Source organism: Hyperoodon ampullatus, assembly GCF_949752795.1.
Source record: "Hyperoodon ampullatus genome assembly, chromosome: 2".
Lineage (NCBI taxonomy): Eukaryota > Metazoa > Chordata > Mammalia > Artiodactyla > Ziphiidae > Hyperoodon > Hyperoodon ampullatus.
In genome coordinates this window covers 97,523,486-97,586,180 of record NC_136915.1, presented here as the reverse complement: position 1 = coordinate 97,586,180, position 62,695 = coordinate 97,523,486, and the positions used below count along the sequence as shown (strand labels likewise).

General features: G+C 51.4%; 4 protein-coding genes across 7 annotated transcripts; 1 reads left to right on the top strand and 3 right to left on the bottom strand.

Moving 5' to 3' along the window:
- Positions 1-21,686: 21,686 nt before the first annotated feature.
- Positions 21,687-23,168, top strand: AMIGO1 (adhesion molecule with Ig like domain 1; the record flags this gene model as incomplete). The annotated part of the gene is made up of 1 exon (XM_079696939.1): positions 21,687-23,168. One exon carries the CDS (start codon positions 21,687-21,689, stop codon positions 23,166-23,168), a length of 1,482 nt encoding a protein of 493 aa, XP_079553065.1.
- A 10,942-nt stretch (positions 23,169-34,110) lies between these two features.
- CYB561D1 (cytochrome b561 family member D1) lies at positions 34,111-35,919 on the bottom strand (the record flags this gene model as incomplete). 3 transcript variants are annotated; one of them, XM_079698708.1, is made up of 3 exons in its annotated part: positions 34,111-34,614; positions 35,184-35,221; positions 35,725-35,919. In XM_079698708.1, the coding sequence occupies 3 exons, from the start codon at positions 35,870-35,872 to the stop codon at positions 34,111-34,113; spliced, it is 690 nt and encodes a 229-aa protein (XP_079554834.1). The 3 variants fall into 3 exon arrangements, with proteins under 3 accessions (XP_079554834.1, XP_079554833.1, XP_079554832.1); XM_079698707.1 differs by having other exon boundaries at positions 35,160-35,221; positions 35,725-35,872; XM_079698706.1 differs by lacking the exon at positions 35,184-35,221 and having other exon boundaries at positions 35,651-35,872.
- A 1,298-nt stretch (positions 35,920-37,217) lies between these two features.
- ATXN7L2 (ataxin 7 like 2) lies at positions 37,218-46,026 on the bottom strand (the record flags this gene model as incomplete). 2 transcript variants are annotated; one of them, XM_079696620.1, is made up of 11 exons in its annotated part: positions 37,218-37,356; positions 38,368-39,163; positions 39,646-39,767; positions 39,908-40,106; positions 40,921-41,174; positions 41,530-41,612; positions 42,234-42,520; positions 42,819-43,029; positions 43,445-43,549; positions 43,934-43,999; positions 45,900-46,026. In XM_079696620.1, 11 exons carry the CDS (start codon positions 46,024-46,026, stop codon positions 37,342-37,344), a joined length of 2,265 nt encoding a protein of 754 aa, XP_079552746.1. The 2 variants fall into 2 exon arrangements, with proteins under 2 accessions (XP_079552746.1, XP_079552745.1); XM_079696619.1 differs by lacking the exon at positions 37,218-37,356 and having other exon boundaries at positions 38,275-39,163.
- Positions 46,027-50,455: 4,429 nt separating this feature from the next.
- On the bottom strand, positions 50,456-61,938 carry SYPL2 (synaptophysin like 2; the record flags this gene model as incomplete). Its single annotated transcript, XM_079697933.1, has 6 exons — positions 50,456-50,602; positions 51,972-52,163; positions 53,100-53,301; positions 54,363-54,487; positions 61,650-61,724; positions 61,885-61,938. 6 exons carry the CDS (start codon positions 61,936-61,938, stop codon positions 50,456-50,458), a joined length of 795 nt encoding a protein of 264 aa, XP_079554059.1.
- Positions 61,939-62,695: the final 757 nt, after the last annotated feature.

Below are 62,695 nucleotides of genomic sequence, written 5' to 3'. Positions count from 1 at the left end.
GACTAGGGGTGTCCCTGAGATCCCACAACAAAGATTGGCCTCGCCCCCCAGGACGCCAACATGGCACCCTCCCTGCACCCACCGCCAACCACATGGACACCCAACCCTCCCCACGTGGAGAGCAGGCTCACAGCTGGGACCTCCCCACCGCAGCTCAGCACCCGGCCGTCCAGAGCCCCCTGTGCCAGCTCCAGCCATGCCTGCTCCCCAGGCAGCCACCCCCCTGCCCACCATCTGTGGCCAAGCTGAGGGGCTGAGGAGGGAGTCGGAGGAAAGCAGAGGTGAAAGCCTTTCCATTCCCTTTATTCCCCCACAGTCTGGCCTACACCCCCTGCCAGGAGCCAAGATCCAACAGTATATTCAGCCTGCAGCTGCCACTGGTCATGTGAGCCCATTGCTAGGTTACAGGGACCCAAAAATAAATCGTTCCCAACCAGATTAGAAACTGGGGGCCTTGGATGAACCAGGCTCAAAAGAGTGACAGGAACACCCACAGTGCATGTGCAGGCCAGGCCTGCTATGAGACCGGGGAGGCTTCCCCATGCTTCCCACCACCCCCATCCATCAGCTGGGGCCCAATGCTGGATCCCCAAAGAAAAATTCCCAGAGAGCTGCTGGGCCTTTGATAATTGCACAATAAATAGGTCTCCAGGGTGAGTGGCCCTTCCTCACTAGCATCAGGTGCTGCTCGGGCATTAGCCCTCTGCCTGTTCTTACCATCCAACCTCCTCAGCATCAGCCTGCTCCTCCACACGCCCCACCCCACCCCCGGTGTACCTAAAAAGCACCATTAACGGTTTGCCCTGTGGCTTGAGGGCCGATCTGTACCAGTTGCCCCTTTCCAGACTTGGGGAGGGAGGGAGATCTAGCAGTAGCCCTAGAACAAGGCACTTTCACAGGAGAAATTTCACAACAATTTTCTGAGTTAGTTTTAATAACTCCATTTATACACGTGGAAACTGAGGCTCAGAGAGGTTAAGTGACTTTTTCAGAGCCACACAGCTGGGCAGCTGGGATTTAAATCCCAGATCTCTATTTACTGAGTCTGGGGTTGGAAAAAGGAAGAGGACAGGGAAGCACAGCAAAGGAAAGTGAGGGTCCCTGAAAACCCTTCCCTGGAGGCTGATAACCGGACACTTTACTTACCCTGAGTTGGGAGTGTTGTCTCTCCCTGCTGCCCTCCTCCACATCCTCTGAGTCAGGCCACAGCTGACTCAGCCCACATGCCTCCTTCTTCATGGCTTTGCACTCTGTCACCTTGTCTGGTCCAGGACCTAGATGGTGCTTAGGCCTGAGGAGGGTGATGTACAAATTCCCACTAATCATTACCTCTCTACTTCAGAACCCCCAGCTGGAGTCAGAAGAGCAGAGCTGCAAGGGTCATAGGAGGTCAGGTAACTATTTTACAGATGATTAGACCGAGACAGGAAGTAACTTGCCCAAGGCTACACAGCTAGAGGGTGAAGGAGAAATGACCAGAATCTAAGCCTCCAGATTTCTATCCCCCCTTTTCTTTGCTTGTCACTCAGGATAGCTGGGGGTCCATCATAACTGGCGCTGGGGCAAACCTGAACTTTCCCCAATACCAGGCTCCCTTCCTCAACCTACCACATCTCCAAGGCCCTCCCACCTGCCTGTTCTCTTAGGTAAAGTGCTCCTCCTCCCCAGGCAAGGGTCCAAGGAGGCCCAGACTCCCCACTCACCTCCCTGTACAGTCCTTGCCTCCCTGTTTTGAGCACACTCCCATCATCACCTGAAGCCTCAGAGCATCCCATTCCCACCTCCTGCAGCTCCCAGCAGCCCAAACTGCAGGCTTCATGTCACTCGATTCAAGAATGTTTACTGAGCACCTTCTATATGCAAAGCTCTGTTTAGGGGGTAAGAGAAACGGTACGAAGGTGAAACAAATATAAACATTGCCCTCTTGGTGCTCACAATCTAGAATGGAGATGAAGCAGGTTATAACCTTCAAAGGGGAGTCAAAGTGCCATGGAGACTCAAAGGAAAAAGTGAACCCACTCCCTCAGGAAATATGGGAAGGCTTCCTGAAGGAAGTGGCATGGGTCTTAAAGGAGGGGTAGGATTTAAACTGTGAGTAGTTGAAAGAGGAGAGGAGGAGAGTAGTTCAGGTGGAAGGCGCAGGTCTAGCAAAAACATGGAGACAGGCAGGTTTATGGAGACAGGGCACGATAAGTTGTCCAGTTTGACTGAAAAATAATCAGGGAAACATAGGGCCACAGATGTGCCCATCTCTGGTCTTTTAGTGAGTCAGTTGATAAGTATTTACTGAATCCACAAGTTCCAGAGTGAGGGGATGAACTCAAGGCTGGGAATTTTCCTTATCATTCAGGCCTAGAGAGAGGAGAAAAAACACATAGGTCATCAAGGAGATAGTGCCTGTGACCATATGACAGAGTGAACTCAGGGCCGTCAGAAATGAAGTGATGTAGAGACCAAATGATACCCATGAGTCCCAGGTGGGGCTCTCACTCGTGACCTGCATGTCCATTCTGTGGGGGAGGTGAAGGGTGGAGCTGTAACTTGAGTGCCTGGAAATTCTCCCTTCTAGATTCATGGTGTCATAAGAAGCTGCCCAGCCTGATCTGAAGGGACAGGGCACCCTGGACCACCCAGCTGCTCATTCCAGAGTGGGCTGCCCAGCTGCCCAGCTCACTGTCAAGTCCTGGGCTCTGACTTAAGAACAAAGAGTTGAGCTGGGTTTCCCAACCTGGGATCCACAGAGCACTCCCAGCAGTGCCTGGTCTCTGACTCTAGGGGGCGCCCCTGCTCTACATCTCTGGGACAGTCTCCCTAAGCTTCTTTGCCAGACAGTGTTCTTTCCTCCAAAGTCCTCTCCCTGCATTCGTGACCCACAGGACCCCCCCACCCCATCCAACTCTCATGCCCCCACGGCCAAGGAAGGACCAGACTCCCAGACTCAGGGCTCCTTAGAGATGGAGAGATGGACTGCGAGTGGCCCCTTGGGGTGGGGGTTGGGCTGATGGTCAGCCCTCGACCACCTACCTGAGGACTCTGTTGCAGAATGGTGTGTGAAAGCTTGGTCTCTCAGATGGCCTAGCCTGGAAGGGTAGGCCTGGAGGGTCAAAATCAGCCCTGAGGGCAGGGGACCCTGGATGGTGAAGACCTGGCCTGGAGAGAAGACACCAACTGCTACATTTCAGGGCCTCTAGGACGCCCTGACAGTCAGAAACCACAAGGGGGCAGTGTTGGCCACAGAGCTGCAAAGAGTCGATTGCAGTTTCCAGGTAGAGGCTTCTCACCTCCAAACCTCACCGGCTTTATCCCTCCTGGGGCACTTGCTGTCCTGTGGGCCCCGAATTTTCACCTTTTTGACCTGCTACAATCTTGGCTTGGAGGACCAGGCAAGAGGGCCAAGGCTCCCAAGAGGAAATGCCTCCTACTCCTAGGAGTTGGGTAGGAAGAGATGAGCAGGCTGGCATCCTGGAGGGAGCAGTGAACTCAGAGTCCAGAGGCTGCACCTGTATACGTGAGCAGTGCACTTGGGGCTACTCCCCTCGCTTCTCTGAGCCCAAGCTCCAAATGAGGATTGGACTAGACGTGTAGATGGTCTCTAAGGTCTTTTGAAGCTCTCGATTTTGAGTCTGAGTCACAGCTGCTGTCCTCAAGTGGCCTTTCTCTCCAGGGCCCTGGCAGCCTGAGAGATTCAGGCCCTGGGGGTAAGGGGCTGGGTGCAGGAAATAGCAGTGGGCACTTCTGCTCTCCACAAACCAGGTCATTCCTATGGGAATTACAGTCAGAAAGAGATTCAGTCCTAGGACTGGGAAGGGACCCAAGAAGGGATAACCAGCATCAGCTGGGCCCCAGAAAGACCCCTCTAAAGGGCTCCATCTGAGTGGTTTGTGTGTGACTGTGTGAATGGTAGGAGGGCTGGAGGCTGGCTGAACAGTGTCCCCTCCCAGACCCAGGCTACCCAAAAACCACGGGGCCAGATTGGACAGCCCCAAAGTGGAGGCTGCAGAAAGCCTAGACCCCTTCCCTTGGCCTTTCCACTTCAAACCCCCCAACAGTCACCTTCTGCCCTTCTCCCCACATTGTTCTGACTCCTGTTTCCAGCCCATACCCTCATTCCCAAAAAGCAGAGCTCAAGGTTTGAATCTAGGAGAGGGTCCCTGCCTGACCTTCCCGTCTCTGGACTCCCGGCCCACCCCCTATCCCTCCAGACCAGCTCTGTTCCCTGTGCCTCTTTGTCCCCAGGCAATGTCTCCTGACTCCTGTCATTTCACACCAGGCCCCTGGACACACTCTGCCCAAGCACCTCAGCTTCCTGATGGGGCATCTGATCGGGCACCTGGGGCCTGACCCCACTCAGCACAGGGTGTGTCCTGCTTCTTGTATCCCAGCTTCTCTTTCTTCCCTGATGGCCCCATTTCTACCTTTTCTGTCTCTTGTTTGGCTTCCCTCGTTTTATCTCTCTCATCTGCTTTCCCTAGCCTGTTCTCAGAACTCTCCAAGTCTCAGAGCCTCTTTGCCCTGGGCCTCTGCTCCCCCGCCTCTCTGTTTCTTTGCCTCAGTGTACACCTTTCCTTTCCCATCTCTCTCTCCACCCTCACTTCCTCCTCTGCAGTGAGTACATTAAGAATCTGATCCATCCCTCTCTGGACTGAGGGTATAAATAGCAGAGGGAGGCTGGGCTAAGAGCCAAACTTGCTACCAGCCTCTTCCTTGCAGCCACAGGCTTAGGCAACCAGGACCAGTAGGGGGGAGGGTCCTGGGCAGGGTCTCTGGGGCAGGGAGTTAGAGAGTTGGGATTGAAGGCCACTGTACAGAGTGGCAGACCCAGACAGAGAGGATGTGACAGGAAGCTGGGGGTCTGGAGCTTTACGTGTAGGCCAGGTCCTCCCCACCAGCCTATCCACCCCTACTGGTTATGGAGTCCCTACTTCTGCTGCTAGAGAAGGAGCTCTGGGTCAGAAGACTCCCCAGGGCCACTCGATGGCCCTGCCCCCTCCTCCAGGGCACAGATGCGTGGGCACAGGTGGCTGCCAGCAGACAGCAGCTGGGGACTGGAGTGGAAGTGGTGCCCTCAGGAAACAGGCCACACTGTCACCCCAGCCAGCTCCCTGGCCTAATTAGAGACTGGAATGGGCATTGATCGTCCCTGAGCTCATTATGTCACAGCTGGGGAACAGCTGGCCAGTTTTTTCCAGGCCATTAGCTGCACCATGAAGTGGGGAGAGGGAGGGGGCATGCGAGCAGGATCAATACCCCGTGTGTCTGTGGGGGGAAGCGCCTAGTGGCTGCCTCCTTCCATGCCCCAGGCTGTGCTTCTCTCCGGGGCTGCCTGCCTGTGAGCTGAGCTCCTTGGAATTCATACACAAAGCTCAGCTCCTTCCAGCCTGGAGGCTGGAGAGACAGACTCTGACCTGACCCTGATCTGGCCTGCGGGGACCCTCTGAGTCTTCTCTCTCAGGGGATTAGAAGGGCCAGAAAGAGGTTCGGGTTACCCACCCTTGTCTCTGAGGAGACCTTAAAAGTCCAGCTCCTCCCACCCCCGCAGCAAGTTGACACCTAAAGCAGCTGTTTCTGCTGGCCTGGGGCCCACCTGTCTGTGCCCCTGGGCTTAGCCGGGTTTGGTTTCCTGGGGGGTGGGGAACGGCAGGTGGTAAAAGGAGGGAGGGAAGCAGGTCAGCTGGGCGGGACCTAAGATAGGAGGAAAACTGCCCACACGGCCTGACCCCAGGAGGCCCACTGTCAGAGGGGAGTTCAGCTTCATTTAATGACCTGGCTTTTTACTTATGGAGTTAGGAAGTGTCAAGACCTCCAGAATATCCCAAGCCACACTTCTCAGTTTACAGAAAGAGAAAGCAAACTCTAACATGCCTTAAGCTCTCTCTGCCTGGCCGACTACTATCAAGGCTTCACTTTGGTTCTCTCTGTTCCTTTCCTGTTTGTTCTGTATGAGTTCTAATGCAGCCCCGGGGACTCTCAGTCATACGTCCTCAGGCCACCAGTAGAGTTGTGGGAACCGCCAGGCTCCCCTCCATCCTGCCTCTACGCCACTCCACCCCCAGCACCACCATGGGTCCAGCTGCTGGTTTCCTGGGCAGTTCCCCTACCCCGCTGAACAGAGGCCAGGATGTGCCGTGCCCTCTGCTCCCCAAACATCCTGCCCTAGCCTCTGTTTCCAGAATCAGCAGTGAATTGAGCCTGGGAGTCAGAAGGCCTGAGCTCCAGACTTGAGTTCCTGCTAGGCTTGAAGAGGCCGGCAGACTGGTTTAACTAGAAGGCCACAAAGGACAGAGGGCCCCTAAAATGTACTCCTCGCGTCATGGATGAGCAAACTGTGTCTCAATGAGCAGAAGCAATTTGCTCAAGGACGCCCAGCTGGTGAGAGCAGATCTGAGACTGGGTTTGCCAGCTCCCAGGTGATCAGTGTTGGTTCTATTACACCACGGGGCCTTGGCTATAAGTTCCAAAAGCCACTGATCGGTGTCTAGTGGATCACCCTTGACCCATCCAGCACATCCCAACAAATCCAACAAATCGATCCCTAGCAAACCCAGAGTGCACCCTCTTTCTCAGGCCTCTCAGAACCAATCAGAATTCAGGTTGGTCACCACTGCTGCCAGAAGCAGCCCCTTCTCCCGTGAGCCTCCATCAGGTCGGGAGCAACTGCTACCAAGGGATCTGATCAAGCGCAGACCGGCTGGGCTCTGCTGTGTCTGATGTTGATCCATCTGTTTGTCTGGGTCCAAGAGGTGCTGAGGGCAGAGGGCGCCTGGTGATAACCTGGCCTTGCTGAACTTCCTCCAGCCTGACTCACAGGGATAGAGCGAACTGGAAGAAATTAAGTATTTCTCCTTCTGCTGGCATTGTGAGGAAAGAAATGTCTACATGGACTTGAAGATGACACAGCACCTGGCCCCAGAATTGAAAGGGCATACAAATGAGCTCCTGGGGCCAGCTTCCCCGGGGCCATTGTCAGGATGGCCTCGTGTTCATTGTCTTCTCCTTTGACTCCAGAACAGGGAGTGACAGCCTTAAGCAGCAGGGGCTAAGATGCTGAACCCCTGTGGTTCTAGCCGGAATGTGGTGGCAAGACAGCCTGGAGAGAGAACCCTAGCATAGGGTGCTTCAGGTGGGGATCTTGGGGCAGACGAGCTCTGAGAAGCCAAGGGCACAGGAATCAGCCCGCCGAGGCTGGAAAGGGAGCTAGAGAGGCACCAATGCTGAACCACCTCCTGTCAGAGTGTCCTTGATGAGAAGAGTCCTGCCTGGGTGTCACATGGGTGCCATTTACTAGACTTGTAGACTGGGGCAAGGCCTGGTCTCTCTGATCATTAGACTTTCCTGATCTGTGACAAGATGCAGAGAGCGATAATTGCTTTACAGGTTGCTGCAGCTTTAAGGCTCACGGGGGGAATGTCTGTGAGAGGCTTCGGAAAATGTACAAAACAGGAATGATGATTTTCATTACCCCGCACTGCTGTCTGTCGGCACCTCTACAGTGGGTGGCATTAGGACCCTGATTCCTAAGTTGCCAGAGAGTGGATTGTATCACAACGTTGTGTACACAAGTTTTGTGGGGAATGACAGAAGCAAAGGGCCTTGCCTTCTAGAAGGGATTACCCAGACCCCACCAGCAGATGTTTATGAATCTATAACAGCATTCATTAGTCCCCACAGGGTCCCTCTGCTCACAGAGAAGGCGCCTAACATCGAAGCATCCAGGATATGAGTGCATGCACAAGCATGAGCACACAAGGACACAGGCAGACGCACCACGGCAATCCGTGGATTTGCCATCAACTGTCCCCCTTCCTAGGTGCTGGGCCTCCTCAGTTCTCAGTCCATTAAGGGAGTAATCTCTCTGAGAATAACAACGTTGCGATGGTAACTGGTTAAAAAACTAAGAGAAATGTCCGGACTGAAGGGACAATTTTGCATTCATTAGTTGTAGTTTTCTGGGAGAAAGATACAACTAATGATTTATGTTTGGTATCATATTTTATAACTTACAAAAGACTGTCACATACATTACTATTTAAGCCACATGGCACTCTTAGGAGACACATACTATTTATTATCTGAGGCTCAGAGAGGTGAAGGGCCTTTCCTTGTCTTCATATTTCGTGATCTTGATATTTTTGAAGAATATAGTCCAGTTGTTTTATAGAATGTCCCTCAATTTGGGTTTGGCTGATGTTGCCTTATGAGTGGATTCAGGTTATGCGTTTTTGTCAGGAATGCTACAGAAATGATGCTGTGTTCTCGGTTCATCTCCAAAGAGACAAACAATGTTGATTCATCCTGTTTCAAGGATGTTAACTTTTATCAGTTGGTTAGGATCATGTCAGCCAAGTTTCTCCACTGTAAATTCAATTATAAGTATTGTGTACTTATCAGTTAATAAGCATCTGTGGGGAGATACATTGAAACCATATAAACACTGGGTTCCTCATCAAATTTTCACCCACAGGATTTAGCACTCATTGATGATTCTTGCCTAAATCATTTATTACTATGATGGTTGCCAAATGGTAATTTTCTAATTTTATCTCTTTTCTGTATTTATCAGTTGGCATTCTAATGTAAGGTAGTGCCTTCCCTTCTCACCACATATTTATTCATATCTGTATTAACTCAACCATTCCTATTTTATTCAATGGGTTACTCTACTGAATACTAATGCTAAAATTATTTACTTCGATGCCTAAATTGTTCCAGACTTGGCCTGTGGGTATCCCTTCAATCTGGATTATGTATCCTTTTGTTCCCATCATTCGTTGAGCAATTCCTTACTTTCTAGCACAACAAGATGCTCTAGGTTCATCTAGTAATTTCTAGGCTGGTCAGTCCTGGTTCTTTTTAGTGGAAAATTTAGAAACAAAGTTCAGAGCAATTGATGTGTTCACTGCTATTCGGGTATCAGTGCTTATAGGACCTTTAAATAGACGGAACAAGAAATATACATGTACACACACACACACACACACACCCTTACATCTATTTATCTATGTTTAAAACATAGGTTCAAACTAATTACCCCAACTTTGATGGTTTATTTCCTTTCCATAAATGTAACTCCTTTCACTAACCGTGAGAAATATAGCTCCCATTATCCTCAATATATTACCTATTTTCTCAAGTCCTCTACTTGCAATCAATCTCCTAATCATATGAGATATCTCCTCTGCCCCAAGCTCACCAAACATACTGGTTGCACTGGCCAAATTTTGACCCCAGTCTCACTGACCACACTAGCTATGCTCACTGAATCCTCCATCTATATCAAAGGGAAAGAGGAGAGGAAGGGCACAATCTATAATTTTTTGAAGAATTGCATTTATTTAAGTTTGTCTTCATCACATATTGAAATCAATTACACAGTCATTCAGACACATCATATAACCTAAAGATATCTGTTCCAATAACAGAGCACCTTTAATGTCTCTAATAGAGTAATAGAGCCAGTATTTATGAAGTTATCTCTAGATTAATCTGAAAAACAGATTATAACATGTGTGCTCTTCGTTCTGCATTTTTTTTAAAGTTACTCTCTATTTATATATTTATTTATTTATTGGCTGCATTGGGTCTTCGTTGCTGCCTGCAGGCTTTCTCTAGTTGCAGCGAGCAGGAACTGCTCTTCGTTGTGGTGCGTGGGCTTCTTTTGTTGTGGAGCACGGGCTCTAGGCACGCGAGCTCAGTAGTTATGGCTCGCGGGCTCTAGAGCACAGGCTCAGTAGTTGTGGCGCATGGGCTTAGTTGCTCCACGGCATGTGGGATCTTCCCAGACCAGGGATCAAACCTGTGTCCCCTGCATTGGCAGGCGGATTCTTAACCACTGAGCCACCAGGGAAGTCCCCATTCTGCATTTTTAAAGCTCTCTCATAATCTGTTTTCTTATTTTATATTCATTCTAACTTTGTAAAGATGACAAAGTAGAGATCCTTTGCCCTACTGATAAATTCAGGAAAAAAATTTCAAAGAAGGTATGTCAGAGACTAGTTGTTTACCAAACCATTTCTTTTTACCTCCTGGGTGCAAGCTTGACTATATTTCCCAGCCTCCCCTGCAATCAGGTGTGGTCATAAGACTGAGTTCTGGCCAGTGGAATGTGGGCAGAAGTGATGAATGCCCCTTCTAGACCCTTAACACCTTCCACACAATTCTGCAGGCTCCAAGTCTCTTCCCCATCTACTGACTGAATACAGAGGATCCAGTAGAGGATTCCAAATCCTGTAGCAGTTGGCTGAGCCACAAGATGGACAGTTCTAGGTCCCTGTATCACCCTGTAGAAGGCCATCAGCTGAACATCTACATTAAACTCTTATGTGAATGTGATGTTTACTTGTATTGTGATAAGAAACTGAGACTTGGAGATTATTAGTCACGTCAGTTAGCTCACCCTAATACGAAAGTAAATTAATTGCCAAAGTTTACCCTTTAGAAGTGAGGAAGCATCATGTTGAATACGACCTTCTGATCCCTACCTGAGGGTTCTTCTCATCAAATCAGACCAAGTTAAATAACATTTTCCTCTTTAGCGCAAGCATGACACTAGACCAACATTTTATCCCTTCCCCTTTCCCAAGGGGACTGTAGCCCACATTTGCTGTTTCATGGATGCATCTTCACCAGATGAAAACACCTGGTTTTCCTAACACCTGACCTCTGGCAGGAGACTTGCCCACCCTGTAGAGGTGAGTCTCCCCAGTGAAAGGGGCAGCCCTTCAATTTCCCACAAGTGGACTCTGGTTGGTGTGGCAGTGGTGACAGAGCCTGAAGTCTGGGGATGGTCCAAAAGGCTTGGGGACAAGTTGATTTCTTCCTCTGACACAGGAGGCCAGCAGCAGTTCCTGGTCACCTCTACATCCTGGCTATTCATAGGCTGACAGCTATGAATAGCTGTTCAGCATGTCAGCGCAGGCTTTTAGAAACTTACATCTTCCTGAAGAGGATGTTCCTCACCTTCCTCCCTCCAGGCAAGACAATTTTTCAAGACCAAGAGAGTTAGAGAAATCAGATCAAGAAGGTGGGGAAAGTGGGGAACAATGCAATAATATGGAGGAAAGGAAAACTCAGGCTGGAGATGTGGACATGAGAAGCCTTGGGAGCTTTCTCAATACCTCAGTCTAAATTTCCGAGTAAGGTCACAAAGTCATATTTCTAAAGTTGGGCAAAGCCCCAAGGTTGTCCTAGCCTTCATTTCATAGAGAAATGCCTAACTGTCATTTCATAGAGAGGAAATTGAGGACCTGAGTAATTAAGGAGCATATCCAAGGTCACAGAGGTAGTCAGGGCTAGGACTAGACCCCAGAACAGTGCTCTTAGCACTTTTCTACTATGTTTGCAGGTCTGATGGGAACCACTCAGTTCAAGCAGTTGGAGAAGCAGATGTAATTAGGGTACTAAGTGCTGGAGAGTGTGGTCTCTGAGGACACATCTCTCCATGACCTTGGCCACCCCCCAAGCCTCCCTGAAAGCCTTTCCCTGCTTCTATGAGAAGCCAGATCCCATCACCCACCAGGGTCTGTCACAATCTGTCTGGGGTGAGTCGCTCAATTCCAAGGTGAAGCAGGAGTGGGAACATCTCCACTTAGAACTCCAGAGCATCTGGGAAGGGAAAGTGTCTCCAGACTGGAAAGGCATGGAAATTTCCCTGAACCCAGAAGCATGCTTGGAATAGTATCAACCTCTGCATCACCACTCCAGCCTGGCCTTGTTAGTGAGGCAAACTGCAATCAGGAGATAATTAGCTTGCTGTTATTTATTCCCTGCGTTAATCAGCAGCCCACTGCTTGCACAGTGGAGAGGGCTCCCACCCCCAGAGCAGTGGGGGGGTCCTCAGGGACCTTTAGTTACCAGCCAGGAAACAAGTAGCAGAAGACAAAGGGCTGTGGAGATGAAAAGAGGGAGGAAGAGCCCTGACTACAGGACTCAGGCGCTGCTGGGTGCACAGTGCACAGATACCTGGGGAGGGGCGGCTCAGGATCCCCAGGAGCCCCGGCAGCACTATGCTCCGCTTTGTTTTGTTCTTGGGGTTGGGCTCTGGTCAATAAAGGGCGGCTGGCGTTCACCTCCCTGTTCTGCTTCACTGCAGTCAAATTGCCTTTTTCCAAGGCGACTTTCAAAAAAAGATGACATTTATCAAAGCCTGCTGAGTGGTGACCTTGGTGGGAGGGAGAGAGGGCGGGTGTACTGTCTATGGAAGCAGGCAAAGAAAATGAGGAAAACCTTGGAGGGAAGGAAATGCTTTCAAACCTCAAAGTTGTTGGAAATGCTTTTAAGCCATGGGGAGATGGCTCTGGGTTTGAGGCCATGCTCAACTGCACTCCCTCTTGGCCCCTTCCTCATCCTCACCAACCTATTCTCACTGGCAATCCCTGCCTTTCCAGATGCTCTATCCAAATAACAATCTCTGGTAAGGGCTCAGACCTATGACTTGATAACTCTGCAAAATATAGAATCTTAGAATCAGTAGCAGTTTCAGAATTTCTGTATAGGGCAGGCTAAGAGGTTGCTATTTGGTTGGAAGGCAGGGAGTGAGGGAGCTGGAAGATTTGTACTAAAGCTGTATTTGCATACCAAGTACGTTGGGTTTTTTTTTTACATATATTATACATCTGTATGGGGGGCATGGATAAAGCTCTCCCAAGCCTCTTCTTGGCTCCACCGCTGCATAGGATCCCAGAGTTGGAAGAGAACTTAGGGATCACCTGGTCAACATTGGGTCCTACACAGGATTCCTCCACAAGTTTGCTCCCTTCTCTTCTCTGGCCCTTTACACACAGGCTCCTATAGCACCTGTCACCATGCATTGTGACCATCTGTGTCTCAGTTTCCTTCACCAAACAATGACACTTAAGAACAGACACAGCTTCTTATGTGTCCACCTTGGTATTTCACTTTTTTACCTCTAAACACTAACAGGAGTTCTTGCTGTATGTGACTGGGGTATGTGATAGAATGAATGAACAAACAAATGAAGGGACATCTGAGCAAAACAGTCATCCAGCGCCTGCTTGAATGCTTCCTGTGATGAGGTGTTCATTACCTCAAGATGGAAAAGATCCATTACTGGACAGTTGAAATGTCAGAAGATGTTTCTGGTCATGGAATGGAAATCTGCTTTTCTGACCCTTCTACCTGGTAGAACAGTTCTTCCCTTTAGAGGCCCAGAAGAATAGAGGTCTTCAATCTAGGATTCTATGGATAAGATCCCTTCTGAGATCCCTGCCCCCAAGAAATATGTACTTAGGGTCAGGGAATCCACTGTTTCGCAAAGGAGTCTGTATTACCAAATTTTAGAGCCATACTTCATTTGTCTACTCCCTCTTCCTCATGAAATATATACTAGACAAATCAAGAGTCCTCAAAAATGCTTACTTTTTTAGATTTTTCCCTCCTTGCTTTTCCAAAGGAAGCAAATCCCCCAGTTGTTATGTATCTTGAGCAAAACTAGCTCTGCTACTTTAACCACAGATGATTGGATGGTGATAAATTCACATACTGAAGTTAACCATGTATGGGTTGAGCACACAGGAGGCCAAAGGAAAGAGCTTGATAGGAATTCTTATCACAAGGGTGTTCCATGTGGGATGGTAGCAATTTGACTCATTCAAAGACTCTTCTTGGCGAAATAAAAGTCCTGCTGGTACCCACAGAAGGTGGGTAACTTCTGGGTTGCAAGCCTCTTTCTGCCATTTCAAACCACTTTTTCAGTTCTCCTAGCCTTGAAGGCACTACAGCTAATAATGCAACTCCCTAGTTACAATACACTTCTGCAGGGTCCTGCAATAACCTTCTCTTCCTGAAACCTATTGGGTATGACTCTTCTTTGCAGTTCCAAAGAGTCTGATTAATACACAACGCTTCAACTTTCAGAAGTGGTTATTATGGCTTCCTCCCAAAGTAAAATGTCCTCATTGTTAATTTATCCCTCGTATATGACTACCAAAGTAAGTATTCACATACATTCTCATTAAATCCTCACAAAAATCCTAGAATAGTGGTTCTCAAATTTGGGGGTGGGATACAAAGAATCACCTAGCTTCACTCTAAATACAGATTCCCAAGCACCCATCTCTAGAGGTTCTAAGCAAGTCTGGGGTGGGCCTTGAAATCCATTTTTAAAACAAGTTCCTTGGAGATTCTGATGTAGGTAGTCTAAAGTGCACACAAAGAAAACATTGCCCTACAGGTTAGTGTTTCCCAACTGCCTTGATGATCAAAATGCCTCTCAGACTCCACTCGTAAAAATTCTGATTCAGTGCATCAGGGGCTCTGGAATTTGTACTTTAAATAGGGCAGTTATCATAACGTCCATTTTATCTGTGATAAAACTAGACCCAGAGTAACTTATCCACAGTCATACAGATAGTTGATGTCAGGGGTGAGACTAGAATCCAGCTCTCTCAACACTCAGTCCAATGCTCTTTCTGCTGGGTCACAAAGGCCACACCACTACATAGAGGCCTGAACATAATAAGTAATTGGTAGAGATTTGTTAAATAGAATTCACACAGGTTCTAGAGGGAAGAAACTATTTCTATAAAGCATGTTTGCATCTCACTCCACCCAGCCTTACCCCAAGGCATAAAACACAGTGGTCTGCCCTAGGAGCTCAACAGATATTTGTGAGAGAATGCATTATTGTATGATTACTGGACTGTTACCACTCCATCAACTACCTCTGGCTGTGCTCCTGACTGTAAATGAGCTGCTCAGAAATGAACTTGATACACCAGTGATGGTCTGACCCAAACTGAGTACAGCAGGAGCTCCTTTGCCCATGTTTCTACAGGAACTGCTGCCTGTTCTGGGGAGCCAGACCTTGCCCTTCCTGCTGGTCTGGGGTGAACCCTCATGAAACTCATATAAGCTGACTGATCTATTACTGGTTGCCTCACTCCTTCAGCCTCACTGTGGCTTCCTAATCCTAGCCTCCCATTCATCAACACTTAGAACTCTGCTATGCCCATAACCTCAGCAGCTTTCCCCCAGTTCTATATGCTTTGCACTACACCTGGAAAAGAACTCCTGGAAAAGAACCCTAAACAAGGATGAAGGGCACAGCCCACTCCTACCTCCCCACATTTACAGAGTACCTACCACATGCTAGAGACTCTGTACATGAACTTATTAAATACTTACAACACAATTCCATTAGGTAGATATTTTATGCCCATTTTACAGTTTAAGTAATGAATTGGCTCAGCCCACCTGGTGAGTGGCAGAGCCAGGATTTGATCCCAAGGAGCCTGGCTCCAGAGACTATGGTCTTAACCATAAAGTTACACTCCTTCTCCAGGCTGACTCAGTTCTGCCATGACCCAGCTTGTGAACTTGACTGCTAAGGTATCGTCCAACACTAGTAGTCGAAATTTCTCTCATCATAGGTAAGGTCCAGACCAGCTGACATTATGATTAGCCTGAGAATACGCTAAGAACAGTATAAGTGGTCAAAGAGTAGAAACTTCAAACAGAAATGAATAGGGACTTCCCTGGCAGTCCAATGGTTAAGACTCTGCGCTTCCACTGCAGGGGGCATGGGTTCTATCCCTGGTCAGGGAACTAAGATCTGGCATGCTGCGCAGCCAAAAAAGAAACATAAATGAATAGGTAAGGACTCAAAAAGTATGATTAGAGGGAAAAGATCTATTAATTCAAAGAGTTAGTCATGTTAGTCAAATGGCCTTAGATAAGTGAGAAAAATCCATAACTACAAGTTTAACCTTTAGTTTAACTGTAATCCTTTACAAAATCATAAAAGCGCTGAATCCCTAAACTGGAATATTAACTCTCCAAATGCAATACAAACTAGTCAAGGATTCATACGATATGAACTAGCTTAGAAGTCTCATGTTAGCTAAATTTTAATTTTAGATATAAAGTCTTTCAAAATCAAAAGAGAGGGTTGCGTGTACAGAAAAAGAAAATATCAAAACTTTGACAAAACTTCTTAATGAAAAAAACACCAAACTCATTTTGGAGGACCTCCTGTTTATTCAGACTCACAGGCAGGAGCTCCAGGGTAGTCTTATTCGTCACAATGCCTTGGAACAAAAGTCTTCCATCTCTGGGATGTCCAGCCAGCTGCAGGCTGACTGAGGTAGAGGAACCCCACTGCTAAAGGCTAAAATAACATTTTGAGCCATGAATTTATTTGTCAGCAATATTTCAAAGCCACCTCTATCTGATGACTCAGTGCAGGACTATTCTGAGATGTCCATATCTGGGTGTCAAAAGCCAAGAAAGTGTTCATGATTGAGCCATCAGGAATGATCACCTCTATGGAAGCAGAATAACCCTGACCAAGAGCATGCACTGCAGATTGAACAAGACACTGAAGGGTGTCAGTGGCACCCCTCCACCCACAGCAGTGATTCCTCTCCTGCCCCTGGTTAGTATCCACATGCTTGTGGTTCCTGCAGGTCAAGTGGAGCTTCCAGAAAGTGTGCAGGGTTGAAGTGGCAAAGAGTAAGGATCAGCAAAAAGGGAGTTGGATGTCAGTTGTCCAAAAAAGAGGACATATTGGTCTCCTGGACAGTAAATAATGGGTGAGCATACTAAAAGGCAAGTTAAAAGGATCAGTGAAATGAGTGATGGTTTATGGAGTGGAGGTGGGAGGATGGCAACAGGAATCCTCCAGATTGAGCACCTTCAGGAACAAACTAAAAATGGAAACATAGGTGAACTGCTAGGTATAGAAACAGCTCAACCCAATGGTAAGGTTGAGCTTTTTTTTTTTTTTTTTTTTTTTTTTGCAGTACGCGGGCCTCTCGCTGTTGTGGCTTCTCCCGTTGCGGAGCACAGGCTCCGGACGCGCAAGTTCAGCAGGGTCTTCCCAGACCGGGGCACGAACCCGTGTCCCCTGCATCAACAGGCGGACTCTCAACCACGGCGCCACAAGGGAAGCTTCAATTTCAACCCTTTAAGCAATACTTAACAAAGCAGTCATCTTTATTGCTACCCCTCCCAGAAATAGCTTCATTTTGGAGCCCACTCTTTTGGAGATACTCCAAGAACTACAAAGACTGTGCTGATAGTAGTAATACCACTGAAGTTCTCCACAAAATGCAGAATATTTTTAAAATTAAAACTTTTGAATTTAAATTTTTATTTTAAATTTGTAAATATTTTTAAATTATAAAAGATAGCACAGGGAGTGAGAGCTTGAAAATATGAGTGAATGTTCTAAACAGGCAATACCCTAGAATGTGGGAACAAGGCAGACAGTTGTGCAAGGTGATCTGTACATATGTTGACATCAAGACGAGGGGATCAGGGCTTCCCTGGTGGCACAGTGGTTAAGAATCCGCCTGCCAATGCAGGGGACACGGGTTCAAGCCCTGGTCCGAGAAGATCCCACATGCTGCAGAGCAACTAAGCACGTGCACCACAACTACTGAGCCCGCGCTCTAGAGCCCGCGCTCTAGAGCCCGTGAGCCACAACTACTGAGCCTGCGTGCCACAACTACTGAAACCCATGCGCCGCAACGAAGAGTAGTAGCCCCTGCTCTCCGCAACTAGAGAAGCCCACGCGCAGCAACAAAGACCCAACACAGCCAAAAAAAAGAAAAAAAAAAAAGATCAGGGGATCTCCTAAATCTCATGGAGAAAACTAGGTTTTTAAAAAGATAATACTTATAAATAATAAAGTACTTTCACAACTGTTAGCTCATTTGATCCCCAAAATGTGTGCCTAGAGCCCGTGTTCCACAACAAGAGAAGCCACCGCAATGAGAAGCCTGAGCACCACAACGAAGAGTAGCCCCCATTCGCTGCAAGTAGAGAAAGCCCACGTGCAGCAACGAAGACCCAACGAAGCCCCAACGCAGCCAAAAATAAATAAATTAATAAATTTTTTTTTTTTAAAGGTAGCTTCCTAACAGGATGCTTTTCTCCGGCTCTGACTGAAGTGGCGAGTACTAGTTATTGAAAAAGAAAAAAAAAAGTACTTCTAGTATGGAGAAAAGCAATTTATCCCATCTCATAACCTACTATACATATCCAGTCTTTTTTGCTCAGATGCTGAGCTGACCAAACAATCTTTCAAATTGTATTTAGGAACACTGGGTTGATCCATTCCAGCAAGAGGAAATAAACACCCACTATAAATAACCTGTTGTTATTTATTCTGCCAAGGTCCTCTTTTTGTTGTAAATTAATAGATGGTTGTTCTGGTCTAGAAAGCATCTGCAGGAGAGTTATCATGAGTCAATTCTTTATACCAGGGCCATCCAGTGGAACTTTCCATGATTATGTTCAAAAGGGTAGCTAGCCCAATATGGCTACTGAGCACCTGAAACATGGCTAGGGCAACTAAGGAAGTGATTTATAATGCTATTTAATTTTTTTTAACATCTTTATTGGAGTATCATTGCTTTACAATGCAATGCTATTTAATTTTAATTAAGTTAAATAGCCACGTGTAGCTAGTGGCTACTGACTTGGACAGCACAGCTCTAGACCCTTGGTACTCGAAGTGTGGCCTGTGCATCAGCAGTGTCTGCATCACTTTATTAGCTTGTTAGAAACGCAGAATTTCAGGCCCCACCCTAAACCTACGGATTCAGAATCTGCATGTTAACAATATCCCCAGGTGATCTGTATGCACATTAAAACTTGAAAATGGCTAGGTTATTTCTGAATGACCTGAAAATTAAAAAAAAAGGATTGACTGAGAACCATACCTGTGGTGACCTCTTCAAATTGCAGATACCCACATTTGAGACCGGTGTCCAGCATAAGGGGGCTTCTTTCTTTGTATCTGTCTCTTATCCATCCCTTAAGCGTAGCAGAAAGGGGAAAGTGAGAGAAGGCAGAGAGCCTGGAACACTGAGTCTAAGGAAAGTCAGTACAGGATATGCGGATGGGGGTGCGGTGGGAAGAGCATGAGTTTCTCAGGGATACCTGTACCAATAAAATGATGGAATTCCCTTGATAATTATTGACTATGGATGATGGGTATATGGGCGTTCATAGTATTATTTTCTCTTGTGTATGTATGACATTTTTTAAAATTGAAAAATAGATGTGATTTCAGAGATGATGTGTGTGATAGCCTTCCTCCAAAATGGTCCCCAAAGATCATCTCCTCCTGGTATTCATAACTTTGTGTAGTCTCCTCCCATACTGAATCAGGGCTGGTCCATGTGACCAAAGTGGAGGTGACAGGTGTGACCTCATAAAAAGCTAGGTCATGGTGACTTCTGCCTTGCCGTCTCTTGAATCTCTTGCTCTGAGGGAAGTCAACTACCGTGCTGTGAGGACACTCAGTCTTGTGGAGAGGCCTCTACAGTGAGGAGCCAAGCTCTCCGGCCAACAGCCGGCCAGTCATGAGTGAGCCATGTAACTGAGCCTCTGTGGAAGTTGATTCTCCAGCCCCAGTCAAGCCTTCCATTGACTGTAGCTCCATTTGTTTGCAACTGCCAAGCCAGAACTGCCTTTCAAGCCACTCCTGAATCTCTGACCAACAGAAACTGTGAAAGACAATAAATGTATATTCTTGTATTAAACCACTGAGTTTTGGGGTAATTTGTTATATATATACTGCAATAAAGAACTGATGCAATGTGATTTCAGAATTTCCCACACCCTGAATACCCTCCCTACATTATCACTGATACCTGAAATAAACAGGAAAGGAAAGACCTTTTCACATTGTGCATAGGGTTAACATGCTAATACCCCCTGAAGAGATAATACATTCCCTTAAATCCATGGTAAAACATGTGACAGATATAAATTCTTTCTTTTGAAAACTCTTAGCAGGCTAATATATTGAGACATTAATTTGTCTTGTTCTTGCTGTTGTAAGAAACTAGAAAAAATAAAGAGGTAATTTCTCCCCCAGGGTCTACCATCTCAAGAACAGCTAGTCTTGAATTATAAGGTCTAGGCTCTTCTTACATCCCCTTATTCCCATGCCCAACCCCCAAAACACACACTGGTTAACAGCTTCTTGGTGTTTCAGGGACCACCCTAAAGAAGACAAGCCCCCGCCCCCTTCATTCTGAGGATTAGGTAGCAGAGAAACTATGCTGGAATTGCTCCATAAGGGGAGGGGAAAGAGCTTGATACTGGTTTAGGAAGAGGGCAAGTGCCAGACTTAAGGGATGAATGATTTCCCCCAGGCTGGGGAGGATTTTGGAGTTTCCAGGAATGGAAACTTGTCCCTGGCTTGTATGCAGTCGGTGTGTGTGTGTGTGAGAGAGAGAGAGACCGAGAGAGAGTTGCCTCACAGGGTGTCTGTGCTTGCACCAAAGATCCTCCCTTACTCCTACTCTTGCCCATCCAGCTTGTAGGCTGTGGAGCTGTACCCTTTTCAGTGGTACCCCAAGAGTCGTGGAACAGTAGCATCAAGACTGAAAAAAAGAGGCCCTTCTCCAAATCTTTCCCCCAAATGTTGGAACTTCACAGACCTAGAGAGAGGGGAGGGAGGAACCTCAGAACGTGACTAATGAATTTCCCGCCAACATTAACAGCCGGGAGCTGAACCCAGATTTCTCTAATTTGTAAAATTAGAAGACATGTGACGCATCTTGGCCCGGAGCCAGTTGCAGCGAATTCACTTCAGTTAGACCTACTTTTCCTGAGAGCGGTTTTGGTAGGTAGAAGGGTGGGGGGGTGAAGGGGCTGGAAGAAGGTGGAAGAAGTAATTGGGGAACTAAGGGGCCAGAGCCCCCCTCCCGACACTTTTCCTCGCCAGGTCCCGACACTTTCTGAGAAGGAATGAGCAGCGCGCGACCGCCCGTCCGCCAGTCGGGCTCCGACACAAACACACGCACGTGCGCCCCGCCCCCGCCGCGCGCACGCGCCCCGAGGCTCGGCGGCGGCGACGGGCGCGCGCGCGCGGTGTTCGCTGCCCCCACGCCGATCCCAGCGTTCGGATCGCGGCGCCTCCCGCTCCCAGCACTGCTGCACGCCGGCCCAGCGGACCCGGAGACGGTGGCCGTGGTCTGGGGGCTCCGACGGCGCAGCGGTCGAGGCGGCGGCGCGGGGGGAGCGGAGCGGAGCCCGGCAAGACCCCGGGAGGCGATGTTGCCGGGCGCGGGCCCCCGCGAAAGGCGGGCGCCGCGGCAGGCCGGCCGGTGAGGCGCCACCAGGGGAGGCCGCGACGGAGCTCCCGGACCCGCCATGGGCTGAGACACGTCCTCGCCGAGCAGGTGCAGTGAGCAGAGGTTCCGCGGGGGGAGCTCGCCCCGACAGGCCCCGGGGCCCCTCAGCCCTGTTAGGGCTCGCCCTACCCAGCCTGTGCCCGGTCAACCTTCCTTCAGCACCTCCCCAAAGGCCCTGCTGACCCCGCTTCCAGACCCGGGCCCTGCAACCCCTGTAACCCCAACAGCCCCTGACGCCCCAGCGATCCCCGTCCTCCGCTCCTGTGACCCCAGCCCAGCAGGCCCTTGTGCCCACCTCCTCCTCAGTCCCAGTATTTTGAGCCCACCGCCTGCACAGTGCTTGGGAACTACCCAGCATCTCTTCCTTTCTCTTCTAGGCCGCGGGGGGGTGGGGGGAGGAGAGGGGAAGACAGGAGAGTCGGTCCTTCCCGCCAGAGAACCCGGTGACCACAAACCCATCCTCCTTCTCTTAAGCCTATAGTGAAAGTGACCCTTCCTTACCCCACCAGAACATGCCCGGGTGACTTCCTCTCAGATCTCCCTCGTGGCCTTCCTCGCCCCCTCCCCAGTGACACTATGCAACCCCAGCGTGACCTGCGAGGCCTCTGGCTCCTGCTGCTGTCCTTGTTCCTGCTCCTCTTTGAGGAGGCCAGAGCTGGCCGTCCCTTGGTTAGCTGTCCAGCCGCCTGCCTGTGCGCCAGCAACATCCTCAGCTGCTCCAAGCAGCAGCTGCCCAACGTGCCCCACTCCTTGCCCAGCTACACGGCGCTCCTGGACCTCAGCCACAACAACCTGAGCCGCCTGCGGGCCGAGTGGACCCCCACGCGCCTGACCCACCTGCACTCCCTGCTGCTGAGCCACAACCAGCTGAACTTCATCTCCTCTGAGGCCTTTTCCCCAGTACCCAACCTGCGCTACCTGGACCTCTCCTCCAACCAGCTGCGTACCCTGGACGAGTTCCTGTTCAGTGAACTGCAGGCGCTGGAGGTGCTGCTGCTCTACAATAACCACATTATGGCAGTTGACCGCTGCGCCTTCGACGACGTGGTCCAGCTGCAGAAACTCTACTTGAGCCAGAACCAGATCTCCCGCTTCCCTCTGGAACTGGTCAAGGAAGGAGCCAAGCTACCGAAACTAACGCTCCTGGACCTCTCCTCCAACAAGCTAAAGAACTTACCATTGCCCGACCTGCAGAAGCTGCCCGCCTGGATCAAGAATGGGCTGTACCTGCACAACAACCCGCTGCACTGCGACTGTGAGCTCTACCAGCTCTTTTCCCACTGGCAATACCGGCAGCTGAGCTCCGTGATGGACTTTCAGGAGGACCTGTACTGCATGAGCTCCAAGAAGCTGCACAATGTCTTCAGTCTGAGTTTCCTCAATTGCAGCGAGTACAAGGAACGTGCCTGGGAGGCCCACCTGGGTGACACCTTGACCATCAAGTGTGACACCAAGCAGCAGGGGATGACCAAGGTGTGGGTGACACCAAGCAATGAACGGGTGCTAGCTGAGGTGGCCAACAGCACAGTGACGGTGTCCAAGGATGGCAGTCTTCATTTCCGGCGGGTGCAGGTCGAGGATGGGGGTGTGTATACCTGCTATGCCGTGGGGGAGGCTTTCAATGAGACACTGTCTGTGGAGTTGAAAGTATACAATTTCACCTTGCACGGACACCATGACACCCTCAACACAGCCTATACCACCCTCGTGGGCTGTATCCTCAGTGTGGTCCTGGTCCTCATATACCTGTACCTCACCCCTTGCCGCTGCTGGTGCCGGGGTGTCGAGAAGCCTTCCAGCCATCAAGGAGACAGCCTCAGCTCTTCCATGCTTAGTACCACACCCAACCACGATCCTATGGCTGGTGGGGACAAGGATGATGGTTTTGACCAGCGGGTGGCCTTCCTGGAACCTGCTGGACCCGGGCAGGGTCAGAACGGCAAGCTCAAGCCAGGCAACACCCTGCCGGTGCCTGAGGCGACAGGCAAGGGCCAGCGGAGGATGTCAGATCCAGAATCAGTCAGCTCGGTCTTCTCTGATACGCCCATTGTGGTGTGAGCAGGATGGGTTGGTGGGGAGATTCTGCCCCAGGAGAGGTAATGCACCCCTGAAGGATATGAGGGGATGGAAGAGAGGGCTAGCTGCCCAAGGGAGTGGGCTCCCCCCGAACTCAAGGGAATTGGTCACGGGAATTGGTCACGGTTACAACAGGCAAGACCCCAAGCAGGGTGTGGCTGCCATGATTTTCAAATATGGATATGCTAATTCTCAGGCAAATGCTACACCCCTACCCAGAGCCCTGACAGTTCTCAATGTGGTGGAAGAAGAGGAGTGTATCTGAGCTGGTGGGAATGAGGAAGGGGTGGGAGGAAGAGCGGATTCCTTAAACTTTTTTGAGGTCATCCCTAGCTCCTTAAGAGCAAATTATTTGGAAAAAAAAAATCATTTTTTCCTATCTCTGCCCACCCACACCTGCGATGCTGTGTGTGCTGGCGGGAGCTTCCACAGCAGCCATGTTGGGGAAAAGCTATATTATCTTTGACCAGGAAGTCACACTTCACAGCTGGGGAAACTGGAAACCTTTGGAAAAATGAGTCAGGAAAAGGCTGAGACCTTAATCAGTAACACTCCCCAAAGCCGTTGTAAGACTTCCCACTAATGCCTTCCTCTTTCTGGATGAGCCCTGATGGGTCTTTGCAGGAGCCTGGCCTGTTGCCTGTCAGATATGGCAACAACGTGAGACGTGGTATCTGTGCCTTGTCCTGGGACCAGTGGTACAGAGGGGTACAACATGAACCGAGGGGTCCATGTCACAGCATAGATGCCAGCACAGAACTTGGAGATGGGGGATAAACTCCAGATTGGCTAATTCCCTGGTTGGTGAAACCCTTGGTTAGCATTTGATTCCCAGCACCTGTGTGTGACACCAGGGTGGAGGGTGCTGAAGGCAGAGCTTCTATGGATGCCTGCCACAGGCGTGGGATGGGGGCCTCTTTGCACTAGGAGGAGGAGGGTAAATCAGCCTCTATTATGTAGCATCCAGCTGGACCTACCTGATTTTCTGTGTATGCCATCTCTTCGTTCAGTCTCCTGGTAAAGTTCAGGTGGGGTTCTGAGTGTTCCCTAATACGCTGCTCTGCAAAGGAAGGAGTCCAGGAAAGTCTGGCCCCAGCTGGGTTAGACTGGGCTCGGGGATGGAGGGGGCCGGGTATGTGTCTCTTCTGTGTTGACAAAGCTGCTTTGCTCCTCTCTCCTCTCTTAGAGATCTCAGCCCTGCTGCAAGGCCAAAGCATGGGATCTCATCATACGAGGAGATGGAATTGAGTGGTCTCTGCCACAGAAGAATGGCAATTTGGAGTGTGGCTAAGTTTTGCCCTCTCCACAAGGTTCCAGGCAGTCTTGTAACAGACAGTCAGTGGCACTAAACTTTCAAAAGACAGGGTCGAAAGGAGACCCTGTCAGCCAGAGGTCTGTGCAGTTGTGGTTGTCAGGCCCGAGGAACTTAAGAACAGGCCCAACGTTCCATTCCATCCCAGTTGCAGGATACTTTGGGTATAGAGACGACCACTCCCTTTGACTCTGCTGCAGGCCCAGGGAGTTGGTTGCTCTGAGCTTTGGCAAGGGGACGAGCAGGGCCAAGGTGAAAATGTTCTCTGACGTTGGTCTTTTCAGTCTCTCCCCTCTCTCCCACCAAGTCTCCTTCCATCGGAAGTTCTCCAGGTCTTCTAGTTTTCTGATCTCTCTTTAGGTTCCAAGAAGTGTCATTTACCTGCGGGTGAAAGCTGCTTGCTAGGAGGGCCTAACTCCCACTGCCTATTAAGATTCGGGGAGGGAACTGGAACTCAACGTCTGCTTCTTGTCTGTTCCTGGGATGTCAAGACTGCTGTCGATCCTTTATTAGTAACCTAGTTTTGTCAAGAGAGGTGCAGCATTTCCCTCAAGTACTTGCATGCTCATATGGATGCATGCTTATAGGTCTGCATGCATCCCAGCACCTTGACTTCCATCAGGACAGTAAGTCTTCAGTCCCCACTAACGTCCACTTCCAGAGTGGTTTCCACCTATGTGCACAACTTCATGCACACGATTTTCTTGCCCTGTAGGAGAGACAGTGACCACGCCAGGCTCCACAAATAAAAACTTCTGTACTTTAGATTTCTGAACTGCCTGAAGCTTCACCCACATCTCCACGACACTGAATAACTTCTCAGCAAAGGCTGGAGTTAGGAGAACTACAGGTTGAAGATCTTGAGAGAAGGGGTGATGAGGAGCTAGCCGGCTCTTCAGACCCCTCAGAAACCTTCCTTGGATTAAAGATGATATATGTGAGAAATAAATGTAGAACTAGGTCAGTGATGGACCCAGAACACTGGCAGGGGACCAAGGAGCTGTAAGTTGCTCTTCCTGTGTTAACTGCCCTGGTAAGACAGGCAGGAGGAAAAAGTCTGGTTATATTCCAGAGACTTCTGAAGATTCTGATACTGAAGCTATAGGAACCAGGAGTCCCTCCTCATACTTACCAGGGAATCGGGGAAAAATCTCACCTCCATACTGCAGCTTCCCCTCTAGGCACCATCTAGGGCTCTGAAAATCTTTAATGTCAAATGAAGTGGGTCTTCTGGGGCATTCTAGCTGAGTTCCTGAGGTCTAGGAGGGCCATTTGCTTCATAAATCCTACCCAGTTTAGGGCATAATATCAATAAAAGGCCCTGAGGATCTAAGTCTCCCCACTGTATCCACTAGGTTGGCCAGTACCTACCAGTTTGAGAGACTGGTAGACGTGCCTGGCTGCCCCACCAAGAGACTGAACTGATGAGCCTCTTCCCATGGTTTCAGTCGATAGAACCCCAAGGTAGCTTTCTACCTGGGGGATTGGTACTCAGTGTATGTAAGCTCACTAGAACCCTGTGTAGGAAACTGCCAGCTCTGGTTATAAGAAAAGGTCGAGCCATCACCCCAACCCCCATAAACCAGACATGTCTCCCAGGAAGCAGGTGTCCCTGGAGACAGTATGACAGGGCTCTACAATCTGTCTGTCTGATTATTTGTGATTTTTTTTTTCTTTGCCTGTATTTATGAGGCTCCTAGGAAGGAGCCAGTAGCAGGTATACCCCAGCTGGGGAGAGTAAAGCCGACTGATTCCAGTTTTCCATGTGTCCTTACCTTTGTACTTCCTTGTAGCCCTGCTGGCGGAGCAAGCAGGCCTCCCCATGTCCAGGATCCTCGTCCTCCCACTTAATGTACTCTCAGGCTGGTAAACCTTGGAGCCTCTGGGCTCCAAAAACTAGACAATGATCATTAAACCTGGCTTGAGTCTCTGTTCTGGCATAGTCTGTGACTGGTTTATTTATCTTTTCGGCCTGTGGCTGGGGTTCACTGGACCTCAGAAGGGTGTGGCCTGTCTAGGGGGAAAAGAGTTACATGCTGTTATAAGGGCATGGGTTGAATCCACATCTAGGCATTAAGATGGACCAGGGGTCAGCCAACCTTTTCTGTAAACAGCCAGACAGGAAACGTGTTCGGCTTTGCAGCCCATATAGTCTCTGTTACAACTACTTAGCTGTACCGTTGTGGCAGGAAGGCAGCCACAGACAGCACACAAATGAATGACTGTGGCTCTGTTCCAGTAAAACTTTATTTATGGACATTAAAGTGCGATTTCCATATCATTGTAACATGTATTTGAGGTTTTTTAACCATTTAAAAATGCACAAACTCTTACTAGCTCACAGACCATACAAAACCAGGCAGCAGGTTGGTTTTGGCCAGCAGACCATAGTTTGCCAACCCGGCAGATACTCTCAAAAGAAATGTCACTGAAGCTTTAGCAAGAGAGAGTTTAGAAATTCTGTGACTTGGGGCTAGAGCCTGTAAATAAAGAAGGCTTTCTGGATCCCTGGGGAGGAGGGTTGCCTCCCTGAAGAGTTCTCTTAAAAGTCTGGATCAAGCCTACAAACTGTACCATGGAAAAATGCTTGGACTGGGTTAAAAGAAATGATGGAGAGCAGCTCGGTTTCACAGTATTTTGATTATTACCGGTATATGTTCATGTCGTGAATGGTAACCATCTTAGTTTGGCTTAAAGTATATTAATCTAATAGGAAGGTTATTATTCATTGACAGTGTAATATGTTCTAGGCATTGCACAGAACACAGAAATGCGGTCCCCACTTTCTTGGTACAGAAGACAGCCTACCAGAAATTGGACTGGATTCTACTAAACTCTGAACATACAGTTTCTTTGGCTACTCTCTTGGTACTTCTGGAAGGGGATTGTCATGGTAGATTCCACAAGGGAAGAGGAAATGGTATAAGGAAAAAAGAAACTAAAAGAATCAGAATTTGGGGAATTCCCTGGCGGTCCAGTGGTTAGGACTCCACGCTTCCACTACAGGGGGCACGGGTTCAATCCCTGCTTGAGGAACTAAGATCCCGCAAGTCATGCAGTGCAAACAAAAAATAAAAGAATTTGAATAATTACCTAATTTCTTACATTGATAAAATCTTGACCAAAGGACAGTCCTCCTCTGTCTGGGAAGCTGTCTTTTTCTCTTCATGAGGAACAAGTAAAGTGGTGAGGGATGGAGACACCTCACAGCCAGCCACATCAGACCAATCAACCTTGGCAGTCAATGAAATGACACATGTTGATGCCAGAGCACCCCCAGAGTCTACATTTATATAGTATTTTTTAATCTTTCCAAAGCAGTTTTTGCTATGGCTGAGTTTAGCCAAGAGGGTGAGCTGATAAAGAGAACAGATCTGAGGAAGACTACTGAGAGTTCTCCCCTGTATTTTGGCCTGTGCCAAGCCCTGTCTCTGTGCTTGAAACGTTTTGATACTCCTTTCTCCATCATCCCAAGGAATCCGTGGCTGCATCTCTTCAACCCTCCCCTTCCCGCTTCCCCAACCCCCCAGGGAGTTCCATAGGTTCTGGCCAAAATGTGCAGTTTTGTCTGCCATGTCTTGCAGCTCTTCCCCTAGCTCCTCTTAGGTGGCACTGCAGGAGAATGGATGAGGTTAATACGATGGTTACCTTTTAGAACAGAAAATGGGAGTCCAGTGGATTGCCCAGTCTAGTCTCTCTTCCATCTGATGTCTCAAACTCCTTCCCTTTCTGCAGTTGTAGCTCTTGTACCCCTAATCTTGTCTCCCGGGCAACCACTGGTGAAGCTTCACTTTTCCCACCCACACTTCAGAAAAGGCTCAGGCCCATGCAGTAGTATGGTTAGCTCTTCTGGTCTGGCTACAGTGAGCCTATGCTGGATGCTTCCTCTCCCCAGGCTTGAGAGAGGAAAGCTAAAGCAGCTGCCACGTCAAGCCCTTTCATCAGGCTTATATTACTGTTGTGTGGAAAACATGAAGTGTTTTCCTGCCCTGAGGGCTTCCAGTCGACATAGGCTTTGTTACAGTCCCACAATCACAGAGGGCATGGAGAGAACCAACCTTTAGGACATGAGGCCCTGCAGGAACTTCTAGGTGCCCTACAGCACTGACATACATAAGGTGAGAGTCACTGACCCCAAAGTTGGGGGGTGTGTATGCATGTGCATGCCCATACAAACATACAGGTTGGGGAGCACTGTAGCTGGATAGAACTTTGTGCTGCTTTTCCTTCACCTCCCACTGCTCCTTCACTTGGCCGTAGTTTGCTTTAGGCGTGGCCTAAGTAGAAAGGCTGAGCCCAGTCTTGGGCATCCTTAGAAAGCACTGTGAGATAAGTGGGAATCTGCTTTAAAGAGAGGGGTGCTGGGGGCCTCTTATGTATACTCAGTGAGACAAAGTTGAATCCTCTGGTACCGGAGACTAGCCTGAAGTAGCTACTTAATCTGCTTTTAACAGAGGTTTAAAAAATCTGGGGGGCTTCCCTGGTGGCACAGTGGTTGAGAGTCCGCCTGCCAATGCAGGGGACATGCCCCGGTCCGGGAAGATCCCACATGCTGCGGAGCAGCTGGGCCCGTGAGTCATGGCCGTTGAGCCTGCGCGTCCGGAGCCTGTGCTCCGCAACGGGAGAGGCCACAACAGTGAGAGGCCCGCATACCGCAAAAAAAAAATCTGGGAAATTCTAATAGGTAGATTAAAAACTGGAACTTATTCCCTGCACATTGGTAACTTAGTCAAGCCTTCTGGGTGGGTGGGTGGGTAGGGAGAAGGTGGACTTACTGGAGGGAATGGAGGGAATCTGTCTGCTTTAAGCTTAGCCCAGTGCTGGAGACTGTCTACATCAAACCACCCTCCAGGGCAGTTCTGGGGCACTATTCTCCTGCCTTTCAGCTGTGTCTTCTCTGTGCCTATGCTTTGCTGAGGCCATGACCGCAATGCCTGACTAGTGTTTCATTCCTGGATCCCAGGATAGGGAAAAATAAAATAAAATAAAACCCACCAAGATTAAAAAACAAATACTGAAGCCTCTGCGCTCCTGGGGTGCCTGCCTCTGTGTCCACTCCAGGCAGATTGCTGGCTGTTCTCAGACCAATGGAATGGAAAGTATCCTTCTCCTAATTTAAACATAACTGCTTTCATGGCGCATGTATGTGTGTGTGCATGCGCGTGTGTGTTTTAATTCCAATAAAGTCCTTTGAGGAGGAAGGGGCTGTGATCCTACTCCAAGAGCCTGAAACAAGGAAGGAGAAACAAACCCGTGAACAAGCCAGGGGTTGTGTCTCACAGCTCCCCACCTCCACCCTGTGCCTGGGTGAGGGCCTGAGGCAGCCTGTGGCTATGGGGGAAACCAGAGGGTTGGTGTGGCAGTGCTGTGTCCATTGCTGTTGCTCCTCCCTTCCTGGATTGTCTGCTCCACCTTTCCCTCAGAAGAGCAGAATTAGGTAGGAGAAATTTAGATAGACTTGTGACCAGGAGCTCCAGACTAAGACCAGCTCCAGGAACTTCAGGCTGGACCTGGGGGATAACTGACTCCCAGATTTGCAATCAGCCCCGTGACTTGAAAGCACGAGCTGGCAGCACTCAGGGCAAGCTTCACTAGAGTCATAGCCTCGGTGGCATTCCTGACCTTGTATCTAGGAGGAAATGTCTGTGTTCTCCAGTGATGGCCAGCAACACAACTTCTCTGAGACTTGGGTCCTCTAAGCATCACTATCCATAACTGTTTATTGCCTCCCTAAAAGAAGCATAAAACCCAGAGCCAGGCTGAGTGAAAGAGAGATAAGGACAAGCACATAATACCACCTGTTGACATCTGTTTAATGCTTTGAACTTCCCAATGCCTGTTAACATTGCATTCTGTCATCTAGCGCTCACAACATCCCTGTGAGATAGGTCAAGCAGTAAGTGATTTGCCTGTGGCCACACCAGTGTTAGGAGCTGGGTAAACCCAGACTGCAGGTTTCCTACCTCCCAGGTCGATTCACTTTTCACTTCATGATATGTAGACTCTTTATGCCAACCAGACGCAGGGCAGCGGGAGCACTGAACCAGATGCCTCCCTGCTCCCTAAGCCTGCAGAGGGCCACCAGAAATGCTGAGGGAGTCAGGGGTGTCCCCTGGAGGCCAAGACAGGTCAACAGAAGGAAGGGCAGGAGTACTAGAAGTTCAAGGTCAACAGCCACCACTACCAGTGTCAGTGGAGCATGCACTACGTTCCCTACATCTTGACCTTTGTCAGGTGAACAGGCCTTATTAGTTTACTCAGAGGATGCTCAGGGCCCACTCCCAGAGGAAGGATAAGGCTTGGCTGGGAGGTGAGACTCCTGACCCCTCATCCCTCTGCAGCTCAAGAAGAGGGGGAAGGTGAGGGCTGGCTGACTCAGCCTGCAAGTGCTTAGAGATCTGGAGCTGAAAGGCCCCAGCACTGTTCAGCTAATGATTATTGTTAACTCTGAACGGGCCTTGGCATAGCAGCCAGCTGGCTCAGGGAGAATGCCTGGATCGCCCACGGTGAGGTTTTAAAAACAAGACCCATAGCAGCCATGCCCAGGGATGGAAGGGTGGGGACGATGAGAAGAAAGGGACAGGCCAGTGTCAGGGAGTGGGGAGAGGTAGTCTGTGCTGTGAGAGGGTGCGGACAGAGGAGGCACAGGCTGGCAAGAGATAGCAGCCTACCTTCGATGCAGCTGAAAAGCCAAGAAGGTGAGGCTGGGAGACTTCCCCAGACAGAGCTCCTGCCATTCAACACCACCCCCCAGCCAGGGGCAGGGCAGGGGGAAGTGTTGGGGTGGGAAAGCGGTGGCTATGGGAAAGATGGGGGCTTCGGGGTGGTATGTGAACCCAGAATGGTGATCCTATTACCATTTGGATTTAGATACAAAAAGCATCTATATTTCTAATGTCCTCAAGGCTGAGTTTGAATGTAATCATATTTGGAATCCGGACTTAGTGAGCTTGATATGCAAATTTGTGCAAATGACACAGAATTAAAAAAAACTTGAACACCCTGGCTTTTTTAAAAAAAAGGCAAAACAGGCTGGCTACTAGCAGCTTTCCCTAGTTAGGGGACAAGGGCAAAAGGGCAGCCATTTGCTTCTCCCCCAAGGCCTCTGCCTCACTCCTGAGGAGCCCAGATAATACCCCAGATGGGGAGATACAGGGAGGTGGGGGGATAGAGGGTGTAGGGAGGAGGAAACACACAAGCAAGAGGCATATGCAGCCGTCAGCCCCCGAGATCCCAGCTGGAGGAAGAGTGCCCTGGCACTGAGGTCTAATGGTTGTCCAGCTGCTGCCCCAGGATGTGAGGGCAGGTGGTGATGGAAGGAGAAAGGAGGGGAGCGGAGGGAAGTCCCCCTACAATCTGGCCAGCTGGGAAGAAGGACTCCTCCTGGCGACCCCCTCCCTATACTGCAATCAGACTGGCTAAGCAGGAGACCACCTGTGCCCCCCTCTCTGCCCTGTGCCTCTGCCCCCCACCCCCCGAGGCCTACCGGTCACAGAAGTGACAGCTGGGAACCCTTCCTCCTGCGGAATATAAATGACTTCCCCCTTCCTCCCAGGGCTGGGAATAGACATCAGCTGGCACTGCCCACGCAAACTGCCGGCTGTCAGCCAGCCTGCCCGCTCACCAGCCCCCGCACCACCTGGGAGGAGGCAACACCTCAGGCAGGCTCGGGCTTTATGGTGTTGCCTGCTTGGCTCCCAGAGCAAGCTGGTGAACCCCACCCAGCCTTCCTACCCTGCTATAGACAGAGTAAGACTCCCAGCACTGACTGTGGTGGGCAAGCGGAGATGGGCTTCCTAATCAAAGCGACCCTCAGTGAGAATCTCCTCCATGCAGCCCCAGCAACCATCTCTCCCAAGTTCAGAACACACTGAGGAGTTGGAGAGGGGAGAGAGGGCAATGAAAAAGACAGGAACAATCACCCTCTGCATAGCAGGGGTCCCCCTTGAGATGCTCAGGGTCTGGAGAACTCCTAGGAGATGACACCTGACCCGCGAGGATCCTAGCGAGGTCCGCTCAGAGGACCCCTCTGCCCCTGCAGTTCTCACTCCTGTACTGTTGAATCATACCAACCTCCCTGCTGTTTCTGAGCCACCCAGAGAGGAGGTCTTGAATCTTCTAAAGACCTGAGATATCCAAAATATTGCTATCTAGGAACACCTACCCCTGCTCCCGGGACCTAGAGCTCCAGGCCCTACACCTCAGGCCTCCCAGAGTTCCCACTGAGCTCTCTCTACCAGCCTTAACACCAATTTCCTGGCTCAGCCATTTTCAGTATTTGCCATGGTCTACGGAGGTCCCAGCTCCCCGACTGAGCCAGACGACAGTTAACCAATCTAGCATCCAGCCCTTATCACCGATGGCAGTCTGGGGAACTACTGATACTTTCAGTTTGGAACAAGGAGGGGTCTCTGCAGGGAAGAGAGCCCAGCCCTCATTTGCCAGCTGGCACCAAATTCAGCCCCCTCCTGGGCCAAAGAGCTGGCAAGAGACGACACTTGAGGAAAGCTTAGCTGACGAGGGGAGAAGGGGAACCAGAGACACACTGTTTTCTCTTAGATCAGAAGAGCCCTGCCCCATTTCCTTGACTCTTATTTTGTTCTAACAGCTTCGGAAGAGCTCCATGAAGCTATGTGCTAAGGCAAGGACCTGAGCCCTAAGAAGGACAAAACATGAGATGCTCAGGATTACTTTGCCACTGAGAATGGATGTCTCACAGCCCTCAAGCCCAGATCCTGAAGTGAGCTGAAGGAAGTTCTTAGCTGGGCTAAGAAGCCCAGCCAAGAGCCAAGGCTTAGTTAAGCCAATGCCCTTTTGCTCCTCCAAAAGTTTTAAAGTGACTTTAGTGCCTTTACTGTCTTGATGTTCTGGAGACCCTCACCTGGGCCCCTTCTCTCCACAGTGCCTGACCCCTTGTCCCCTGGTGCAGGGGCCAAATCGGCACAGATTCCTGAAAGGCCACGAGAGCAGACCTGTCCCTCCAGAGGGGTAAGGAGACAATGAATGTAAGAATTACACCCTGAGTCTGCTGACTGGGCCAGCCCATGGTTCAGACCTGGGAGGGTGTTCTGTGACATCAACTTGACAGACACTGAATGTTAAGAGAGATTGTTTAGAAACAATCACTCATTACACAGATGAGGAAACTGAGGTCCTGAGACATGTGACTCACATAAGGTCCCACAATAGAGTGTACAAGGACCATACCCCATAAACAAGACCCACTGGCTCTCTCCACTACACTGCTTTCTCAAAGTGACCCAAAGAGCCATAGCTGTCATTCATAAGTTACAGGAATCCAACTTTTCACCAGGCATGCAAGCAAGAAATGACTGCCAGCACCATCACCACCACCACCCAACACTTCTGTCTCCCATCAAGAGTGGAGGCTTCAGGATCAAGCTCCCCATCACCTTTCACTTGCGCCCCATACATTTCCCCATTTTGGCCCACTGAGTCATCTGTCAGCAACAGCAGTTTGGGTTTCTGAAGCCCCTAACCCAGCTAAGAAATACAAAAACCCTACCACTTCTGAAGTGGATCCCTGAAGGTCACCAAAGGAACCACTGAAGTCCAAGTCAAGTGTCCCATTTTGATTCAGTTTGGAGGAATTCACATTTCCATTTTCTTCCTTGGCAAGTAGGAGCTGGAGATCTGGTGCATGATTACCAGGGCTGGATAGAGGGGCAGCGCCAGGCACAGGTACCAGGCTGCACCTTTGATCTGGGCCTGGAACCACACAGAATGCATACCCAGGAGCACTGTTACTGTAGCCATTAGGTAGATCACCAGTCCACATGTCAGATGGTAGAGCTTGAGGCGAGCCACCCTTGAGACCCTGGCTGCCCGGGGACAGAGGAGGCAGAGCCCACACAGTGCCTGGACGCTAGTGGCCAGCAATGTCAGAGCCCCTACCCAGCTGTGCCAGGACACCAGGTGGGGCAGCTCACTGCGGGTCCTGCTGGAGACGATAAAGCCCAGGCCCAGGGCTGCGCAGAGGATGGCTACAGTCTGCCCCGCCCAATGGAGTCGGATCCGGGCCTTTCGGGAGCAGAAGAAGAACAGGGAGTGCTCAGGCGAGAAGAGTAGGATGGCCTCAGCCATGCAGAGGCAGAACTGTGAACACAGGAGAGGGCCAGTGAGCCTCAGACCCAGCTTGGAGGCCTAAGAAAAAAGAGGTGCCCTCATACATCCAAACAAGGAGGACAGAGGGTGGGGGCTAAAGAACTCCCACCAGGACCACCTGCCACACAGGTCAGCATTTATGGGCAGAACTAGGAATCCATGCTAGAGCGGAAGTCTCATCATTCAGGCTGACATCATGCCCCCACCTCCACCACAGACAGTGACCCTCATTTCTTGACCAATGGGAACAGCAAATGTTAAACTTTCTCCTGAACTTTGGGGTAGGGAGCAACTGGATTACACCCCTTCCACTTCCTCCTTTCAGGCCCTAATGGAGAAAAAAATGGTATCTTCCATGTCCTCCCACCCCCTTAAACCACCTGACTACCTACAGCCCAGCCCTCCATGTTTCCTGATCTCACAGGTTGCAGGGAAAGATGGGGCCCTGGGCATTTCCCCCCACCTCTCTGAGCCTCAGAAAGGCTAAGCCTTCTGAAGGCTGGATGCTTCCTTAGGGGCATATCCAAACAAATCACCTGCAGAAAGAAGCCCAAACTCACCGCCAAGGCCATGAATACAGGGTGCCAGGAGAAAAGACCTAAGAATCAAAGAGAACAGACTGACGACTGGGCACCGTTGTTTCTACCCCTGTGGCTGGCTGGAGCCCAAAGAATCTGGCTGGAGGGGAAAGGTCAGAGTAGTGTCTCCAACCCTAATGGGTCATCAGGAACTCCAGGCAAAGTGGAGCAGCCAAGAGGGCAAACATACCACTTTGGCCTGGGTTCCCCATTCAGCACCTCGCAGCTACCAGCCCGGTCCTAGAACAGACCTTGGCATCCCTCCTTTACTTGTATCATCCACGAGGGGCTTTGCTTATGATGAACTAGTGAGTTCCGTTCACTTCAGTCCCCTCCTCTCCTCCCAAAGCCCCACCCTTCCAGGCCCCACCCCCAAGGCCACGCCCCGCCACGCCCTTACTACCCCTCCACAGTCCGCCCATCCACTGCTAGGGTCCCCACTACACGCCTCTTAGCGCTCCCAAGCGCTGCCCCTCCAGCATCTCGGCTCCGCCCCCTTCCCCGCCCCGCCTTGCACACTTACTGGTTCCTGGTCGGGACAGCACTGTCAGAAAGATGGTGAAGCCCAAAGCGACCAGGTGCGCCAAGATCCCACTGCCTCTCCGCAGCCACCGGGTCAGTCTCGGCTCCCTCTGTGGAGCGGGAACCAGACCTACCTCCAGGGACTGCATGGCGGTGCCCAGCCGCCCCACACTTGCAGCTGCCAGGGCACGTCTTCCGGGTTTGCGATCGCGGAGGCGGCCTCGGCTGCGGGAAAGGCTCCTCCCCGGGACGCCGCCGGCAATGCGGCGGTTCGTCCACAGCGCCCTCTGGGGGCTGGGGGAAAGCGCATCCGTCCTGGAGAGCCCCGAGGGCAGAAGGCGAGTGGACAGCTCGGGGCCCACCGTGTGTCTTCTGCCCAACTCATGTGTATCTTTATGTCTACCCGGGCTGACGGGGCTTATGTCTCAAATAGCCTGTGGAAACTACATTTACGACAACTTATTTCACCCGAATCACAGATTTGGTATACTGAACCAAGGGTGTGAAACCAGTGTTTTGAACAGTTTTCCAGAAATACTGGATTTCCCTGGTTGCCCACTCTCTCCTGCCACCTCTTCTTCTGTCTTGTTAAGGGAATAAGATCCCTCCCTGCCTAAAAGCAAGGAGACTGAAAGGAGAGGAGAAGGCTAAAAATTAGAGCCCTGTGCCTGGTGAATTCAGGTTTGAGGACCAAAGGAGGGACATGCAACAGTCGTATCCCCTGTCTGCACAGTAGCTGTTGTCCCCAGTGAGACAAATGGAAAAACTAGGGCACTCCCAGCCCTTGCCGCCTCCACACCATCTGCTCAGCCCTGGGGAGCCAGGCGAACCTGAGGGGCTAGGGCCTCCCACACAGCTGCTGCCTCCCACACCAAGGGAAGTTCTGTAAGTGAGGATACCTTTCCCTGGAGAAAGAGACCAAAACCAGGCCGTCCCACAGAAATCAGGGACATCCTGAGTGCCATTACCAACTCAAGCTCCAGTGGTTGAGAAAATAAGGCTACTAGTAAGAGGCAGGAAGGGCGGAAAGGGCTGAAGAAACTGAAGCAGTAATTCAGAGACAGGACGGAGGAGCAGGATTGCTGGAAGACCAGAAAAGGGCCACAGGTGGACATCCACAGACCTTCAAGGCCAAGATCCAAGAGTAGAGCCAGAGGGGTGGCTTCCCTCCCCCATCAAGTTTCCTTTCCCAGTGGGACTGTAGTCCCCTTGCTTGCTCCGAGCCACATGCCTCCTCATCCTAAGACTCCCCCAGTGATACAACCCCCAGCCATTTCCACAGACTAAAAGGACAAAAATATACGAGTGTAAGAGATTTTTTTTGCAGGCAAGTGACGGGAGCTGGAGTCTGACTGCCTATCATCTCAGCCTCCTGGGGAGCAGTTGGGGACAGTAAGGACACTCATTTTGTTACATTTCTTTCCTTCCTTTTCTACGTTTCTGTTTTTATATTTTCTTAGCAGCAACAGAACAGGGAGACAATCTTGAGGTATTTTAAAGAGTTTTTTTTTCTTAAAAAAAATAATATAAAGTTATAAAAAGCGGCAGCAGCCTGGGGCCCGGATCTGGAGGGGAGGAGGTGCTGGCGGCTCCATCGCAGTGGGCAGGCACTTTCTTGTTAATGGGCTTTTGACTGTAGGAAGACAAGAGGCAAGAGACAGGGTCGGGCTGGGGGTCTAACTAACTGTCCTCCTATCCAGCAAACTATGTGGGCCAGAAAAGCTAAGGCTTGATTTCCTCCTGCTGGTCTTGTGAGTAAAGCTGGGCAAGGGGGAGAATGAATGCCAGCCCAGCAGAGGCAGCCTGGAGATCACCCATGCACACGTGTGACAAAAACACACTCAGGCCCCATGCAGCTGTCAAACTTACTACTTTCATATGGGCACCAAAGGTGTTGGTATGCATCTGGCCAGTGCCTAAACCAGGAGGGCATCTCCCCTTCCCACCTCCAATACGTTCCTCCTGGCCAAGGTCATATGGATAGCTCATAGCATGCTACTCCAGGGCTCCCATCAGAAGAGGCAAATAAACCTTGGCTGCTGGCTTTACCAGAAACCCTGGAGAGCTTGCCTGGCACCTCAAAACCTGGCAATGGGTATATGTATAAGGTGGGCGGACATGCATATGGGGACCTTGGGTTATGTCCCTGCCCTTTCATGCCCTGATGCCCAGGGGCAAAACCAATGAACAAGACCAGCCCACCCAGCCTGTGCGCAGCGTGTTAGGCCACAGCTCAGGGACCCAAGCTCAACCCCACTGCCCAAACCTTTCTTATCAGAGCTCATGGAGTCCAGCTTCCTCTCCTTCAGGGAACAGAGGTAGCTCCAAGTCCCGGAGTAAGGGCCACAGCCAATTCAGAAAGTGGCCCTTTGATTAAAGCAAGCAGGGGAAGGGGGAGAGGCACAGGCAACATCTCCTTAGCCCAAAGGAGAGGGCTGGGGATAGGGGAAGGCCCACCAAGCAAAAGCTGGGGTCACCTCTCCCTAGAGCAGATGGCCCAGGAACTCTCTCTCAACTTCCCCAGTCTTCCCTTCCCTGCACAGACGTTTACTTAAGCACCTCTTTTTGTCAGGTGCCTGTGCACTCCAACCTCATCCATCCTGACCCTTCCCCGCCCCTGCTCTTCAGGGAGCTGGGCTGGTACCTTCAGTGTAGAACACTTCTCCTCAAAGGCCAGGGCTGGACCCGGCTTCTTGCGGCGCACAGAGCAGGCCGCGTCGGCAGGGGCACCAGCCTGGCAGTGCTTGGCCTTCACTGGCCGGCAGTAAGTGGCCATGTTTTTCCGCTTCTTGGCTACCTCCTCCTCAGAGAGGCAGTTAGTTGGCAGGGCCTTGGCCGGTTGTCCAGCCGCTCCCTGGTTGTCCAGCTGAGAAGCCTTGACTGGCGTGGGGGGTTGATGAGGGGAACCCCGACAGTCCAGGGGCCCTGCCCGCTTCACTCTTGGCTCCACCGTCCCATTGAGCCCCATGCCCAGGCCTGTTTTAGTCTTGGCCGAGAGGCCCCGGCAGCCAGAGGGTTTGCCCTTTCCAGTGGGCTCCAGGACGCAGGTCCGTTTGAAAGTGGTGGGCCCAGGGGATAACTTTCGCTTTCGAGAAGGAGCCTCCACCTCGAGCCCGTCCTTGCCTTTGGATGACTTGCTGGCCTTGGAAGATGGGAGCTTGCTGAAGGACGGGGAAGGTGTGTTGGCAGGCAGTGGTGAGGTGATAGCCTGGCTCCCGCCCATGCACTCCGCCTGGCTGCAGGCGGCTGCCACGTTGGGGGAGCCTGCAGGGTAGCCAGGGCCAAGGCTGTCCTTGGTGGGGGGCATGGAGGCTGGGCAGGTGGGTCTGGGGGGTGGGCCTGGAAGGCGGGGACAGCTGCCCGTAGAGGATGGGCTCAGGGGAGCAGATGGCGGGGAGCTGACAAGGTGGGATGGAGGCTCAGCCGCCGGGGGGATTTTCCTGCAGCAAGAAGAGAGCCCCACTGTGATGCCAAGCAAGCAAGAAGGCCTCCCCACCAACATACAAGTCTTTCCACCCACGTAGAAATGGCCCACAGAGCCCTGGCAGTGCCGCCCTCTGCTGGGAAACGCTGGAACTGAGGGATAGGAAGAAGGCACAGGGAAAGGCAGGAATGAATTAATATACAGACCCTTTAAAAAACTCACTTTAAATCTCAGGTTGGACACCCCCTATCCCTACTTACCCAAAAGGTACTGGAAGTGATTGGTGAGAGTTAAGATTCACTCCCAGGCGACCCATTCAGGCCCTGCCTTAGCCCAGCTCCAGGCTGCCAAGTTTCCCCCACCTCCTTTTCACCCTACCTGGGGTCTTCCTGGCAAACAGTCAAGCCACATCTATAGGTATGTGTGACGAATTAGGGGTTCTGAAGCCCGTGTATGCCTGGGGCCTGGGAAGGGAGGTTCTGGGGCTGAGAGACTCACTTCCACATGTGTGAGCTGAGATGCCGTTCCAGCATAGAGCTCAGTGCCGAGCAGAACCGGTCCAGCCGGCGGCTAAACACGTAGCACCCTGGACTCACCAGCCGGCTCCCAAAGGTGCAGAACTGGAGGCAGAAGGAAGGCATATGGTTAAAGGGGCCTGAAATACAGGGAGGGCACCTTCACGTAGGATGTGACCTCCTCCCCACATTGTGGGCCAGGAGGACTGGCCCCCCACCCCCAGGTCCCTGCCCCAGGTCCTTACCGCCTGCGGCCGAGGGGGCCTGGTTGCATAATGGCAGTCAGTGGGGAGGTGGAGGTCATCAGATGTCCCCTCCTCCTCACTCTCCTCGCTGGAGGCCTGGGCACCACCCCGGGGCAGGGGGAAGGGGAACAGGCCTGGGTCCCCATCACCACCACAAGGGCCTTCATCATCCAACTCACTCTCAGAGGAGGCCCGGGATCTGGAAGGGCCAAAGGGGATGTGAGGGCGATGTGATGAGAGTGGGTCACGGTGGGTGTGTCCCTGAACCTGCCAAGCTCAAAAAGTCGGGGCAGACACCTTGCTGGGCGATCAGACAAAGAGGAAGGAGGACAGGAAGGGAGGGAACAACAGAGCTCACAGAGTAAGAGCCAGAAAGATCAGGGGCCACAGCTCCCAAGGGGTTTTCTCCCCAGCTCCTTCACTTCCCAGGCCCTGCCTCCTCAGGGGGAAAATCTGCTCCACATTGGCCTCCTCCAGAAAATCTGAGTATAACCGCACCCAGCTCTGGTCAGCCCAGTCAATTTTCTCAACCCCCTTCTTGCATCACATATTCCTGTGAGCCTATCTGTGAGCTGAGCCTATGTTTCGTGTCTGCCCCTCACGTTACAGGCAGAGATGCGTGTGTGTCTCCTTCCGCAAGGCAGGCTCTCCCTGGGTTCCAGTGCAGCCTCTGCACACGAAGGGGCCAGTGAATAAATAAACAGTAGGACTGCCTCACCCAGGACCCTGACCCTTTTGGCTCCCCAATTACCACTTTTGGCCTGTTGGAAGCAGCTGGGAAAATGTCTTTTCCTGGGTGTTGGAACACTACAGAGAGCCTGGGGTACTGCGGTATGCCGGGTTAGGAACAGGGAGTCACCCACCTCCACACCACCGCCAGGGGCCCCTCCCCACACACTCAGGGTGGAGTGAGCAGCATCTTCCAGGGCACTCCCTGGGCCTGTCTCCAGGGGTTCCTGATGGCCTGGGGCCAAGTGTCCCCAGGCAAGATGGGCGCTGGATCCTGGACGTACCTGGGCAGTGCACAGTATGGGTAGGTCTGCTTGGCACGAGCAGAGAAGGTGCTGCTGGGAGCAGCCACTGCTGCCACAACTTGGACTGAGGAGGGGGGCTCCTGGGAGGGGCGCTCAAGAGCTGCCTCCTTGCGCCCTGGGCTCTTCTCCTTGGGAGACTCCCCTTTGCGGGAGTTGGCCTTCAGCTCTGCCACCAGCACATCAAAGTCCTTGGCTCGGCCCTGGACTTCCCTGCGCTGGTGCACGGAGTGGATCTAGAACACAGCAGGGGGGAGGGTGGGGAGGGGCTGAGCAGAGGTGAGGGGCAGCGGTGTGCTCTGGCCTGGGCAAGTGAAGAGACTGGGCGTGTGAGTGTGGGTGTGTTTGTGTGTCCTTGTTTCACTTCCTGACAGGGCCAGAACCCTCCTCTGGAGAGGGGGATGTGGAAGCCACCCCCTGCCCGCTGTCCCCACCTTGGGCCCAGTGTGGGCAGCCTCCCCTCCCCTTGCCTGGTCTGGGCTTAACCCCCATCCCTTCAGCTGGATTTTGGATGAGATCTCACTTGCTATCCCTGCCCAGGGCCCGTGTCTGTGCTGTCCTCCCTCACTATGCAGAGGGACTGGGGGTTACCTTGCAGGTCAGCAGGCGGGTACAGATCTTTTTGGTCTCTGGATTTATTACCCCACACTGCCTGTTGAGGTCGCACTCCTTCCCTGTGGGGAAAGCGGTTCCCATGAACCCCAAGGCCATTTCTGGGAGGGTCTGGCGTCTTCAGGCCAAAGGCCTGGGAAGAGCTGGGCCTAAGGCAGGAGAGCCTCTGGGCCTCGAGTCTGGGGCTGCAGCCTTCCAGAGATACTCCTCTGGGCATCAGCAGCTCTCTGCTGGGTGTAAGAACCATCCCGTCCCCATGCCAGCCCAGGCACTCCTTTGGGGGGCCCCAAGTCTCAAACAGGGCAACATGTACCAGGAAACAAAAGCAGCTACAGGCATCCGGGATGCCAGGGAAACCAGCTATGGGAGGCTTCTGGTGCCCTGGATCTAGATGAGAAAAGAGATAAAGTTCAACAGCCCAAGGTGAGGAAAAATGCCTTCACCTGCTTAGGCACAGGCTCCCATGGCCTTAATCAGGAGACCTGGGCTGAAGAGAATCTTCCAAGAGAATAAGCAGGTCAAGTGAGTGTCCATGTCAAGGGATGACAGGGGCTCCTGTACCCTGGCACCCTGTGATGGCCAAGCCCACCCTTTCCTGACCCCCTCTCCATCAGGCCCAAGGACAAAGCAGTCCAAAGGAGTCCCCACTCTACCTTCCTGACCCCAAGACCACGACTACTCACGAGCCATCTTCCGGTGGGTTTTAGGGGGCAGCCTGGCCCCACCAGGCTCCTTTTCAGATGGGCTGCCTTCAGCCCGGTGAATGGGGCCCTCGCTGGGGGTTATCTCGATGCTCCCTCTGCCAGGAAATTCTTTAGAAGGGGATGCCATGGGGTTTTTTCCAGGGGAGTCCTTGGTGAGGCCAGCCGGCTGGCTGAGGAAAGCAGAGGGCGGAGCCACCCTGATTCCGTGTCCATCGGGCTTCGGGAGACTGGACATCTTTTCCAGATTCACCACAGGCACGAAAAGGCTATACATGGAGAGAGGGTGCAGGCTGGGAGGTAGGGAGGCTGGGCCTGGGCCCCAGACTCTAGCCCAGAGCCATCTCCTTTCCCAGCCCTGGAACTTGGGTGGGCTCCTGCAGGGGTGCAGAACATGGGAAAAGGGGACCCCATATTCCCTGGAGCGAGTAGAAGGGAGCTGCAGAGAGAGATGTCCGCCTCCCGCAGTGAGCAGTGTCCATCGCCCCACAGCTGCCTCCATGTGTGCCAACCCCTCCCTGGGCTAGGGTCAGGGCTTGTCTCAGGGAGTCTCCAGCCTTTCCTTACCAGAGGTTGTCCTTCTGGGTCTTCTCAGGAGGCTGGTGGCCACGGCTCCGGGACCCCTGGCCCTTCTCCCTGGAGGAGGTTTTGGTGGAACCTGGGGCCCTACAAGCTGGGCCCTGACCGTTCACTACATGGCATTTCTGAGAGCTGGCAGGGGCTGGAGGTGGGGGTGGGGCCCGGGCGTAAAGCTTGCTGAGCGGCCCATGTCTTCTTTCTGTCACCAGGAGGTGGAGAGAGCAATTGAGGTGAGTGGCATCAACTGTCTCCTTCCCCAACCTCCTAACCCTGATCACAGACTCATGATAGAGAACCTGGAGTTTCCAAAGCTTAGGTTTTAAATTTGCCTCCTTCCCATTTGAATTTGAGCCTTCAAGACTCAAAATTCTAGGAATCAGCTTCCTGAACCTCTTAGCTCTTCCCAGATGCTAGAACTTTACTCCACCAGATGCTGAAAGGTTGCTTAAACAATAACCCCAACCAACCACAATCTGTGAAGCTCCCCGCCTCCACCTTCTTATTCCCAAAGCCTCCCTCCATTACCCACATGACCTCCCAATTGGCCCTGTCCTCAGAGTTCCATGTTCCACCTTCCCCTGTCCCCTCTATCTCCTCCCGAGGGCTCCCCTCACCGCAGTGCTTCTGGAAAGCTTGAGGCTTCACCACTTGGCTGCAATGGTTACATACAACCAAATAGAAGTCGTCATGGGCAGGGCAGTGCCCGAAGATGGACATGTCTGCAATGACAGAAGCCCTTATCACTGGGGCTGAGGACACCAGATTTTCCCTGTAAGATCAGAGAACACTCCCACCCACCACTGAGATGACACTTCCCCTCCCAGCTGATATGACAAGCTTTATATTGGATGCTTCCAGCTTCCAGAGTTCAATCTAACCAGTCCCTAAGAATGCGGGCTTTCAGGTGAGTGGGCACCAAACACCAATGATTAGGATCTCCCTCAATAAGTCACAGGAGCCAGGGGAACAGGCTGACTCAGACCTATCAAAGTGAGAATTCCCAGACCTGCTGCTTCAGGCAGCCACCTCCTGGGCTGTGGTGGAAGAAGGGAAGGTGGTCCTGTCTGCCCTGGGCCCCAGCCCCAGTATGTGTCAACTCGCACCTTCTTTAATGAGGGTCATGGCATCCAACTTCTTCAGGTTTTTGTTACTCTCCTCCAACTCAGCCCCTGGAGGAGAAACACAGCTCAGAAGGACCACCCCCATCCCAGAAGCCCCATCTTCCATCCGACCAGGTCCTGGGGCCAAGCAGGAGGAAGCTCTCACTCCTTGACAAGCACCTGGTGCTCAGGACCACTTGGAGAACCTTTCAGTGGATCTTTCTCAAGTGCCCATTCTTCCTTCACCTGCTACCTCTGGAATGAGCTGGCCCCATTAGGAGGGATCCAGCCACCTTTCTTATGGATCCTTCATTCCAAGGTACAGTTCAGGATTCCACTGCTGACTAGTTGGGTGACTATGGGTAATTATCTCTTCTGGGCCTGCTTCCCCATTTAAACGGGAAACAGTCCTTAACATATTTTACTACAGATCCCCGAGTCCCTTCTTGAGATTTCTCAGATAGGTCCTTTCTGCTTTTCTGTGGCATCCCAAACAGATACTCTCCTAGGCCCCCATCCCCAATTTTGTTCCACCTGGGTTGCCATGGCATTGTCAAAGTTACACCCAGCTTCTCAGGTCCTGCACTGATAGGATGGCCACAGAGCAGAGAAACTGCTGTCTTAGGGCCCTTCAGCATCTTCAAAGTCCCCTTGATCAGCTATGCAAGCCCTTTTCCTCTTAAGAGGGGGTTTGGGCAAGGGTTGCCCTTGTACCTCAGTTTCTAGGTTGATGACAAAAACGTTTTAGCTGTGCAAAGCAGCTCTTTCCCCATCCCCCTATCTTACTCCTCTCCCCTCCCTCCTCTACGCCCCCTCCCTGTCCCTTGGAAAAAAAAATCAATTCTGAGTCACCAAACCCGTCTGATTCCATTTCCGGTTCTCAATGCACCCAGACCCTGACAATGGCCCCATCCTTGCCCACCCAGCATGGGGCAGTTCTGGGGTGGCCTGAGGCTCCCACTTAGGTCTGCTTCTGACACCTACTAACAGACGTGCACCTTTCTAGAATGAGAAGAATACTGACAGTCTTATATAATCTCCAGATATGAGGGGTGGTGGGTTAGGCATGCAAGAAACAAGGGGCAGCTCCCACTCTTAAGTCCATTAAAATGCAGTGATGGACAGAACTGAGCTGGGAGTTGGACGTCTCAGAGGAGAACAAGTGTCATCAGAGACCGCTCCATGTGGTCTCCTCCTCCACCTCTTCTCACTTTCAAACTTCTTCAGGGGTGTGATGCCTGCTGTCACCCCAAAGGCCACGAGGCCAGATGCCCCCTGGGGCCCAGGAGACAAAGATCAGGAGAAGGGGCTGTCAGCCCGCTCACCAAAAGCACTCAGGGGCCTAGAGAAGGTGGGGGTCAGGGGAGAGAGCCCGGGAGGCAGGGCAAGAGGCCCGGGAAAGGACGGAGGGTTGGAGGCATGTATGGATGGACGGAGGAGGGAGGAAGGGAGGATGGATGGATGGATGGACCGACGAACTAATGCGGAGGAGGCGGGGGTCTAGTGGCACTGCAGCCGACAGGCAAACGCCGAAAAGGAGCAAAAGGTGTAGGGCAGAAGGCGAAGGAACAAGGGGGGTTGGGAGGGGGGCACAGAAGTGGGGTGCGTGGGAAACACGTGGAGAGGACTGTTGCGGATGGGGAAAGCTTGAGGCAGGTGCAGGAGGGGCGGAAGCTGGAGGACAGCAGGCAAGAAGAAACATAAAAGCCAGCAGATGTGGGGGCAGGTACTGGGCAACTGCAGAGGCAGAGGTGGGCAGGGTGGGCTGCTAGAGGAGAGGCGGCGCTAGGACCCGGAGGCGCGAAGGTGGCGGAGCGGGCGGGCACTAGGACCCGGCGGGTCCTTTGTTTGGGGGGCCGGGGAGCCGGACGGCGGCTCCCGTCGGCAGCTCCCCTCTGTTGGCGGGGGCCCGGAGGGGGGGAGGGGAGACAGTGATGGGGTCTTCAGACTCTAGGGGTGCTTCACTCACCGTCGGCCGCGGGCAGCTCGGCCCGCTCCACCCACGAGCTCCAGCTCTGTCCCGCGAAGTCATCGAGACTCGGCACCCGCCGCTCCAGAGCGGCCATTGCTGCCGCCGCGCGTTCACGCACCGCCATCACCGCCGCGGACGCGCGCCCGCCCCGGCGCCGCCGCTGCGCGGCCCCCTCCCCCCATCCCTGCCGCGGGCACGCCTCCCCTCTCCCTCCCACCTTTCCAGCTCACTCTTTGCGCAAGCGCAGCACTGGTTGCCTTCCCCTCACTCTCCCTGCCGCATAGCCTTCTGGGAAACGTAGGCTTAGAGGTGGTGAGGTTGCCTACTGAGCTTGACGAGAGAGCCCCTCCAAAATGCACAATTGCGGGGGAAAAAGAGACCAAAGCCCCAGGACCTCTGCTCCTAACCGTTGTGAACACATTCTTTGTGCTACCAGCCCACTCTCTTAAGTTCGCTGCACACAAACCCCAGTCCCAAACCTCTCTCTGCCCAAGATGCCCCTTTAAACCGTGCCTCCGCCAGCTGGCTGGCGCCCATTCCCGGGCTGGCGGCCACGAAGCGACTTCGCTTCCCCGTAGATCGAATGCGGTAGGTGCAGGGAGGTGGGCGCTGTGAATCAGAAGGGCAAAGGGAGGGGGTTCTGTAGGATGTGCTGAAGGACACAGGGGTTGGAGTGGGGGGAGGGTCCTCAACTCTCGGGTTGTGCCTCCTGTGTGGGAAACCCACGCTTCCCTGACGCAGAGCAGAGGGTTGAAGTGGCGTTGTCTGGGTTTGGGAGGACCTAGCTGAGCTGACCGGGATCACCTGTCAGGATGACAGAAGGCTATCTCCGAGCCAGAGCCAGCCCCGGAACTGGGGTGGCCCGAGGCTGCTGGTGTTTGCAGCATCTCTGCTGATCCGTCTTTCTCCTCATGAGCACTGCGATCGATACCCTGTACCGCCTCTTCCCAAACCCTGGCTGGACCCTGACTCCATCCATCCCTTTGGCTTCTTTTTCTAACGAATATTTTCTCTGCTGGCAGGGCTGCTACCAGAGCAGCCTCCCTGGGCACAGGGAGATTTCTCATCAGATCTGTCATTTTCCTTGCTAAGGCCTGGAAAATACCTTAATCATCCACCTCTTTCTCTTTTCTCAGCTGATAACATTCCTTCCCACCCTCACATAATCAAGAGACAAAAGCCTGCCCCCCACCCCATCACTTCAGAAAAGAGATACTAATTCTCTTTTCCCTCCTCAACCCCTTACACCTCACCACATATTCATTCTTTCATCTAAGGGGAAACCAAACTGGAGGCGAATAAGTCAAGGTCTGTGACTTCAAGACCTCAGACTGTCTTCTCATTTTCACCCAGGGAAGGTTTAAGTACTTCAAGGATAATCTCTGAGGGTAGAGATTCTTAACCTGAGAACCATGGATGATTCCTAGGGGGAGTGGGAAACTGGTGACATTGAACGTAATATTGTGCCCAAGTGTATTTTTCTAGGGAATGTAAATGTAGCCTGTGACTGTTTGTCAGAAGGGGCATAGAGGTGCAAGTTTGTTCAGCAAGAACCTTTATAGTTAAAAGGGCAAAGCACGTGGCCCTCAACTCCTGACAGGAAGCTTGTCTAGGTCACAGATGGTAGGAGAGTAAGTGGAAACAGCATTGTGGAAGCCAATATCTCTCGCCTTCTGAGTTTGCTCTAAATTTACTAATGTCTCAGTTACTTTGGACTAATTTGTGCCACCAAAAGAGATGTTGCCAGACTGGGGTCCGCCAGGAACAACTCCTCAGCCTGCAGACTATCGCTGGGAGTGCAGAGTGGAGAGGAGTGGAATGATGTTTTGGTGGAAATGCTGATATTTGTCCAAGAACTTAAAGCAAGGAGAGGAGGAGGAAAAAAGTCCCCAGAAGGGCTACGTTCTTGGCTCCTTCATGGCAAATGCTTGAAGCACTGTTTATTCAAATGTATAATAACAAGCACCAGAAAACAACATGCAACATTCTCCCCCACCCCTGATCTTCAATCCCAGAAGAAGGACACCTATGATCATGATAGTGGAGGGGACTCATGTTCAGGAAAGGTCCTAGGTGGGCACCCTGGCAGGGTCAGAGTTTACTAGGGCAAAGGGCAAGTGCCCTGCCTGTTGGCCTCCTGCGGCAACTGGAGAAACCAGCACCTTCTACCTCAGGCCCCACTAGGCAAAGTGGTGATGCCAGCCCTAGTTGGAAGGGACATGAGTCCTGTGAGGACAGCCGCGCACTCAGCATTTGACCCAGCCCAGCCCTCTGAAGGTAATGAGGTGAAGTAGCCTTTCCTCTTAGGGTGGCTACGGAGAGAGAGGCCATAGCCTAAATCAAGGCTCTTCAGGCTGAGAATACGCCAGCCTCTTGAAGAGGAGAAAGAGCCTTCTCTGCTCTAGGGAGAGTTCTGGGCTAGGAGTCCTTGGCAGGAGTGCATACTCACCCACCCCCTTTCCCTAGCTGAAGGGCCAATTAGTAACTTAGGCCCCCAAATGAGAACACCTTATCCATCACATTTCAGATAAATTACAAATACGTACACAGAATCCAAACAAAGTTCCAGTAGAAGCTGCTCACAGACCCTCACAGGGGCCAGCCTGAAGAAAACTGAAGGTCATCCCTTTGTTCTCTGTGTCTCTGGAGCTGTGGGCAAAACTGTCTCCCCTTGTCCTTGAGTAATCATGGGGACAGCTCAGGACAGAGAGGTTCAGACTTAGAAACACCCTTATCCCCATCTCCTATCTTCCCTCCTCAAATGCCTTCCCCCAAATCTGAAAAACAAAACAAAACACCTAATTTTTCACTGAAGGACTCTGGAGCATTTGAAGATGTAAACCTCACACTCTCCTGTCAAGTGGGGAAACTGACCCAAAGAGGAAATGATTGTCCCGAAGTCAAAGGTCCTGCCGCCTGGGTACCCCAGTAATGCATACGTTACAATGGAGGGTGCTGAGGAAGGTGAGGAGGTTGGAGGGGTTGACTCAGTCCTGAGGAGAGACTGGCACAGGGCACATTTACCTTTGGGATGACATCTGGGCTAACTGGCACTGGATTGGAAAATGGCTGGATTCTGCCTTCTTCCTTCTTCCCTGGGCAGCCCTATGGCCAAGGCAGACTGAAATGTTTTGAGCTGGATGGGAGACAGATGGCCCTTATCCAGTCAGCACTGACTCTTGGGCCCTGGGGTCCGCAGGGGGACTGAGGAGGTGTCAGGAAGGGGAGACACACCAAAGACAAATATGGAACTGGGTCCCGAAGTGAACAAGTACCAAGAGCATCAGCCTGCCCTGGACTGGGGTGGGCGTGTAGGGGGGATAGAGCTTGGAACAGATGCGGAAGCAGGGGAGGAATGGCGGGCAAAGGGAGAGGGCGTGTTCTTTCGTAAAGGTGAGAAGGGGAAGTATGAAACGGGCCAGAGAAGGAGCAGGGCGGGAAAAAAACGAGCAGAGAGTGAGGAAGAAATGGGCCCATCCGTCCATGTCCTGGGGCTCTGGGGCAACTTAGACTCATGATGGTCCTTTCTTACCCTTTCAAAGCCCCTATCTGGCCCTACAGGAATGAAAGGAAGGCCTGGACAGACTTTGAAAAGGATCTTGAATGCCTCAGACCCAAGAGGCTGGGGAAGGGAGAGGGAGAGAGAGGTGGGAGGCGGGGAGGGCTGAAATGGAGATGCTCCTAGACCCCTCATCTTGTGTCCCAAGTGTGAGACCAAGCCCAAGAAGGAGGACAGGGAGGAAGGTAAGGAGTTTCTAGGGCAAGTATGAGTTTAGAGTGTTGGTGGAAGTGCCCCAGCCTGGAGGGGTGGGAGGACTAAGGGAATTTTTAAAAAAACTGATTCCCCAGCAAGTTTCCTGGCTTCTGTTTCTTGAAGTTGCAACTCAGTTGCAATTTATCTGCTCCCCACCAAGTCTCAGCCTACTTGGGACCCTCTGAAAGGCTGTTTTCTAGGCTAGTCAGCCTCCTGGGTTCCCACATGATGGGCTCTGTGGGCAAACAGAGGCCAGAGGAGAGGGTGGGGAGCATACTGAGCTCAGGCGGATTGGAGGTCAGCGCATACACGGGGCCTTGATGACAGCCATTGAAGAGGGGTCACTAAACCACTGGTGGGCCCTCCATGCAAGGGGGCAGGGAGAAGGCTGCCAGCCAATTTCCCCTCCCCCCACGTTTATTGACGCTGGACAGACTGATAGAAGTGGCAGCTAGGAACCAGTCTCAGGTCTCCTGACCCCAACCTTTGCCTGTAGCAGAGGCTGGTTCTCAAAGGCCATGAGGGTACATGTAAGACCCCAAGTAAGATGCCTGGGTCCAGGTAGTAGATAAGAAGCACTGAGCTCCTGCCATCCGGGGCTCCAGCAAGAGGAGGGATAGGAAGCCACTGGGAGGGTTGCCCAGGTTTCCATGCCTGCCCATCCAGTGAAGACGTCTCAAAGCTCAGAGCCCAGAATAATGGGGGAGGGGAGTTGGGGGAGGAAGAAGAGGGAGGTCCTGGAAGCCAGAGGCGGTTGAAGAGGCGCTGTCCTGTTCGGGAGTAGCCGGGTGGGGGCCGCTTACTGCTTCTCCACCGCTCCCTGCTCAGCTGCGCTCTCCTGGCCGGCGCCCTGGCCCTGGTCCTGGCCCTTCCCATGCCACGGGGTCTCCTTGAACACAAACCAACAGTTCCCGGCCCACAGGAAGAAGCTGATAAAGCCAAAGAGCTGCAAAGACATCAGGGGGAGGGGGGCTTATGAGAATAGAAGGAGGGCATCCTGGGAACAGGGAGGGGGAGTACCTGTGTGTTGGGGGGAGGGGGAGGTGCAGAGGGCTAGAAAGACTAAAAGAGAACTGGATGTAGAGTCAGGGTTTAAGGCCATCACCCACTAAGGGATTCTCTGGTGAAAGTGTCTAACTCTGTCCACAGCATGCACCCAAGTTGTGGCTTGGTCGCTAGGAGAACCTGGCTCCTGGAGTGGAGCACCGTGCAAAGCATAGCAAGGAGCAAGGGCTCTAGTGGCGCTTCCCACAGCGTCCACAGGCCGTTTTCCGAAGGCCTTGTCGGGGTGGGTGGGGCCAGAGCTGTCCAAGGTGCTCCTTCCCTAGGGTAGCGACCCAGCCAGCTCTATCCAAATATTTATGCAAAATATTTAAAAAACCTATCAGCAGGGAGTATTTAGGGGGAAGTGTACTGATGTCTGCAATCAACTTTGAAATGCATTAAAAATAAGATGGATCGATAGGTGAAGAGAGGCAGATAGATACGGGACAAAGCAAGTCTAGTAAAATGTTAATGGTACTGTCTAGCTGATGAGTGCGTGGCTGTTCATTGTAAAAGTCTTTCAACTTCGCCGAATGTGTGAACATTTTTACAGTAAAAGGCTGTGAGGCTAACACCTATCAGCAGGGTTCCAGCAAGGTCTAGAAGGCTCCCTGATGTGCCAGCCATTAAACCTTTCAGTTGCTGGGCCCGGGGAAGGTTCAGGCCATTTTCAGGGCAGGGCTGAGGCGGCTGGGCTGACAGGAGGGCATTTGCAAAGCTCAGCTACTTACCAACTGATATGGAGATGTTTCAATGTTCTAACAGCTGGGGTGGCCAAATACATGCATACCAGCTAGACCCACCACTGCCCAAAGACCTTTTCCAGCCTGGAGGCCTGAGTGACAATAAGTCCCTTCTCACCCACTCTGGGTCTGCCCCACCGCTTTGAGCCCAGTCACAGCCCTAGGCTCCCCCTCCACCTGCTCCTGTGTGTACATTCACACAGAATATAAAGAGGCAGGAGGAGGGAGAGGCAGTCACAAAGAGCACGCCTGGAGGTGGGGAGAAGAGAGGGAAATGGGAGGCAGAGGGCAGAAGGAGGAAGGCACAGGAGGCTGAGTGGCTCTTGGGTTCCCTCTGCCCAAATGTCCCTCAGGGTCAGCCAGGGGCCAGCAGCCAGCATTAGGTACAGGGGAAGCACTGGCTGCCAGTGCCGGAGAGAGCAGCTGTGGAGACACCCTCTCTATCCCTCTCAGACCCTGCTGTGACAGGCCTGGGCAGCTGGGAGTGTGCTGCCTTCCCCAGACCCCTTCAGTGGCCACAGGTCTCACCACGGAGATGTTGGCCAGTCCCATGGAGGGTGTGGCCCCGGCACTGCACACCGCCTCCTCTCCATTGCACACAGACATGGCTGCTATCAGGCTGGATGGTCGTGTGGCCCCCTTGATGTCAGTCAGGCCCTTGCCCCAGGCAGCTGCAGCTACCAGCCAGAAAAAGGTGAAGGAGACAGTCACACAGAAGTCCTGGGAGGAGCAGAGGGACAGGAAATACAATCAGAAAGGCCTCCATGATTCTGTACTTCTTTTCCTCTTGCCATAAGGCACTGGGATCCTGGGGTCCCAGGACAGCTGCCTCTTCCCATCCTACCCAACACCTAGAGCTTCAGGGAACTCAGATCATCCTAGGGAATCTGCCACCAAGAGAATCCCGCCAGCCAGGGCTACCCCTGCCCATGCCCTCAGAACTGAGGTCAGGTAACAATGTGCCCAGGCATCTGTTGGTCAGTGTCATCCCCAAACCCACGTGGCCTAAACTTGACACTCTCCCCACGCCCAGCCTTTCCTTTGATCACCACTGCTCAGTTACAACTGGTGGCAAAGTGAGGGCAGACTGCAGGAGATAAATGGGGTCTCCTAAGGCACCCTTTCCACCTTGCATGCCTGGGATAAAGAGAAAGTAAAGGGGAAATAATATTGATAATAGCTAGCACTTATGGAGGCTAACTATACACCAGGTTTTTTACATGCATGTTCACTTTATCCTTCCAAAACACTATTAGATAGTTATTATTTTATTCCAATTTTATAGTTGAGGAAACTGAGAGTTAGAGAGGTTAAGGAAATTGTCAAGAGCACACAGCTAGTAAGGGACAGTGCTGGAATTTGAACCAAGCAATCAGACTTCAGCGCCTGCTTCTTGAAGCTATTGTGCCTACTTTGAGTAGAGCAAGCGATGGGAGGTTGGTAGATGCAGAGTCCTGGGACATGGGCCTTCCACTGGCCCGAGGACCCGTGGCAGCCCCAGCACCCGAAGGGACCAACAGCAAAGAGCTGGCAGGGAGATTGAGGAGGTTCACATCCGAGTGTCAGGGACCCAGGAAAGCCACCATGTTTGTCCTCAGCCGGGGAACGTGTCTCCTCAGTGCCTCCACCCCATCCCTCCTGGCTGTGCCCACTCACCACCAGGGGGAAGCGCCTGTTCTCCGTGTAGATGTTGTGGAAACGCAGGTAGAGGATGAGTGCAGCTATGGTGTAGAAGAAGGAAAAGATGCCCAGGGTCACGAAGAACTCGGCGGGGGCAGAGAAGTCCCCCATGAGATGCATGGTCTTGGAGGTGGATTCATCGTCGCAGAGGGGCATCTCATACTGGACCCGGTTCAACCTGCAGGTGGCACGGAGCCCACCCTGAGCTCAGGGCGATCCTCTCCCTGTGGAGGCAGTGGGCTTCCCCTGCCCCAGGAGCAGTCCTGCACTAGTTGTCACCCGAGGACTCTTACAGAACCAAGAAAGGGGCAGGTAGGGAGGAAAGTTTCTGGAGGGAACCTTGCAGTCAGGACAGGAATTTCCCTGGAATTCTGGTCAAACTCTACCTCCCTCTCAGCCACCACCTCACACTCATCCACCCTGCCCAGATACGGTGACCCTGTATTTCCAAGTATCTCTACAACCCTTTAGATTGTAACCACAGTATATATAGTTCATCTATTTCTGGTAGCCAAACCACCAGGGAAATCAGCTTCATTCTGTCCCTGGGAAAGCACAGGTCCACAGTGGCCAAGTTAAGATTGGAATCACCCATTCTCAGGTTTTATTTAGGTCCCCCAATGAGACTACACTGGACAAAATCAAGAGAGAAAAACAAATACCCTATTATGAACAAGAGACAGCTAATCTAACTTGGCTGCTGCTACTAGAAATTTCTGAAAAGCTGAGCCCTGTCCCCATTCCCCTCTGAACACTTGGGCTCTCCCTTCTCTAAGCTCCCAAACACTCAGGAAAGAGTATTGTCCTCTACCTCCTGGTCAAGGTATACTTCCTTGTATTCTGATGGTACTGGTGAGCATCCCCCATCAGCTCTTTATGATCTGAGTACTGACAAGCTTCCTTACCTTCAAGGCAGGGAGGAGGCTGCTGAGGGTCGAGAAGCCTCCACCCCACACTGCATGGGTTCTTTCTGTAGGAGCTGTTGTTACCTGCTATTGGTTATTCATGGACTGCAACATTATTATAACAAGGATTTATTTGAGTTTCCCTTATATTTTTCTCTGGCCAGTGTGTCTGAAATTCCTAAAGGGCAGGAAGGACCTGAGCCTTGTAATTCTATCTGAAACTGGAGTGGCACACAACAAAAGGTCTTTAGGTTTCTGGAGGAGAAAGAGACTAAGCAGGTCCTGCCAATCCAGTGAGAGAGGCTATGCGGGGTCAGAATCAACTCCTGCTCACCTGAAGGGATAGCCGAACGAAACAATGATGGTGCTCACATCCTTGGCTTCGTTGTTGCAGCGAACCGTTGCTCCTGTTTCCCCACTGTAGGAGCCGCAGGACCCGAAGGCGAAAATAGCAAAGAGCTGAGGGAGAGTGAAGACCCTCTGAGAGTCAGAAGGTCAGCTGGCCAAGGTCTATCTCTTCAGAACCACCCTCTGACTCTCAGCCGGTGCAGATATGGGGGGCAGGGAGGGCCAGGAGTCCCAGGGACCCATGGCTTCCTTTGGTCTCCCAGCCTCAGGGTGCTGTGTTCACTGCACAGTGTGTTGGACCAAACAGCCAAATGAATAAGGTTGACTTTGACTGGTACCGGGGAGGGAGATGAAGAGGGAGAAATGGGCAGTTTCCAGGTCTCCCCATTGGATGTGACACTGGAGACCACAGGTAGCCTCCTTAAGATGATGACTAACACAAAGCAATTTAGGCTTTGGAAACTTCTATCTCAAAGTTGGACTTGAATTTCCTCCCCAAGGGAGAGGCACCCTAGAAATAGATTTCCCTGCACCAATCTAGATCAGGAGTGTATGGAATTCTTTCCATTTCTCCTTTGAAGCCATCACTGAATCTTACCATTACCTTCTTGCTAACTTCCAATGGCTTCCTGCCTCAGTGGAGGTATAGCTAGAGGGGACAACCTCTGCCAAGTCTTCCTAGGGGCCAAGGGGGCAAGGGCCTGGCTGCTGTCCCATGGTACTGCCAGCTAACTCCTGTCTCCCAAAGGCACCTTTCCTTTGGCAACTGTGCTGGCTGGGTTGATGCTGGCAGTCCTGGCTCAAGCCCAGAGAAAAGTATCCTCAACTTGCCTTATCAGCCTCTGCTTTTTCCCCAGTGGTATTTCCCTTTATAATCCGTTGCTGCTGCCATTTCTCAGTGTTAAGAACCAGAGGTGTTTCAGGTCACATGAATTGTTTTCCTCTTCACCTTTCATCACATTTTACTAAACCTCCTTCCTTGAGTGACATGAAATTCCCTCATCCTATGATTTTCTAATTTCTTTCTGAGGATACACACTTCGGTTAGAAGGAGGTGAGAAATTGGAGTCTCTGATCCTCCCACATCATCTGTTCAGGCCTCGTTTCCTGTGCACTTACCATTGGCTTGTGCGCGATATAATCATTTGTATTAAGCAGTGAGTTTATTCTGTTAATTTTTCACTTTTTGTACGTTTCTTTGCGATTTGGTATCTTGGATATTAAGCACCTAGAATACAGCTAATTCACATCCCAGTCCTGCAACCAGTGTTTATAGAATAGAGTTGTGTTCACATAATTTTGCTAATGCTTGATAGTATTGTGGAGTGAAGAGACCTGGATCAGGAGTCTGGAAATCCAGGTCCTAGTCTCCTGGCCCTGTCACTAACTGGCAGGGTGACCTCTAATAAGTCATTCTGCTCTCTGAGTCTCAGTTTCCTCCTCTGTAAAATGAGGGGTTTGGAGCAGGTAATCCAAAGGCCTTTTCCAACTCTATGATTCTGTCACTCTCCAAGGGTAACGCTATCAGTGTGCTTTTGGCTGGGCTTGCCAGCAGCTGTGCTCTGTCCCTGGGTGGTGTCCAGTGCCACTGCCCCACCTTGCGTCGCCTGGCCTGGCAGATCTTCTTCATGCTGGAGCCACTGACCCCTCTCTAAAGGTCACAATGGGTACCTCTCTGTTTCTAGGAGGTTTAGTTCAAACAAATGACAATTGTCTCCATCTTAAAAATCATCCAGGAAAGGAGACAGTAAAACCTCTCTCCAATGCCTGCTTAACCTCCTGATCTGACTTAAATTACAGAGGCTGCAGTAGAGCCCTGTTTGCTCATCTTCTTGACAGGCCTGGAGAGAAGTTACTCAAAGCCTCTGTATTATTATCCTTTACATACTCCAAGTTGCCTCCCTGGCATAACAGTGGAACTTCTCTAGCTCGTCCTCGTAAGAATTCTCCAATCTTGTCAGCTCTGTTTCTTGTCAGTTCTCTGATTCCTCTTGGAAGTTTCTTTGTTCCTCTTAGCTTCTGGTGCCCAGAACTGGACACAATTAAGGCGTTACATTCTGGGAAGGGCAGACAGTTGGATATATTTTAACTGTTGGCAGTTAGCCAGTGAATGGCTCTGTAATAGGTTCCCCCCAAAAGTAGGTACTCCTAACTTGGGGCAATGAACAGTCAGTTATGGAGCCTGCTTTTTACCAGCACTCTCTTGACTGGCACTCCTGACCATCCACAGAAAGATGTCATTTACTGAGCATCTACTATGTACCAGGCATTGTTCTAGGCGATATGATTTATTAGTGAACAAAAGAGAAAAAAAAACCCTCTGTCTTCATGGAGCTCCTACTATAGAGCTGCACTATCCACAATGGTAGCCACTAGCCAAGTGTGGCTATTTACATTTAAATTAATTAAAATTTAATAACACTTAAAATTCAGTTGCTCAGACACACTGGCCACATTTCAAGTGCTCCCTAGGCACATGTGACTAGCAGGTTCCATACTGGACAACACAGATTATAGAGCTTTTCCATCATTGCGGAAAGTTCTGCTATGTCCAGATGACAACCTTGAGGTTCTGAAAATCCTGAACCTTTCTTTACGATTCCTCTCTGGGCAAAATATACCCATAGTAACTTTAGTATTAACTGTATTCCCTTCTATTCTGATTCTTTGAAAGTCAGGAGCCTCTAAACACCTTATATAACTTTATTAACCAGAATATATGATTAAATCTGAACATAACACAGTCAGATGGTGTCAGATAACAGATGACAGTTGGCTATGCAAGTGAACGGATGGAGGAATCTCAGCAAAATCTCACAGGTTCACAGAGCAGCAGAGCAAAAAGGATCTCAGAGATTATCAAGCACAATAGTCTCATTTCATAGAGGTGGAAACTGAAGTCCCAAAAGATTTAGTGACTTTCCCAAGGTCACATTTAGCCAATGTGAGAGCCAGGCTGAGAATTCACAACTTCTGATTCCCGGTTCAGTGCTCTTTCTACGTCACCCATTCATTAATCAACAAAGAGTTATCGAGCATCTACTTTGTGCCAGGTGCTGCAGAATCTAAGTTTATTCAACTTATTCAGACCTGGTGCCTGCTCTCAAGAGTTTGCATCCATAAAGGAGAGAGTCATGCTCAGATAAAAACCAAAACAGAACCCTGCAACACAGAGTTATAAAGGCTGAAAAAGATCTCTACCGTGTGCAGGGAGGACTGCAAAGAGAAAGTAGCTCTGCACCTGGGCTGTAGGAGCAGAGAAAGACACGCTTTCCCAGCCCCCTCTACTTTCTGTATCAGATATGCTTTCTTCCTTAATTGTGCCAGGTGACTGAGCCACAGGGAAGAGTGGGGAAGAACAGAAACCACCCCTGTCACCAAGCACAAGGCTCTGAGCCAAACAAGCTGGTCATAAAGAACAGGAGCCAAGAAGACATGGAGACCCTAAGACAAGGGGCAACTCCAGAGCTCTGGTACCAACCAGCCTTCCTCCTCATGGACCTGCATTGCTGGGAACAGCAGTGGTCATACACTGCCACCCTCCTCCCCCTCTTCCTCCTCCTCCACCTCCTCCTCCTCCACCTCCTCCTCCTCCTCCTCTTCCCCCTCCCCCACCTCCCTCTGCATCTCTTTTTTTTTTTCATAAATTTATTTATTTTATTTTTGGCTGTGTTGGGTCTTTGTTGCTGTGCCCGGGCTTTCTCTAGTTGCAGGACTACTCTTTGTTGCGGTGCACGGGCTTCTCATTGCAGTGGCTTCTTTTGTTGTGGAGCACAGGCTCTAGGCACGCGGGCTTCAGCAGCTGTGGTACGTGGGCTCTAGAGAGAAAGCTCAGTAGTTGTAGCGCACGGGCTTAGTTGCTCCACGGCATGTGGGATCTTCCCGGACCAGGGCTCGAACCCGTGTCCCCTGCATTGGCAGGCGGATTCTTAACCACTGCGCCACCAGGGAAGCCCTCTGCATCTCTTTTGGAAAGATGTCAGAATAAGCTTGCTACTTTAAGGATGAGGCTCCACTTTAGTGCTGACTTGCTTTTTGGTGATAATCCTTTGTCAGTCCTGAGAACACTAACATTTTCACTTAGTGCAGGGCACAAGGAAGACAAGTTCTCCCCCAAATCCTATTCCCACAATCATCTCACTGGTTTTTATGGACTCTGATGGTGTACTTTCGAATTCCCCACATTTATGGAAATACCTTATTTTCATTACAGAGACCCCAGGGCCAAATAAGTGACTTTGGCACCTCAAAGGTGAATTACTGATCAAGGGCACACCAAGTTAAAGGTAACGTGACATTATCGATACAGTAACTGAGTAATCCAGGAGATTCGTACCTTACCCTCAAAGTGAGGATTTTGCAGTGACATCTGAATAATCTCACCAAAGGACAAGTCCAGCTGACAGTCTGCATAAGGGGGAAAGTTAGGGAGAAGGAGAGGTTTGGGAACAAACACTTGCTGAATACCTCCTGGACTGCCAGGCTCACCATGGTCTTCCTGAATGCTCCAATGCTTTACAGATATTAGCTCCTGTTGTCCTCCCAGTGAGCTCATGAGATAGATCTTACCCTCATCTACAGATAAGAAACTGAGACCCATGAAGACTTCATCACTTACCCTAGGCTCCATAGCTAGAAAGCAGAGAAAAACTAGTTCTCCAATAATTGGTATATGCCCATGTTATTTTCCTAGCTTAGTGTAGACTTACTTAGTGAGACTCCAGAACTGCAATTGAGGTGAGATTAGTTAATCTTTAAATTTTAAAGAGGTACCCTAAGCTAAGCTACTCACTAATAAAAGAATAACATTACTTTTATCTCACCAGGATTCCAGTAAAACCTTTGCTTTTTGTAATAGTGACAACAAAGTTTTCAATTATCATTACAAAAACTGCAGGTTCGTCTGTGGTTTTTTCCCCCTTTTCCAGACCGGTGTATTTGATCCCTCCAGGCAGGAAATATACAAAAAGTCCCAAACGACATTTTCACTGTCATTTTGGTGCTGGTTCCTGTGTTCACCTGCAGAGACTCAGGGCAAGTGAAACTCACTCTGAATTCAGGCTACCAGGATGGCAGTAAAAGCAAATCATGTCTCTTTATGATGCTACCCTTCGAATGAGGGCTGAGTGCAGAGCCTAGCCCTGGACTCTTGGATTGAGTATTATGAGAGAAAGGCATAACTTCCTCTCTAAGAAGTTGAGGATCTTAAAAGTCAAACAGGGGGCTTCCCTGGTGGCGCAGTGGTTGAGAGTCCACCTGCCAATGCAGGGGACACGGGTTCGTGCCCCGGTCCGGGAAGATCCCACGTGCCGCGGAGCGGCTGGGCCCGTGAGCCATGGCCGCTGAGCCTGCGCGTCCGGGGCCTGTGCTCCGCAACGGGAGAGGCCACAACAGTGAGAGGCCCACGTACCGCAAAAAAAAAAAAAGTCAAACAGGTCTTATTCTTAGGGATCAGAACTGACTGTGGGAGACTAGGCATTGCTTTGTGCAGCCTTATAGAAATGTTGTGGGTATTGGTTTGGGGAGGGTTGGGAAAAGGATAGAAAAGTTGAAGAAGGAAGCTTTTCAGAATCCCTCCCATGGAGGATGATTCCATGGTCTAATAACCTCATTGTTTCCCTCATCCCTTGACAGCCTTTCTCAAATTTCCCTTAGATCCATTTGTCTAGTTTAATGATAAAATTGTACCCTTACATTTCTGGTTCTGCTCCTCTGGACCACTCATAATGGATCCCTAGTTCTGGATGGTAGACACACGGAGCCTTAATATCATTCTTCTACGGCCCCCTCAAGTACTCAAGTGGTGGCTCATGGCAGGGAAGTGGTGGGGGGAGGTGAAAGAGCTCAGTCAGCAGTTGTTCCAACCGCTCTTGAGGCAGTAGAGAGAGTGGAAAGTCCCCAACAGGTCCCAGAGTTTGCACTTGGGAGCTCCGCATGCTGGCCTGTAGCCCCAGTCAGGGTCTCAGATGTCCAGAGGTAACCCCAAATGCACTATTGCCCCCGAATTCCAGATCTGATGATTCTCATCCAAAGGATGATTTAAGAATCAGCGACACAGTGCTAACTCCTGTCTCCAGTGAGTTAAAAGCCCTTTAGAACTCAATCCTCCTCAGTATTAATGGTAACTTATTCCCTAGCTGAATTCTGTGCTGAAAGCACATTAATTAAGTTATTCACACACCATTTGGTGTGTGGATTGTCTAACTTAAATCTCTTCTGTGATAGTGCAATAACTGCTCCCGAAAAGTCTTTATGATTTGAAAGAGTGACTGCACCTGTCCACATTCCTAATTTATACCCAGGAGGCCTTGGGCACCGCGAAGGACAGAGAACATGCTAATGTTTCAAAGTACCAGTGAGGCAGGAGAAGATGGCATTTCCCCTATACCACTACAGGGGAAACTGAGGCCCTGGGCAAGTGATTTCTTCAAGGTCACAGGATAAGTCTAACCCAAGGGCAATGTTCTAGCATGCCAACCCATTTAGAGCAGAAAGGGACCCTAGGGATGGTCTGAACATTTGATTAATATGTAAACTGAAGTCCAAAGAAGAGATTTGTCCAGGGTCAAGTAAGTAGAAAAGGCAGGTCCAGGTCTAGAACCCAGGACCCCAGCTTTCCAGCTCAATATTCTATCTTATTCTACAAGCCACATTTTGGCTGATTTTTATTCTGTCTTACTATTTTTTCTTTTATGGAATCCTAGAACCATGAACTCCATTCATTCATTCATCCACTCCCTCACGCAGTTACAGGAACGCAGATTACTCTAGTGACCTCAACAGGACAGCCACCAAGCCAAGACCCTGTCCCATGAATCCACCTCCAGGATCAGTCAGGTCCTGGTGGGTTTGGGGACAGGATGGTTTCCATCGCCTGCCTCCTTCCGTCCTCTGCCCTCTGCAGCTTTCCTCATTCCCATTTGTCCTCTTCGCCCCTCCCGCCACCGAGGAGTGGTATGTGCAGGATCAGAGTTCTGGAAAGGTTACACCCGAGTCCTCTCGCCCGGGTGAAATGTGAGCGCCCTGGGCAAAGACTCCTTGCACATAGAAGGACCGAATCCGGGGCTCCGCATGCTTCGCTCCTCACCCTCCTGCCACCAAGTGCTGGAGAAGGAGCTCCAGCCCGCCCCTCCCCCGCCCACCTGTCGCCGCCCCCCACCCTTCCTCCGGGACCGGCCTCAGCACCTCCCCGCCCCCCACTTCGGCCACATTGCTCGGGTCAGAGTCACAGCCCAGGCTCCCGAAATAGCCCTCGTCTGGGGCAGCGACTCACCCACTGGAGAACTTTGATGAAGCCCAGCGGCTCCTCCAGCCGCCTCCAGCGCACCCCCACGAGCAGGCGGTCCACCTGCGGAGACAGGGCCCGGGGTCAGGGTGGTGGGGGACCCAGGAAAGCGCTGGCCCTCTTCCTCCCACTCACACCCGGGAAAGAGGGCAGAATAAGGGTCGGCCCGACACCCAGGTGGAGAAGGGGCGGCGAGAGAGCCCCAGGGGCGTGCAGGGAGTACCTGCTGGCGCGGCGACTTGTCCGCCGTGCGACTGGAGCTCTCCGTCGAGGACATGCTGGCGCGGCGGGGCCGGGGCGCGGCGCGCGGTCCGCGGGGACCGCGGTGGGGCTCGGGGCTGCTGACCCGCGGCGGGGTAAGCGAGCTGTACCGATGCGCGAGCGGCCGTCGGCGGCCCGGGATCCAGTCTGGCTGGGTGGGTCGCGGGGGCGCTGCTGCTCGCGCTCGCCGAGGCCGCGGCCGCCGCTCTGCCCCGCCGGCTGCAGAAAACCCCCGAGTCCAATTCAAACTTCTGTCAAACTCGTGAACGAACTTGGCAATAGAGTCACGTGGCGTGCGCTTGAGAACCCTCCTCCCGCCCCCTTAGCTCCCGGGTCCCTGCCCGCAGGACGCCTTAAAGGGACCTGTGGCCTCTGCGGGCAGTTCGGCCGCGAGGGGGCTCAGGTTCCTTGCCAGGAGCCTCCAGGGCCAGTCCCAAGCGAGACATCACAGCTGCCCTGACCCATAGCCAAAGTCGGGAACCAGCCTGGCGCGCTGGCAATCATCGGCTCCTAGTTTATCTTTACTAATTTTCCTGGATTTGGAACTGCTCTGTGCCGTTTTTTCTTCTTTCACACCATAATACTCAGAACCTAAAGGATTTTCATAAAGGCATTATCAGGGCTGAAATAAAGTTCTAAAACTTACAGTTAACAAACTGCTTGCTTCCAAAATCTTCAAGAGCCAGTACAAACGAAATGGGCAATAGAATGTAACTTATTGTTCTGCCTAGTTAGGCGTTGCTTTAATTTGTTAACACCAAAAGCATTCTTAC